The sequence below is a fragment of the Pelophylax lessonae genome (genome assembly GCF_965119305.1).
Source record: "Pelophylax lessonae genome assembly, chromosome: 12".
NCBI lineage: Eukaryota > Metazoa > Chordata > Amphibia > Anura > Ranidae > Pelophylax > Pelophylax lessonae.
The window spans coordinates 175,207,977-175,280,065 of NC_138779.1; positions in this window are offsets into that span (position 1 = coordinate 175,207,977).

The following is a 72,089-nucleotide window of genomic DNA, read 5'->3' on the forward strand; positions in this document are numbered from 1 at the left end:
AACACCAGATTTAACACACCTGCTTCCCATTTACACCTGAGACCTTTTAACATTAACGAGTCACATGACACCAGGAAAGGAAAATGGCTAATTGGGCCCAATTTGGACATGTTCACTTAGGGGTGTACTCACTTTTGTTGCCAGTGGTTTAGACATTATTGGCTGTGTTGTGTGTTGAGTAATTTTGAGGGGGCAGCAAATTTACACTGTTATACAAGCTGTACACTCACTACTTTACATTGTAGCAAAGTGTAATTTCTTCAGTGTTGTTACATAAAAAGATATAATAAAATATTTACAAAAATGTGAGCGGAGTACTCACTTTTGTGAGGTACTGTAAATATGGTGGCATACTTGGCCAAACCTAACATAGCAGGCCCTAGCCTGCCAATTTGATTGGGGTTATGCCCATAGGAATTGCATGTACACATAATCTGTAAATCCAATGCATTAACCCCAAGTGTAAAACCAAAATTGTTAAAAAAATATATGACCGGGAAGCTCTTACATGTGTGTCCCCACATGTAACCCAATACTCTTGACCACCCAGCCTAGGAGTGGGTGAGAACGGTCCCATGGGTCGTGTAAGGAGTACTATAAAACAGGATCACTTTTACTCACTTACTCACTTCTTACTCACTTTTGTGAGATACTGTATATCTTTATCTTTTATATTTATTCTCCGCTCTTAAAATGTGGATTGGGGATACTTTCCCCTCTTAACACTTTTACTTTATTACTTTACTGTTATCATTCTTTTACTATTACTATGGAACAGAAAACATCCACAATGAGATCCTTATGAGATACCAAAGGATCTGAGCTGCCTTGGCTTTGGATCACAGGAAGGATCACTTTTGTATTAATGGCAAGAAAGTGATTTGTATTTTACTCATTTGCTCATTTACTAATTGATAATGCCTGCATGTGCCTCTTTCATTTAAGTGAAACAATAAGCATATACAGTATACCTATTTTTTTTTCTGTCCTTCCTTAATTAACTAAAATATAATATTCATATCAAAATTTGATTTTTTTACACTAACCCCTATTGCCCAAGATTGTGTGAGCAGTCACGTTAATTTTAGTAAGCACATGAAATTTACTATCTTTCCCTTACCTTTTCACAGATAAGGAAGTTGTGGCTAATTCATAGCAATCAAATGTCACTGTGGTAAATTCCGTGTGGGTAGTTTCGATAATATTGTGACGTCAGAGAAAGACAAAAGCCACAAAACTGAGTCATTCTAAAGGAAATATAACAAAATTCATAACAGTGTATTCAACAACGGTCTGAAAAAGGCAGTGTCTCATTTCAAAGTCCAGTAAACAATAGCAAATAGAGTTTATTTAAAAGAAAATGTAAAGTGTTTCTGTAAATATGGTTTTGATTATTAGGTAAAATTAAATGTTTCATTTGTTTTACTAGGGCTTGTATGAGATAGTGGACAAAAATATTTCATATTTGCCTCTTGTTCAAATTTCACACTGTTACCAGGCTAACCTTAAAGTTAGATAAGAGCAGGAGATCCCAGGAGCCCCAGATCAGAGCAAGACCTGCTGTGTGTAGACAAGTGGCAGTCTCAGCCTGGACCCCCACCAGGCAACGGCCCAACACTGCTTCTTGCTTCATTAGCAATCATTAGCTGAATTCCACATTGAAATTGATACTTCCAGTAACAATTTCCTGGGCCTCTGCAGCATTCTCTGGTTCCTCCTGATGACCTCCATGTCATTACTGTATCCTGTAATCAATGAAAGGTCATCAGGAGGAACCAATCAGGGTTCTAGGGGAACATGGGAGACTGGCATTCCCAAGAGTGTCTGTTTCCCTGCGAACTTCAGAGAGGGATTTCTTCTAAACAGAGCTCTTTTCTGGTGGTTCAGGCAGTGGGAAAGGTAAGTGTTACCTCTTGTATTTTGCAGTTATGTCTGTTTAGGCAAAGCTGAGTCACTTCATGACAGGGTGACTTTAATTGCTTTTTGCAAGCCCACTGAAAGCAAAGCTCAATAGCTGATGCTTTGGATACCCGTGCAGCTGAATGAGTTTCCCATGCGCTTTATATTCTGTTTTACGGGGCTTGGCAGACTAGTTTTCTTAAAAGTGGGCAGCTATCCTCTTTTTAACCACTTAAGCCCCGGAAGATTTTACCCCCTTCCTGACCAGGGGGTATTTTGCGATTCGGCACTGCGTGACTTTAACGGACAATTGCGCGGTCGTGCGACGCTGTACCTAAACGAATTTGACGTCCTTTTTTTCCCACAAACAGAGCTTTCTTTTGGTGGTATTTGATCACCTGTGCGATTTTTTGATCACGCGCTATAAACAAAAAAAGAGCGTCAATTTTGCAAAAATAACAATATTTTTCACATTTTTTTATATGAAATTCCCCCCAAAAAAAAAGTAAAAATCAAAATTTTTTAAAATTTTCGGCCAATTTGTTTTATGCTACATATGTTTGGTAAAAAAAATCGCAAAAAGCGTATTTTGATTGGTTTGCGCAAAAGTTATCGCGTTTACTAACAAAGGGAAAGATTTTTGTCATTTTTGTTGGTTTTTTTTTTAACGCGTAATGGCGGCGATCTGCGATTTTTTTTTGCGGTACTGCGACATTGGGGCGGACAGATCGGACCCTTGACTGACATTTGTGACACTTTTGGGGTTACCAGTGACATTTCTACAGTAATCAGTGCTATACATATGCACTGTTACTGTAAAAATACACTGGTTGTGAAGGGGTTAACTTTATTTGGAAGGGAGGGGCTGTGTGTATCCCTAGGGGCGTGCTTTCTACTGTGATTGGCTGTGGCTTGAGCTGTAAGGACACTGATCAACGGATCTACATACTAGATCTGTTTTATCAGTGTCTTTACAGCGAGGAGAATGACAGGCAGCTTGTTTACACAAACTGCCTGACATTCTCCCTCTCCCCCGCCGATCGCCGAGTGACCGGCGGACATCGGGTCCGCTGGTCACACGCGCGGGGGGGTCCGTGACCACGCGGGAGCGCGCCTCCGGGGGCGCGCGCTCGCTCCCTAGACCCTCACAAGCTAGTGACGTAGCCCTACGTCACTTTGCCTGTGAGGGGCTGACTGCCGACGTAGATCGGCGTTAGGCAGTCGGCAAGTGGTTAACTTCTCTGACTAGTTAGCCAGTGACCTTGAAAATGCATTTAGGTAAAATAAAGTGATTGGCCCTAAGGAAGCACCTTCTACTGTCCCTGGATGGATGTGGTGAGTGACTGGCTGAGGGAGAAGTTTACACGAGAACATATTTAGCTTTCCTGCCTTAGAAGGGTGTTATCAAGACAACACTAGAACCTTCATCTCTATGTATCCAAAGTCATAACAGTCTGTGGAGACTCTTGAAGAGAATTAAAACCTAGCCTGGTAATCGAGATAAATAAAAATTACATTTGGGAAATAGTGATTTTGTTCCTCACTCCCTCCCCAATTTACCTATGCAGTAAGGCCTGCAAAGCATGTTTTAAATGTTTGATTTCTCTAAGGGATAGTGAAAAAGGTGAATTACCTTTCCTATTTTTTGATCCTACAGGTTTGCGCTGTACGACCGGTCTTGCTATGTCTCCTCAGCTCTAGACTGGTCATAGGCTCTCCAACATCATCCAATGACTGATAGATTATTCTGTAAAAGTGAAGCCAGCCTCAGCGCTTGCCTCAATATTCTGCTCAGAAAGTGGTGAAGTGCTATCAGTGCATATGTAAACCAATACTAATAAACATAAATTTAACAAAATTCATTCTGATTCACAAGCGATTGTGCAAATAAAATGTACTAAAGTGATTGATGCTTATAAAGTGAATATGCAAGAAGGACTCATATTAGCATAATATAAAAATATCATGTGCAAGTGTGCAAACAAAATGTAGCAAAGTGCTTAGTGCTTATAAGGTGATAATGTCAGAAAGCTATGTCATAAAAAAAAAAAATTCAATCAAAAAATTGTCCAATGTATGATGAATAATCTTGTGTGAAAAACTATATACTAAAGTGCAGGTGCTGGAAAAAGTGCTCTTCCCCTTCAGCTTGTAAATGAGCCGACTTCCATCCGTGAGCGTGATCCACTCGTGAAAATAGTTGGGTCACTCACCAGATAAGGTGGGTCCTGACTGCTGTATAGCATCACGACCATATATCGCTTGTGTGGTCTCCCCCACTGGTGTTCACTGTAGTGGATCCAATACGGTTGCTCTGGCTTGGACCTGCAGACTTCCTAGATCCTATATCTCCTTGTCACCAATGTGGGCATGCAAAGGAAGCAAACAAAATCCAGATGGTGTAGTATTTCCAAAAATAATTATATTATTTTCCATCCAGGGTATCACAGTTAAAACAATGTAGGCATTAAAAACCTTTCAAAGCCATAAAATCAATAGACAAATACGTGACCGCCATAAATTCGGGTAGGCTAGAGTGGACCGCAGTAAGAGCGTGTTCCTTCCGGTTTGCGTTCCACTCGGCCTCCTTGTGACGTCACTACGTGCGTTCAACCTAACGCGTTTCATCAGCAAGTCTTCAGAGATCATCCAATGACTGATGCAATGCAGGACCAGCAGTGGGCCCACCAAGATCCCAGGAGCATCAGAGAAAGGAGAAGAGCATTGACTGTCAGGTAAGTGAGGATTAAGGTACATAGTTCACCCTATTTATCGTCCCCTAGAAAAAAATGAAAATTTAACCTATGCAGTATTTAAGGGGGGGGGGGGGGCGCATGGGTATGCTTTACACTAGCCTGGAGTTCAGCTTTAGATAGTCTATTAGTAAACCTTTTCTACTTTATTACATCAAAATGGCTGGTGCCCATCTTTTGTTCAACCTAGAGAGCAAGGCGGGTAGGCTGATGGTAGTTATTTAATAAATCCTCCATTCCTCCATGTTTCCCTCCTCATTGGGCCCCAAAAATGGGTCACACGAGAGGCCTACTCCAGGGTGGGTTCTTCTGGGCTACACTGGGCACCTTGTACAGGGTCGCTTAACTAATGTACACATGGTGTACCGTGGCTTTGTGCCATTTTCACTAATGCCCTGGGACAAGGCTGAGGTTGCCGTGGAGGAATACTCGACCTTAAGGTGGACCACTACTCGTAGAGATGAATGTGAACCACATACACTTGCACTGCAACTGGTCTCCAGTTAATTCTTGGATCCCCGTGACAATGTACACCTTTTCTGTAACCTGCATTTAGGAGAGACATGCTGAGCCTTGTCCACATCCAGCTGTGCAGCGTTTTCCACTACCATTCTGTAGAAGCAGAGTGGGCCCCGCCGTGAACACTGATCCGGGTTTACATGTGCATTTATCTTAACTCTTGAACTTCTGTACCTCTGTACAGGATGGAAACCTCTACAGGGCAAATCTTCTTCCGTTTGCTCTGGGAGACAGAATGCCAGTGGAAGGAGTGTCGACAACATCTCCCTCACTTCTAGAGGCCATTCCACCTATAACAGGTACATGCTATTGACAGGTTGTAAAACTTCCATTACCCTAGGTAATCACTTGTGTCTTCACGCTACTCCACTCCACACTGAAGTCTTTATACTGCTGAGGGAGAGATAGGAGATTATTGTAGGGGCAGGCTGGAGGTTGCTTTCAGGGAAAGAATAGGAAGAATCTTCTTTAATCAGACAGTCATCTACATTGATTTTATTGTGTGGGGGTGCAGTACACAATCTTTTTGCCCTGACCTGAGCCCAGTGAGGAGGAGGGAGAAAAAAGTCTGTTAGGTTGGCGGCCTGCAGCAGCCATGTAATGCAAGCTCAGTGCATATGTGTCTGCTTAATCTGGATTAAAAAAAAAAAAGTTTTTTCCTACATATTTTACAGTGATTTACAGCGTTTAGACAATGCAGTTCTAACCTGCTATTCAACAAGCACCAATTTAAGGAGAAAATATTTTTTTTTCAGTTTTTAGGGAAAAATAATTATTTTTCAGTTTTTCATTCAAATGGATTTTTATTCAATAGCGAAATAGAACAACAACAGTATCCAACCTGTTAGGTGTGCGGCGTGCGGTGTATAGCAGCCATGTAATGCAAGTTCAGTTCATATGTGTCTGCCTAATCTGGATTTTTTTTTAAAAAACGTTTTTTCCTTCATATTTTACTGTGACTTACAGTGTTTAGACACTGCTGTTCTAATCTGCTCTTCAAAAATCACCAATTAAAGGGAAAAATAAAATGTTTTCATTCATACGTTACTGTGAGATACACCCTTTGGATACTGTTGTTCTATTCCGCTATTCAATAAACACCCATTTAGGGGAAAGAAAGGTATTAAATTGAGGCTTCTGTATCTGTACATACACCCTTTTAGATACTAGTCTGCATATTTTACTGTGAGATACACCCGCTGGATACTGTTGTTCTATTCCGCTTTTCAATAAAAACCTATTTAGGGAAAAAAAAATTAAATTGCGGCCTAGTCTGCATATGTTACTGTGAGATACACCCGTTGTACACTATTGTTCTATTCCGCTTTTCAATAAAAACCTATTTAGGGAAAAAAAATTAAATTGCAGCCTAGTCTGCATATGTTACTGTGAGATACACCCGTTGTATACTGTTTGTTCTATTCCGCTATTCAATAAACACCCATTTAGGGAAAAAAAAAATTGCGGCCTAGTCTGCATATGTTACTGTGAGATACACCCGTTGGATACTGTTGTTCTATTCTGCTATTCAATAAACACCCATATAGGGGAAAGAAAGATATTAAATTGCGGCTTGGTCTGTATCTGTACGTGTGAGATATACCCTTTTAGATACTGTTGTTCTATTCTGCTATTCAATAAACACCCATTTAGGGGAAAGAAAGATGTTAAATTGTGGCTTAGTCTGTATCTGTGCGTGTGAGATACACCCTTTTAGATACTGTTGTTCTATTCCGCTATTCAATAAACACCCATTTAGGTTAAAATTAATAATTTTGCAGTGTTTGCTGATTATGTTACTGTGAGATACACCCTTTAAATTTGTTTGGTGCATCTCCTTCCAACACCGAGGATTGCAGGGCACTTCAGTTTGCCTCCTGTTGCTAACTCCTCCTACTCCGCTTCCTCATCCTCTACCACCTCCGCATCCGGTCAGCGTAACACCTTCACCACCAACTTCAGCCCAGCCAGGGGTAAACGACAGCGAGCAGTTTTACTGATTACTGATTTAACTGATAACAACAGATACTACACTTGATCTTAGCCAAAAGGTCGAGAAGCGATGCTGGTGGCATTCCCACCTGACAGTGGGGGCACAGTGGAAACACAAGGCGAAGGCAGAGAAGGAGGAGGAGGTCGCCAACGCAGCCAGGGCACCGCCAGCACCTCAGAAGGCAGGGTTAGCATGTATGAAATGTGGAAAAGCTTTGTTGGCACGCCACAACAACCAGGACCACCAGCTGTTTTTTTTCTTTTTTTTTAAGCCCGTGGTGTGTGAACACACTCAGACTATCACCCGATGGGTGCATAAAAAAGTGCACACAAAAAAAGTGAAACACAAAAAGTGCACAGGGTGTACACATGGTCCCTGACCCTGATCCCCTGGGGCGCAAGGCTCCTGACAGGGACTGGGGTACTTACACTGGCTAACCTGGCCGAAACCAGGCAGCCCCGTTCTTTAGGAGGTCTACTGAAACAGACCACCCCAAGTACTAGGTGGGACTCTCCCGAAGAGAGACCCCATGAGAGAGGGTGAACCAAGCCAGAAGGCCATATCCACCCCCCCCCCCCCCCTAAGACTTTCAGGGACAGGCCCAAGTGTACTGCCACAATAAAAAACACAAAACGTGAGACACACAACACATAAAAGTGGGGAAAGGGAAAGTGGAGAAATGCAAGGTTAGTGCCACGTTGCAATACTATGGCAGGCCCTTCAGCCAGGAATAAAAATTTCCTCTGGTCCTGACTCCTGACCAAAAGGCCTGGCCCTAGAGGCAGGTGTGAAAAACATGTGTAGGAAGTGCAGTGTCCTTGGTGCCATACTCATAGTGTTGTCATCCACCGTGAATTATGGCACCCCTGGACTGCCACTCCAGGAGCACATACACCATAGGCTTTTCAGAATCCCGGTCCCTGGCAAGAGCAGTGCAGCCCCGTCCCTACCAGAAGGCCTCAGAACTTAGACAGCTTTGGGAGAGCCCGACCCACAACCAGGGACACATACCTTTTCCAAGGCCAGACTCAACCCAAAAGGGGGAAAAAAGCCCCCCACCGCCATCACCGTTCCTTACCATATACAGTTCCTTACCGTTCCTTACGTACTATACACGTACTGAATGACGGGTCTGCCCCCTTCAATTTCTGGGTCTCCAAATTTGGCACATGGCCTGAGCTTGTCCTTTACGCCTTGGAGGTGCAGGCCTGCCCTGCAACCAGTGTATTATCTGAACGTGTATTTAGCACGGCTGGGGGCTTTATCACAGAAAAGCACAGCCGTCTGTCCAGAGCCAATGTGGACAAGCTCACGTTCATTAAAATGAACCAGGCATGGATCCCACAGGACTTGTTCCATACCTTGTGCAGAATAAACATGTATACCGGCCTTACCCAGCCATTGTTGTATTTTTGATCTTTCTCACTCTTTTGGGGTGTACCCTAATTTAAAAAGAAATTTAAAATTAAAAACAAAAACCAGTGTTGGCTACCTCGTCCTCATCCACCGCCGCTTCCACCTACACCGCTACATCCACCGCCACCTCAACCTCCTACTCCATATGGGCCTAGATCAAGATGATTATTTTTTATTTTTCTGGTTTTTATGTTATTTTAAGTTATTTCCCTATCCACATTTGTTTGCAGAGCACTTGCCATGCTCTTAAGAAGATTTTGCTGCCATTGGCAGCCCTCTAGCCCTTTCCATGTTTTTTTTTTAGAGCCATTTTAGTGCTCAAAAGTTCGGGTCACCATTGACTTCAATGGGGTTTGGGATCGGGGTAAAGTTCAGATTAAGTTCGGGTCACTTTTTTTTCAAGTTCGGCCAAACCCGCCAAACCTGGACATCCAGGTGTTCGCTCAACTCTAAGAGCCGGTTCACATACAGGTGACCCGACTTGCCGGGGCGACCTGTGAAGTCGCGGAGCGACATGCACGGACTTCATATCATTGAAGTCAATGCAGGTCACTCCAGGTCGCCCCAAAGTAGTACAGGACCCTTTTTCTAAGTCGGAGCGACTTGTGTCACTCCTATTAGAACGGGTCCTGTGCTAATCTATGGCAGGCGACTTGTCAGGCGACCAAGTCACCTGACAAGTCGCCCCAGTGTGAACCGGCTCTAATAGTTAGGTAAAGGTGTATTTTGGTGCTCATATTAAAACAGTGGAAAAACAATACACACAAAACAGTGCTACGCAAAAACAGCTAATGTAAAAGCAAAACCTTAATAGCTATTACTCAAAAAAAGCTATCACTCAAAAAGAGTGAAGGGGAGCAAATAAGATCAGTGAGGGTTCAAATCAATTTATGAATGCCTTGATTCCTTTTTTACATTACAACCACATGTATTCCAAAACTATAGCACAAGAACTGAGGAAGACCTTAAGTGTTTTTAAAGATAATGGTGTCCGAATTTGGTCCTATGGTTACCAGGACACTACTTATACCGGAGACTGTCACCCAATGGCTTACCCTTGATAAAGTCATGTGGGATTGTGACGCAACGCGTCGGGAAAAGCTGTGGTGACGTCACTTCCGGTCTACGGCCGAGACCAGAAGTATCGGAACGGACAGCACCGGCGGGATCCTTCGTTATTGTCCTTGAATGCTTTCCTTATCCTGCAACATTGTAAGTGCAATTTTATATTTGATTCATTAAATTTTATGAATTTACTACACTATGAGAGTCCTCCATATCTTTTTCTGGTGAATGAGTACCTGAAAGAATCGCACAGCGGTTGCCACATACCGGAGGTTACCATAGAAGATTACCACTTGAAGTATTTGGTGTACCCATATATCTGATGAATACAGCAGATGTGAGATCGATCTATAAAGTCTGCAGGTTGACCATTGATACCTGAAACGCTCTTCTGAGTGTTAATGGAGGTGAGCGGCCATTGCACTTAATTGTGGATTCCTAGCTCACCAAAGTCCGCACTGGGGGTCACCGGAAGTGTCACTGCACCGCAGATGAACTTTGCTTTAATAAGAGTTTATTATTTTCACTTTTGGCATTTTTTGTGCACCTTTTTGCACTTTTATTCTGGGACTGATATATACGTCACATTGTGCTGCTTATGGTGTATCTATCCAGCATGTGAAGATATCCCTATTGTCACTATTTGTCACTGGTACTTGATTTATATTTTATCCACTGTGCAACTGAATAGTCGCAGTGGTTCACTTTTCAGAAGGCATTTATTTAGCGTTTGAAAGATTTATATATTGTCACCATTGTTATTGTTTATTGTCACCAATAGTATTTATACTATCATCGACACATGGTTTAATTTACTTTATACATTCACCTGTGCAATTGAAAGGTCGCAGTGGTTCACTTTTCACAAGACATTCACTCAGTTGCATATCAATTTATTTTTTGTCATATTTCCTTTATTGATCACCTTATATCACCACCTTAATAGGATTATCATTGTTTATCATCTTTATTGATATTTATTTGGCACATGAGCACTTTGGCACTTTTACACATTTTATCATATTTAGAAGATTGTCTTATATTTATGCATTAATATTTATGGTTCACCAATTTAGATATCTTGCGCTGATTCCCTAATCTCACTGATGAGGAAGGGAGTCGGCGAACCAGGTCCTCTGTGCAGGTGCCGCCAGTGCAAGTGACTGCAGGGCTTGGGGATTTTTGCCCCCCCATCCTATCTTCATACCCCAATATGTTTTAGACCCACTCAGTGGACCATGTGTGCCGGTTACTTTCATTACACCCCTTGAGTAACTTCAGACCAGGCAGGGACAACGTTTCAAATGCTTTGCTTAGAAAAGTGCAAAGGCAATTACAGAATATAACATTTAAGGGTATAATATTTCCCTTTTTTCCTAACTCTAACTACAGGCCAGACGCTGCCACCGCTTACCTGAAATGGTAGTGATTGTGTAACACAGTCCAACCGAGGAATCCCTCCAGAGCTGGTGTCTTTGGGGTGAGGCCCAGGTTCTGATGACTTCAATTCATTCAGGCAGAAATGAGGAACATCCTTCTACTCCTCATGGGTGTTGATCTCCGTCTCATTACCTTACGGTATCTGACCTGATACAGCCATGGACCTCTCAATTCTCTACTGAGGACTTCCTGTAGCCTCTTTACTGGATCTTTCTGGGGGTGCCTCTCTCCTGGGGAAACTCTCATACTAGACCACTGTCCCATATTTATATATCACAGGATTAGTTGGCTGGACCCAAAGAAGAACCTGCCAAAAGACTAAAGAACTGAGAAAGGCATTAACTCCTACCCTCACAGCTGGGACAGTGCCCAACTGGCTATTTTAGCCTGTTTACAAATGTGCCTGAGGCTTTACTGACATAAGTGTGCTCGGGACATTCACAATGCTGCCTACTATCTAACTGGAAGTCATTTTATTGAACTCAGGATACATATCAAATAGCCTAAATCTCACATAAGCCTAGATTTAAGTCATTTTCAATATTTTTTAAATCTCCAGCTTTCATAAAAAAATTATGTAACCATGTTTAAGCACTTCTTGTTATAGAGTGACAAAGCTGTATGTGTGTGTAGCACCCTCCTAGGTAGGTGATAGGACAAAGCATATATGTGGCCCTATCTGCTTATCAGGAGGCCTGATCTGTTAGCTAATCTGTCACATGCCTGGGGAGTCTCCCCACTGTATCCAATGAGGGATCTTGTTGGACAGTGGAGGAAGCTAGCCAATAGCACGCCAGGGTTTTTGACTGTCCCAGTGGGCGGGATTTGCCGCAGTGCACCCTGGAAATTAAACTAAATCTGTGGGGAGCATGTGACAGAGTGTCTTTTGGCGGGAGCATCAGTCCTAGGAGAAGGTGAAGGCTGTCTCTCCTCCTGTAAAGTGTGAAGGTGGTCCAGGCAATCGGCCTAGGGGCCGGAGGTTGAGCTGGGCTGCAAGGGATCCAGAGTTGCTGACCCAATGGAGCTGCTGGGCAGAGATCTTCAGGAAAAACAGTATCATGAGTACTCAAGATCTGCCCAGGGGTCTGCCTAAGTGAGGGGAACACTCCAGAGAGGTCAAGGGGGATCCGGGAGCCAGCTAACCAGGAGTGCACAGTAAAGGGGGTGCCAAGTAGTAAAGCCCTGAAGCATGGGGAGTGAAAGGGGGCGCCAGGAAGGGCCCTGAAGTGTTCAGCAATACGGTTTGCTTTAAAGTCAGCTACCTCAGGAAGGAGTACCTTGGGGAGCTTGAAGGGACTTTTCCTACAGTCAGAGGTGAAGTTCTAGTAATTGGCCTTGCTGAGGCCAGCATCAGTCAGCGTTAATCAGCATCAGTCAGCGTTAACCAGTGTCAGAGAAGCACTAAATAGCGCCAAGCAGTATCATTCAGTGTCCCTGCCTAATTGTGCATAGTTCAGTTGTTGTAGTATCCCACATCTCCCTTCTCCCATCCAAGTTCTCAAATAAACCCTAAAAACCAAAGAAACTGGACCTTGTCCGAAGTGTGGATGGAGAAAATGGTGAAAATGGCGGCCAGGGGCATGCGGATCGGTGTGCCAGGGGCCGTGTGTGTGTCAAGGTTATATGGAATGATGTTGACCGTGCATACGACAGCGGGAAATTTATTCTGTATAGTGACTGTATCGATACTGTAAAGATGGCGGTCGGCCATGCCGGGAAGGGCAATGGAGCTTTCTTCGGAGACAGTATGGTGACGGGCCTTGCTTGTACATGTGCTGGGAAGAGGACTGTCGACCCTGCATGTAACATCGGGACAATTCTCTGGCCTGGCAAAGAGACACAGCTGGCTCATGGAGATGGAGGTGCAGCTGGGGCCCTGCTACAAGCAAGAGGAGTGGATGCATGTCTGTTGAGGGACATGGTCCGCTTTACAGCAACTTCTGTGTCGGCTGCGTTGAGAGAGCGCAGCATTGGAGGGGTTACTGCACCGCACGGGAAAGCGCAAGCTAAAAGTTTCTGCCGAGCAGGAGGAGCCACTGCCAAACAAGGAGAATTGGTGGAGACGTCGATTGCGCCCAGCCAATCAGAAGTGACTAAGGCCCCATGCACACTGGACGTTTTTGGAGCTGCTGTTAGCAGCGTCAGACGTTTTTTTTTGCAGCTGCAGAACGCCCATCAATGTTATTCTATGGCCTCATGCACACATAGAGCTTTTAGGAGCTCCAAGTGGCATAGGCGTTTTACAGCTCCAAAAAAACCCCAGGAACTGTGCATTCTGGAGCTGCAGCGTCAAGCTGTAAAAACGTCTGACGCTGCTAAAGGCTGCATAACGTTGCTTAACGTGCGTTAAGCCACGTTATACGTTTTTTTTTCTTCCATTCAAAATCAATGGTTCCCTATGGGAGCCTATTGATTTGAATGGAAGTCGCACCGCAAGTCGGATCAGGATGATCCGACTTGCGGCACAACTTGCGCTGTGAGAATCTTGAGGGGGAACTCCACGCCAAAATGGGGAAAAAAACGGCGTGGGGTTCCCCCCAGGTTCCAAACCATGCCCTTCGGGTCTGATATGGAATTTGAGGGTAGCCCCACGCCGAAAAAACGGCGTGGGGTCTCCCCCAAAATCCATACCAGACCCTTATCTGAGCATGTAGCCCGGCAGGCCAGGAAAGGGGAGGGGACGAGCTGCACCCCCCACCTCAAAGCACCTTGCCCCCATGTTGATGAGGACAAGGGCCTCATCCCCACAACCTTGGCCGGTGGTTGTGGGGGTCTGCGGGCAGGGCGCTCATCGGAATCTGGAAGCCCCCTTTAACAAGGGGGCCCCCCAGATCCCGGACCCCCTCCCTATGTGAATGGGGTACAATGTACCCCTACCCATTCACCCCAGAAAAGGCAGTCTGTGTAAATAACGACAGGAGACGTTTTGGAAAGTTTATTAAAAATCTTCATCGGTCTTCTCCCTCTCCGGTCTTCTGCTCTTTTGCTGTCCTCTCTTCTTGTCTTCTCTTCTCCGGTCTTCTGCTCTTTTGCTGTCCACTCTTGTTGTCTTCTCCTCTTTGGTCTTCTGGTCTTCTGGTCTTTTGCTGTAGGCTCTTCTTCTTCCTCCGGTCCTCCTCCGACGATGTCTCCGGTGATTATGCCGGTCTCCGCAGCTTATTATATAGCCATTAGGGGCGTGGCCGCCAGATGATGTCATCGGGAGACCCCCGCCCCCTTATGTCACAGATGACGTCATCGGGAGACCCCCGCCCCCTTATGTCACAGATGACGTCATCTGTGACATAAGGGGGCGGGGTCTCCCGATGACATCATCTGGCAGCCACGCCCCTAATGGCTATATAATAAGCTGCAGAGACCGGCATAATCACCGGAGACGTCGTCGGAGGAGGACCGGAGGAAGAAGAAGAGCGTGGGTAGGTGTCCCCGACGCCCTAGAAGATTTGATTTCACAGGCAATTCAAATTGAGCGTCGACTTTGGGAGCGCAGGGCAGAATGATCTCTGCAGCAGTTCCGGCCGGCCTGGATGCTACCATGGGTAGCTCCTCCTCCTGTCCACTTCTCTCCCGCTGGGTCAATTCCTACCAATCCCACTCCTGCTGGAGCCGCCTCAGATGTGCCTGAACCCATGCAACTTGTAATAATACGGCCTGCTTTGTCTCCAGAGGAAAGGCGCCATCGCCAGCTGGGTAATCTTTGCCTGTATTGTGGAGAAGCTGGCCATTATGTGCGCTCCTGCCCAGTGAAATACCGTAAGTTTCTGCCTGTCTCCCCATCCAGTTGTGTGGCATCTGTTACCAGTTCTTCCCACTTAGCCTTTCCAGTGTCATTGCAGCTTCCGGAAGGACCCGTCACGGTTACAGTGATCATTGACTCAGGGGCCTGTCATTGTTTTATTGATCGCTCATTTACTCTACAACATGGCATACCTCACTGGTTCAAGACCCAGGACCTCACCATCTTCCTGGCCGATGGCTCCCACATCTAATCTAGACCCGTGACCCAAGAAACCCTTCCCCTTCCTATGGCCTCCTCCTCCGGCCATAAGGAATTTATCAGTCTAGACATCATTGCATGCCCCTTATTTCCCATTATCCTGGGATTACCATGGTTGCAGGCACACAACCCACAAGTCGACTAAATCACAGGAGCCATCCAGTTCCCATCGCCTTACTGCAAGAACTCCTGTCTACCCGCTCCTCCTAAATTCCCCAAGACTCTGCTCTGTCTTGAATCCGAACCTGATGAACGTTGAGTTGTGCCCAAGGCATATCATGACTTCCTGGACGTTTTCAGCAAGCGGGGAGTGGAGACCTTACCCCCCTCATCGTCCGTAGCTGAAATCCCGTTCGGTTGGATATATCCACTTTCCGAACGCAAGCTGGATGTCTTAAAAGACTATTGTGAGGGATTAGCTCGGTGGTAGGCGTGGATGACCCCTTGGGGGGTGCGTTTTCCCAGAGAGGTAGCCGACAAGTGCTTGCAAACAAACAGTGTGGTTTATTAAATGGTGTTTTCTTCACCAGGCTGTATGCAGCAAAACATCCAAAATAAAATAAAACAGAAAATAAATCCTTGCCTCTGTGGGCGGCTACCTTCTCACAACTGGAACCTGCCTAAGTGTCTGTCTCCAACCTACCGTCGGGCAGACTTCCTTGTCCTACAGCGGACACTCAATAGTCCTTTTATAATAGCTTCACAGGGCAACACAGTCCTTTTGTTTCTTTCACATCAACAGTTCATCTTCTCACCTTTGAGACGTATTCACCCTTGGTTACCGTCCCGGGCACACATCACTCCGGGGGGTCTTCTCCCAGGCCCACACATCCTGTCGGGAGGCACACGCTGACTGTCCTCCTGCTCCCAGCCCACATGGCTTCAGGATGCAGCTTCTGGAGGCAGCAAACAATAGGAATTTCTCTGAACAAATTATAGAGCCTTAACTCCCTCATTCTGAACAGGTGAAGGCCTTTCAACTTCCTGCTGGCTAGCTCTGTAGCCAACACCCTAAATTAATTAATGGACTTTCTAAATCAGGTGGAAATGTATCTCCTTCCTGTGACTACATTCCCAGATTTAGCTGACTTCCTGTTACATACCCCCCCCTCTTGTTTCAACCCTAGGGTTGGGACACAGATTTCCAGGCACGCATGTGTCAAGCACTGCTGACTCACTGATAAGCCTCCTATTATCCTCAAGCTTCCGGATGAAACTGTTTTGTCATCTTCATTGACGGATTTCTCATAAATGCCACACAGTTTGTCTCTCATCTCATATACACATTCTTCAACTGCATTTTTGGCATCATTTCGCTCCTTCTCGTTTCTGTCATCTTCATTGACAGCTTTCTCATAAATGTCAGACAGCTTGTCCCTCATAACCGTCTGTCCAATCCACCATGGAGGACCGTGATCCATAGGCAGATCTGAAGCATTTGCACTCATCAACTTCTTAAACTTTTCGCCCTCCTGAGCGAGTCGCAGTAAAGGCCTACTATTTGATTTGATATTCAGTTTATATTTCTTGCCAAACTCTTCACAGAAGTAGCCAACCAGAACATCATCAACTTTCCTTCCACCAACATAGGGGTCAAAGGCAACAACACAGTTGAACCCAGCGATCTGGGTGGTATCCATTATAGACCTCCTCTCTGCATCAGTGAAGAAGCATGGAACTGCAACACATTCTTTTACAGGTTTCTTCAATGCACTTTCTGCTGAACTATTTGACCGCTCAAGGTCACCTAGTTCTTTTTCTCTATCTGAATTCCACATGGAATGCATCTCAAGATCACGATCAAACTTCTGCCACCCGTCTTTCACCAGTTCCATTTTGGAAACACTCCCTGAAAGGCACTTATTCATTTGCTTCACGTTTTCACCAACAGCCTTAGTTTTCTCCACTAGGTTTTCAGCCTGAACTGAGAAATCACCACATTTCTTACTCAGCTCCTTTGTTTGCTGAAGCTCTAATGATACATTTTCCAATGCTTGAAGTTTTTGAAGGAACGGTTTATTCCAAAGGGGTGATTCAAGCCACATGTCGTCACATTTCTGAGGCTCACTCAGGACAGACCCCAAAACACTGATCCTTTTAAAAACTGCATCAGGCACACTATCCCCTCTTTGGGACAGATCCTCTGTTGCCTGGAATTCCTCTTCCAGTTCCTGCAACGGAATCTTCATCTCTTCTACTTGCTGTTCTAAGGCTCGCTTAGACTTTTCTAGCTCCTGAACGCTTTTCACAACATCATCCTTGGAGCGGACCAAATCTTCCATTTCTGTACATAGCTGTTGGTTAACTCTTTCTAGTTCAACTTTACACTCTAGAGCTTCCTCCAAGGAGCGAGCCAAGAACAGGGCTTTGCTCTCGTTATCACGCACCTCCGTTTCTGCACGGGCGCGTTCTTCTGCATATTTTGCAGACACAGTCTTCTCTTCACCAAGCATCTGATCAAACTTCTTTTTCACATCTTCAACACACTGTAATGAACCAACGCTTTCTTCCATGCGTTTTTTCATATCCGCTATCTGAGCTTGCAATGTTGCGACTTGCTCTGATAGGTTTTTCTTTGCTTCCGCCTCCTCTTTTAATTGTTCCAGGAAGCCATTTTTCTCATCTTCCATTTGTTTGAGCTTTGTGCTAAAACTCAGCCTTTGACACCTCTCTTCCTGTAAGAGTTCCTGCGTGTCTTGCAGCTGCGATTCCAAGATAGAAAAATCTTCCGCAATTTCTCTAGATTTGCTGTCTGCTTGAGAAAGCTGATTTGTGACACTGTCCAACTCAACCTGCAATCGGGTTGCCTTCTCTGACAGCTTAGCACACACTCGGTCACCTTCTGACACCTTGACTTGCGATTCCAGAAGCTGTGCCTCTACTTTTTTTCTCTTGTGTTCAGAATCTCCTTTTCCCTGCATAAGAGCCTTCACCTCATTGGCTAGCATCTGGGAATAAGAATGTAATTCTGCCACACAGGCTTCTTTCTCCTTTAACTGCTGCTGGACACGTTGGGCTTCCCCTTTCCAACTTTCACAGTCCGCACGCCATTCATCTACCACATTGCTCAAAGTAGTGAGCTCATACACAGTACTCAGTAATTTAGCCTCTCTTTCACTTTTCTCTTTGTCGCTGAGAGACAATGTCGCTTTCAGAGCAACATTCTGTTCCTGCGACTCCTGCAGGTCTATTTTTGTAGCTCCCAAAGACTGAAGACTTTTTTCCAGCTGATTACGCAACTCCAACATATCAGCCATACTTTGCTTCTGCAAAGTCTGAATTTCACTTTCCTTTTCCATGAGGATGGTATCTTTCTCCATTATAGTCTCTCTGCGTTTTTGCAACTCGACCAAAAGAAGAGCAGTGGATTCTTCCCACTGTGACACATGAGACTTGAGTAGTTCATTTGTTTCCTGCAAGTTTCTATGCTCCATTTTAAGCAATTCCAAGGCTTGTTCCTTTTCTTCCATTTTCCGTTGCAAGGCATCCAACTCAGCCCTGCACACATACTCGGTTTCTTCCAAACCGATGGCCTCCATTGGCTGCTGGCGTCTCTGTTTCCAGCCTGCCATGCTCTCTTGATGAGCCTTTTGTTGAGCTGCAAAGCTCTGCTGAAAACCCGCATTTGCCTGCTGTTGAGCTGCATTTGCTTGCTGTTGAGCTGCATTTGATATAATCAGATGTTTCAACATCTCCTCCATTTTGAGTTTACTTTTCATCTGAGCACACTGCGTCTCCATAGCGGTTTCATCAGTGTTGCTAGGGACAACAACCTTCCTCTTTAGTAGACTCTCTTTAGGCATGGATGGGGCTGGTTCAGACGGCAACATCCCCTCCATCCATAGAATCCGGTCTCTCATTTCATCTATCTTTGCATTCTTCAGGCGTTTTGAACGCCCCATCTTCAATAACTCCACAAACAAATTTTTCACAGTCCAGCAAAAAAAAATTTCAGACCACTGTCTCTTTAACACATGTAGTTTTTCTCTCTCTTGCAAGATCTCTTTTCCTGCGCACACAGTTTGTGCAGTCACTTGCACCAGACACAACAAAGTTCATCAAAAAAGTTTGAGACCCCTGTCTCTTTAAAACACGTTTTTTTTTTGTTTTTTTTTTCAGGATCTTCTCTCCTGCACACATAGATTGTGCAATCTCATGCACCAGACAAAGTTCATCAAACATTTGGACTTCCTTGCAGGGATCTTGCTGCTTCTGCCCACTGCATACCTCCACCATATGTGAGGGATTAGCTCGGTGGTAGGCGTGGATGACCCCTTGGGGGGTGCGTTTTCCCAGAGAGGTAGCCGACAAGTGCTTGCAAACAAACAGTGTGGTTTATTAAATGGTGTTTTCTTCACCAGGCTGTATGCAGCAAAACATCCAAAATAAAATAAAACAGAAAATAAATCCTTGCCTCTGTGGGCGGCTACCTTCTCACAACTGGAACCTGCCTAAGTGTCTGTCTCCAACCTACCGTCGGGCAGACTTCCTTGTCCTACAGCGGACACTCAATAGTCCTTTTATAATAGCTTCACAGGGCAACACAGTCCTTTTGTTTCTTTCACATCAACAGTTCGTCTTCTCACCTTTGAGACGTATTCACCCTTGGTTACCGTCCCGGGCACACATCACTCCGGGGGGTCTTCTCCCAGGCCCACACATCCTGTCGGGAGGCACACGCTGACTGTCCTCCTGCTCCCAGCCCACATGGCTTCAGGATGCAGCTTCTGGAGGCAGCAAACAATAGGAATTTCTCTGAACAAATTATAGAGCCTTAACTCCCTCATTCTGAACAGGTGAAGGCCTTTCAACTTCCTGCTGGCTAGCTCTGTAGCCAACACCCTAAATTAATTAATGGACTTTCTAAATCAGGTGGAAATGTATCTCCTTCCTGTGACTACATTCCCAGATTTAGCTGACTTCCTGTTACACTATGTAGACGAAATTCTGAAGAAGGGGTTTATCCGTCCCTCTACCTCTCCAGCAGGGGCAGGTATCTTCTTCGTAGAGAAGAAGGATCACTCCCTCTGACCTTGCATTGATTACAGGGATTTAAATAAAGTTACTGTTAAAAACCGCTACCCCCTTCCTCCAGTCCCCGAACTCTTTCAGAGACTCAGATCTGCCGTCCTTTTTACTAAACTGGATCTTCGTGGGGCTTACAACTTAGTGCGCATCCGAGAAGACGGTGAGTGGAAAACTGCTTTCTGTACCAGATTCGGACATTTCGAATACCTAGTGATGTAATTTGGCCTCTGCAATGCTCCTGCTACGTTCCAACACTTCGTGAACGCCATCTTCAGGGATTGATTGGACATTTTCATCATCGTGTACTTGGATGACATCCTAATCTTTTCAACATCCCTGGAGCCACACCGTGAGCATGTTCGAAATGTCCTAGACCACCTTCGTCAGCATGGTCTCTACGCCAAGGCCGAAAAGTGCGTTTTTGAGCAGAACAGTATCCCATTTCTGGGGTTAATAATTTCCACAGATGGAATAAAAATGGATCCTCAGAAAGTCTCTGCCATTCTGGACTGGCCACCTCTATCAGATAAAAAGGGAATACAGTGCTTCGTTGGCTTCGCCAATTTCTATAGGAGGTTCGTTAAAGGGTTTTCCAACATTATTGCCCCTATTACTCACCTTACCAAGAACGTCCGCTTCCAATGGACCCCGGAAGCTCAATCCGCCTTCTCGGTTCTTAAAAAGCTTTTCACCCAGATCCCACCTTATCCTACCTCCTCGAGGTAGATGCATCGGAAGTTGCTATTGGGGCAGTCATCTCCCAAAGACTCAAGGGAATCAAGGAATCAAGTACTTGATTTCTTTTCTCTGAAACTCTCCCCTGCGGAGAAGAACTATCATGTTGGAGACCGGGAACTCCTGACTACCAAAGCCGCCCTTGAAGAGTGGTGGTATCTGCTAGAAGGAGCGGCGCTCCCTATTCTTATTTACACGGATCATAAGAATCTTGAGTACCTAAGATCTGCAAGGCATGAGACCCCGCCAGGCATGATGGGCACTATTTTTCTCAAGGTTATCATTTCAATTTAGCTATCGGCCCGGGTCTAAAAATGTCAAACCAGATGCCCTGTCCCAGATGTTTGACAACTCTAAAGAAAATTGGGTACCTGACACCATCTTGTCTGGAAGGAACTTCCTGCTCCGGCTCACTAGTTTGAAGTCCTGTCTCGAGGAAGCCTCTGCCAACATTTCTGGTCCACCTGGAATACCCCTGTCAAACAAGGACGGCTTGTTGTGGGCTAAGGACAAAATCTTTGTCCCGGAAGGTATGCGCGAACGCATAGCACATTGACCTGGGCGTTTTGGCGCCAAGAAGGGCCTATTTAAAGACAGCTGGGGCACTTGCACTTTGCTGTCTTGTCTACGGCTCCTCCGGTGTTCCTAAAACCTGCATCCTGTTACCTGCTTGATACCGGTTTCACCTTTGGCTTGTTTCTGACCTCGTTGACCTGCTGCCCATCCTGATCCTGGCTTGTTTGACCATTCTCTCAGATCTCCCATCTATGTTTATCTGCCTTGGAACTTGACCGGTCTCCCCTTGGTGGAGCGACCCTGAGGACCGCGACCTGGTATTCACACGCAGTGAAGTCCATCCTCACCACTAGAGGCTCTTGTGAAAACCGGTGGATGCTTAGATTTCGCACCTCATGTTAGCCTGTGTCACTTACCTTGGGGGTTCCTGTCTAAGCTCCACCCTCTGGCAAACGTTGGGCCTTTCTCTGCTGTCAGGCTACCATCTGCATCCCTAACAATACCCCTGTTCACTAATTTTGCAACATTCAGTGTTCATAGACCCTTTGGGCCAATCGGGCCAGGGTCATAAGGAAGAACTCTTGTTTATGGATCCTTTGGGCCATCAGGCCAGGATCCCTGGATTACAATTATTGCACAGTTCAGTAAGACTGTCTTTGGGCCAACAGGCCACAATAGGATTACAGGGATGGCCGTTACAGTAATTGGCGGTGCATCCAGAAGGTCTGGAAAAGAAAGGGGGGGGGGGGGGCTCTGGTACTAGAGACCCCTGAAGAAAAGATAACCCGACTTGGCAGGACTATGGGTCACTCAGGCTCCAGTGACCTATCCTGTTTCAGGATAAGAAGGAGTACTGCATTCACTCTTTCTACTGACTCTGCACTAGGTAGTTAGTGATAGGGCATGGACTTACTCATCAGGAGGATGAGGGAATGTTGTGTCAGGATCACAGCAGAGAAGTCAGGGAACCGGATGAGAGGGCTGCCTCTGCGGAGAGGGTCCTTTTATTCAAAGAATTCAGATAGTCAATGTCTCTTAAATTGTGCATAATATGCTAACCCTTGCTTTCTCTCTACATGACATGTCAAGCCTTAGAGGTAGTCAGCTAGGCTGTATATAATATTGTGGAATTTCCTTTCCACCAAACAAAGTTTGTTTGGTGGGCGGTGCACTTTCTTCTGCACCCAAAATTGTACATTTGTATAGAAAATGCTTATTTATATTTTTGTACGTAATTTATTTACTGTAAATTTGTTTTTTTCCCTTTTCCAAGTTAGCAACATAACAACTCTCAACCTAGAGCGTAGGAGGAGGAGGAGAGGAAGCCTTTGCCGGAAGCCGGAAGCTGCGGGGGTGATCGGTGCACAGCGAGGGAGCTGTGTGTGTGAGAGGAGGAGGAGCGGAGGAGGAGCCGCGAGCCGCACGTGCGGGGGAAGCCGCGCCAGGGAGCCGGGGGCCGGGTGAAGGAGCCTCGGAAGGTGACCGACCGTCCGACAGGGAGACAGAGCGGGGAAGGTGACCGAGAGCGTGCAAAAGGGAGACAGAGCAGCGGCGGCAAGGACAAGGACCTGACAGGACCTGACCGGGACGTAAGGTAACAACTGATCAGCTGGTAGGTGGGTGGGGCTGGTGGGGGGGGACTAAAAGTACAACACTACAAGCAATACAGGTTACTAAGGGGCTACTATAGACTGAGAGGGGTAGCTGTGGTACGATCTGCACCGAGCTGATCTATCTGCTTAAAACTACTCTGCGACTGCTCTGCGACTGACTGACTGCTCTGCGACTGACTGACTGCTCTGCAAAAACCGACTGTGCCGCGACTGACTGACTGTGCTGTGACTGACTGACTGCTCTGCGACAGACTGACTGCGCTGCGACTAACTGACTGCGCTGTGACTGACTGCTCTGCGACTGTCTGACTGCCCTGCGACTGTCTGACTGTCCTCTGCGACTGACTGACAGTGCTCTGTGATCGACTGGTGAAGATCTCACGACTGGTGAGTATCCTTGTGCGACTGGGGAGTATCCTTGCGACTGGTGAGTATCCTTGCGACTGGTGAGTATCTTTTGCGTCTGGTGAGTATCTTTGCGACTGGTGAGTATCTTTTGCGACTGGTGAGTATCTTGTGACTGGTGAGTATCCTTGCGACTGGTGAGTATCTTTGCGACTGTTGAGTATCTTTGCGACTGGTGAGTATCTTTTGCGACTGGTGAGTATCTTGCGACTGGTGAGTATCTTGGGACTGGTGAGTATCCTTGCGACTGGTGAGTATCTTTGCGACTGGTGAATATATTTGCGACTGGTGAGTATCTTTTACGACTGGTGAGTATCTTTGCGACTGGTGAGTATCTTTTGCGACTGGTGAGTATCCTTGCGACTGGTGAGTATCTTTGCAACTGGTGAGTATCTTTGCGACAGGGAGTATCTTTGCGACTGGTGAGTATCTTTGCGACTGGTGAGTATCTTTTGCGACTGGTGAGTATCTTTGCGACTGGTGAGTATCCTTGCGACTGGTGAGTATCTTAGTGACTGGTTAGTATATTAGCGACTGGTGAGTACCCCAGGTTTAGTACCAGGGGAGACAGAGATAGCGTAGGTAAGGAAGAGCAGGTCGTAATATTATCCCCATAGAGTAGTGGGTAATAATGTCCGACAGGATTGGGGATGCCACTGAGTGCACTTCTTGCTGCATGTATGCGTTCCTTGATGAACCAATCGAGGACGAATACTGCTGTGCAAGATGTGAGCGACTTGTTGCTCTGGAAGCCCACATCGTGGATCTAGAGAACACAGTGGCAAGACTGCATCGCATCAACAACCTGGAAAGGAGCTTGGACATGACCCATCAGGTGCTGGCAGGGGCCAGCATAGAGGAGGGAGGAATAGAGGAGACGCAAGCAGCAGAGGTACGCAGCTGGGTGACTGTTAGGAAGGGTAGTGGGATGAGTGTCAGGGAGGCCAGTCCTGAGTTGGTACACCCTAACATATTTGCCGAGTTGCAGGTTGAGAGGGATATCAACTCAGGGGTGGCAGAGCTGGAGCATGCACCCTCCCCTAGCTGCCAGGGGAGGGGCGGCTCCAGGAAAAAGGGGGGCCGTAGGTCAGGAAAGGTTAGACAGGTTGTGGTAGTTGGGGACTCAATTATCAAGAGGACAGAGAGGGCAATCTGTAAAAAAGATCTCGGTAACCGAACAGTATGTTGTTTACCGGGTGCCTGCGTTCGGCACATCGTAGATCTGGCAGACAGATTATTGTGCGGGGCTGGGGATAACCCAGCGGTCATGGTGCATGTGGGCACTAATGACAAAGTAAAAGGAAGGTGGAGGATCCTAAAGAACGATTTCAGGGACTTAGGTAATAGATTGAGGAAAAGGACCTCCAAGGTGGTTTTCTCTGAAATACTGCCCGTACCTCGAGCCACACAAGAGAGGCAGAAGGAGATTAGGGAACTTACCAAGTGGCTGAGGAACTGGTGTAGGAAGGAGGGGTTTGGGTTCCTGGAGAACTGGGCTGACTTCTCAGTCGGCTACCGGCTCTTTAGTAAGGATGGGATGCACCATAATGGGGACGGTACAGCTCTTTTGCGGAGAAAGATGGCCACCAAGGTGGAGGGGCTTTTAAACTAGGAGGCGGGGGGAGGGCTCAGAAGTAGAATCAGTCAGGAGGGAGCAAAGGACTGAAGGCAGTTGTAGGGTCAGCAGCGACAGTAGGTCCACAACGTCAATTGTCAGGTCTGTGCGGGAGAACCTCAGACCAAACAGGAATAAACATAACCGCCAATCACGTTTAACTTCCGTAAAACTAAGAGGGGTATATGCTAATGCCAGGAGCCTAGCTAATAAAATGGATGAATTGGAAATGTTAGTACATGAGGAGGACATAGACCTTGTGGGAATAACAGAGACTTGGTTCGACCCCTCACATGACTGGCTGGCCAATATCCAAGGGTATTCGGTATACCGGAAGGACAGGGTAGGAAAAAGAGGTCGAGGGGAATGTCTCTATGTCAAGAACAATATGAAGGTGATAGAAAGGAGTGACATTACGGATGGGATGAGCATGGATTTAGAATCTGTGTGGGTTGAACTCCATAGGGAAAGAGAAAAGGGAAAAGTAGTTGTGGGGGTTTGCTATAGGCCACCTAACCAAGGGGAGGAGGTAGAGCTGGAATTTTTAGCACTAATGGGTAAAGTGGCAAGATAGGGATCAGTCATTATATTGGGGGACTTCAATTATCCGGACATTGACTGGGATGAGGGGATTACACACTCACAGAAGGCCCGTCTATTCACGGAAACCTTACAGGACAACTACATGTCACAGTTGGTGGATTCCCCTACCAGAGAAAACGCAGTCCTGGATCTATTGATCACTAATGACCCTGACCTAATCTCGGAGGTAGGAGTCCAGGACAACCTGGGCTCTAGCGATCACAGGATGATCACATTTAGTATAAATAACAATATAACAAGGCAAGTAGGGAACATAAGAACCCTAAATTTCAGAAGGGCAAACTTTCCAAAATTGTACTCATTGATGGAAAGGGTAAACTGGGACCAAACCCTGGGATCACTGACCACAGAGGAAAAATGGGAATGCTTTAGGAACATATTAAGCAAATGCATCTCGCAGTGCATTCCTATGGGAAATAAATTTAGAAGAGACAAAGCCAAACCTGGCTGGCTAAACCGTAGCGTTAAAAAACTTATTAGGGGTAAAAAATTGGCCTTCAAGAAATATAAATCAGAGGGCACAGTATCGGCTTTCGAGCAATACAAGGAGGCAAATAAGAAAAGCAAACAAGAAATCAGGATGGCTAAAATCAACTTTGAGAGACAAATAGCGGAGGATAGTAAAAAAAACCCAAAGAAATTCTTTAAATATATCAACAGCAAAAAAACTAAGGCAGAGCATATTGCACACATAATTAACGATGATGGGAGGATGGTTACAGAGGACACTGAAAAAGCAACCGTGCTGAATGATTTTTTCTCGTCCGTCTTTACACAGGAAAAGGAGGGGTACACTGACCATGACTGTATGGTTAGCAGTAATACACAGGACTTGCCACTATGGCTAACAGAGGGTGAAATCAGGGAAAGGCTGGATAAACTTAACACAAACAAATCACCAGGCCCGGATGGTGTACATCCGAGAGTACTCAAGGAACTCAGTAAGGTTATATCTAGACCACTGTTCCTGATCTTTGCTGACAGTATTAGGACAGGAGATTTACCAGGGGATTGGAGGAAGGCTAACGTGATTCCGATATTCAAAATATAATATCCCGGGAAATTATAGGCCTGTCAGTTTGACATCAATAATATGTAAACTTCTGGAGGGGATGATAAGGGACTATATCGTAGAGTATGCTAAAGACAACAACATCATCAGCAGTAATCAGCACGGGTTTACAAATGGGCGTTCTTGTCAAACCAATCTCTTAGCATTCTGCGAGGAGGTGAGCTGTGAGCTAGATAGGGGCAGACCAGTGGATGTGGTGTACTTGGATTTCGCTAAGGCGTTTGATACTGTTCCCCACAAGCGCTTAATTTATAAAATAAGATCTGCAGGTATCGGCAGCAGGGTTTGCTCTTGGATACGGAACTGGCTAAAAGGCCGTGTCCAAAGGGTGGTAATAAACAGCGCATACTCAGACTGGTCTGAGGTAGTAAGCGGGGTGCCCCAGGGCTCAGTCCTGGTACCAACCTTGTTCAATTTATTCATAAACAGCATTGAGGACGGGATCAGGCAGTCGGCCTAGGGACCAGAGGTTGAGCTGGGCTGCAAGGGATCCAGAGTTGCTGACCGAGTGGAGCTGCTGGGCAGAGTTTTCAGGAAAAACAGTATTGGAAGTACTCAAGATCTGCCCAGGGGTCTGCCTAAGAGAAGGAACCACTCCAGAGAGGTCAAGGGGGATCCAGGAGCCAGCTAACCAGGAGTGCACAGTAAAGGGGGTGCAAAGTAGTAAAGCCCTGAAGCTTGGGGAGTGAAAGGGGGCGCCAGGAAGGACCCTGAAGTGTTCAGCAATACAGTTTGCTTTAAAGTCAGCTACCTCAGGAAGGAGTACCTTGGGGAGCTTGAAGGGACTTTTCCTACAGTCAGAGGTGAAGTTCTAGTATCTGGCCTTGCTGAGGCCAGCATCAGTCAGCGTTAACCAGCGTCAGAGAAGCACTAAATAGCGCCAAGCAGTATCATTCAGTGTTCCTGCCTAATTGTGCATAGTTCAGTTGTTGGAGTATCCCACATCTACCTTCTCCCATCCAAGTTCTCAAATAAACCTTAAAAACCAAAGAAACTGGACTGGTCCTTGTCTGAGGTGCTCACACTTGAAAAACCATGCTGAAAGGTACTGTTGTTGCTAGCGGTAACCCAGGGGGACCCACACTCAGCAGCTCCCTTGGGAGTAGTGCTACGTGTGTCTCACAATTGCACTTTTGTGTTCTCACTCAGGCTTCCAGTGGAGACTGCAAACTGCCATTTTAACTTACTTTATATAGGCATTGGCAGGGCCGCTGTTAGAAATCATGGGGCCCCATGCAGCCTACCCGACAGGGCCCCCCCCCCCGCCACCCCCCCGCCGCTCATCGCCCTGCCAATCATAGGTGTTGAGGTATTTCCTTCTCCACAGCCACATGTATAAATGATTCGTGTATACGCACGACTGTGGGGCGGGAAATGCCTCAATCACTTATGATTGGCAGTGTGCAGTGACAGCTTCCTGGCAGAATAGCTCTGGCATGTTCAGATTAGGATCCAAACACAACTGAGCTCATCCCTCCTATTGAAAATACTGCAGCTGCCTGTCAGTTTTTCAGGCGGACCCAATCGGACCCTCCAATGTCCCCTATGGAGAGGTGGGTGTAAATGAATGTGTGTCCATTTACAGCGGCCGTCATCCAATCCAGTCTGATCTTCTAAAAACAGACAGATGGGGATCCTTTCCCCCATCCATCTGACAGATCGAATTGGCAGTCGGATGGAAACAGACAGGTGGTCCATTTACACTCACTGCTCCATAGAGGAAAGCGGGATGTGTCCGCTCTACATAAACCGAGTGGACATGGACCAGTCATCCACTCTCCTCAGTGGGGATCAGCAGACAAATATCATGCTGAGCAGGCTGACTCCTAGTGGTGTCCTCCTCCTGTGGAAGGGCCTAATAGATATTCCATAAGCCTTACAGTACATGCATTATGCCCATTTGCTGCCAGAATAATTTTTGCATTTATTGAACATGTTTAAAAATTCTTTTTAGGTCTGGAGATTATGTAAAAACTTGAAAACTCATATTTTCTGAAAACAGACACCCTTGAGAATTAAATGGTGGTACAGTAGTTCTAAAAAATGTTTTGTCACTCAATATTAGCGCAAAATTTAGGCCCCGTTCACATACAAGCGACGCTACTTCGCACCGCGACCTCCGAGGTCGCGGTGCGAGCAGCGCGCCGCGACCTCGGAGCGGCCGCCACGGACTTCATAACATTGAAGTCTATGGAGGTCGCCTCCTGGTCGCCCCAAAGAAGCTCCGGACCCTTTTTCTAAGTCGGAGCGACTTGTGTCGCTCCTATTAGAACGGGTCCGCAGCTTCCCTATGGGAGGCGACCTACGGCGACCTGTGAGGCGACCAGGTCGCCTCACAGGTCGCCTTAGTGTGAACGGGGGCTTATGAAACACAAGTTTATTTAAAAAAAATACAATAAAGTTAATCAAATGGCATTTACTGTATATATCGTGTAAAAGCAATTTATTACCCAATTATTTTGGTAAAAAGTAATAGATCAGGTTTTCCCTGAGTAAATGGATGTCAAGTCTTAAAATACCTTGAGTATACATGTAAGTTTCTCTTGTGTATATATACAGTTTCTTTGTTGTTCTGAATACTGTATAATACACCAAGCATGTACCATGTCAGTTACATAGTTACATAGTTAGTGAGGTTGAAAAAAGACACCAGTCCATCCAGTTCAACCTATGATGTGTGTGTGTGGCTGCTAACCGTACATTGTATACCCCTGTATGTTGTGGTCTTTAAGGTGCCCATCTAATAGTTTTTTGAAACTATCAATGCTCCCTGCTGATACCACTGTTTGCGGAAGAGAATTCCACATCCTTACTGCTCTCACAGTGAAGAACCCCCTGCGTATTTTAAGGTTAAACCGCCTTTCCTCTAATTTTAGTGAGTGGCCACGTGTCTTATTGTATTTCCTTTCTCTGAATAGGTTTTTCCATATGCTAGGGTTGCTAGTAGTGTTGAGCGAACACGGACTGTATTATTCGGGTCCGTACCGGATAATTGGATTTTTGTTACCCAGACACGGACCCGAAAACTTTACTGTTTGTTCGGGTTGAAAATCCGTGTTCGGTAATTTTATTTCCTGTTTTGTATGTAATGGCGCGCTTTTAATGGCGGGCTTTCAACAGCCAATCAACAAGCGTTTAACTGGTGTGCCATAGAAGCCATCACAGCCATGCCTACTAATGGCATGGCTGTGATTGGCCAGCTGAAGCATGTGACCCAGGTCTTTATAAGCTCGAGACACAGCGCGCTGTGCGTCAGTCTGCTGTAGTGTAGGGAGAGAGCACACATAACGGTGCTGGCTGCTGCTGATTAGGGACAGACAGGGAAAAACAACATTGTGCCCGAAAAGAATGCAGGGACAGGTCGGAGTGTAGGCAGGGAAAGATATTTGAGCATTTTAGGGACAGGCTGGAGAGATTGGGAGACACAGGACAGAACAATCGTCCGTTAGCGATCTACATGAATTTTGCTGTGTGGGGGGTGGTGCAGTGAATGATCTTTTTGCCCTTACTTGAGCCCACTGAGGAGGAGAAGAAGGAGGGAGAAATAAATATATTTTTATCAGTCTGTTGTGTGCAGCGTTCAGCTATATTTTACTACAGATTGCTGTTCTAATCTGCTATTTAAAAATTACAAAGTTAAAGGGGAATTTTTTTTTTTTCCCTTCATAGCCTGCTGCTGACCGTGACATAAAACATAAGACACTGCTGTGTTCACATGTGCTATTGAAAAATCACCAATTTTATATACTTTTTTCTATTCCGCTATTCAATATACACCCTTTTGGAGTAAAAAAAATTAAATTGCGGCATAGTCTGTATCGGTACGTGTGAGATAGACCTTTTTATATACTTTTTTTCTATTCCGCTATTCAATATACACCCTTTTGGGGTAAAAAAAATGAAATTGCAGCATAGTCTGTATGGGTACGTGTTAGATAGACCTTTTTATATACTTTTTTCTATTCCGCTATTCAATATACACCCTTTTGGGGTAAAAAAAATTAAATTGCGGCATAGTCTGTATCGGTACATGTGAGATACACCTTTAAAATTATTTTTCTGCATCTTCCACCGCTGAGGATTGCAGGGCGCTTCAGTTTGCCTCCTGTTCCGAACTCCTCATACTCCTCTTCCTCATCCTGCCTTTAGGGTACAAAAAAATTGTAATTGGGGCCTAGTCTGTGTTTGTACGTGTGAGATACACCGTTTTATATAATTTTTTCTATTCCGCTATTCAATATACACCCTTTTGGGGTGAAAAAAATTAAATTGTGGCATAGTCTGTATCGGTACGTGTGAGATACACCGTTTTATATAATTTTTTCTATTCCGCTATTCAATATACACCAATTTCGGGTGAAAAAAATTAAATTGCAGCATAGTCTGTATCGGTACGTGTGAGATACACCTTTTTATATACTTTTTTCTATTCCGCTATTCAATATACACCCTTTTGGGGTGAAAAAAATTAAATTGCGGCATAGTCTGTATCGGTACGTGTGAGATACACCTTTTAAATTTGTTTGGCGCATCTCCTTTCACCGCCGAGGATTGCAGGGCGCTTCAGTTTGCCTCCTGTTCCGAACTCCTCCTACTCCTCTTCCTCATCCTCCCTTTAGGGTACAAAAAATTGTAATCGGGGCCTAGTCTGTGTTTGTACGTGTGAGATACACCGTTTTATATACTTTTTTCTATTCCGCTATTTAATAAACACCCTTTTGGGGTGAAAAAAATTTAATTGCGGCATACTTCGCATATTTGACTGTGAGATACACCTGTTGTATTTGTATACTGTTTTTCTATTCCGCGATTTAATAAACACCCTTTTGGGGTAAAAAAAATTAAATTGCAGCATAGTTTGCATATTTGACTGTGAGATACACCCGTGTGATACTGTTGTTGTTTTGTTCCGCTATTCAATAAACACCTTTCTAGGGCAAGATCATAAATTACAGAACTATGAGGAGAACGTCAAATAGGGGCCGTGGCCTGGGTCGTGGTGCTGCTGGTAGAGCTCCTGTTGCAAGGAGAGGACGTGGTCGATCTGTGCCAGCTACACGCACAAGTGAAACACCTTCCTCAAGTGTGAGTAGGCGACAGAAGCTGCAGCAGTATTTGGTAGGGCATCATGCGCCTCTACAAGTGTTGAGGCAAGAACAAGTACAGGCGATAGTAGATTTGGTTGCTGACAGTGCCTCCAGTTCCTTCACATTGTCTCCCACCCAGTCTATTGCAGAAAGGTCAGAGTTGGCACCTGTAGCTGATGTCCAACCGTCTTTCACCTCACCCCCTTGCAAATCAGGCAAGCAGTCTGAGCCCCAAGTCATGCAGCAGTCTCTTCTTCTTTTTGATGACTCTGTCAGCAGGGTTTCCCAGGGCCATCCACCTAGCCCTGCCCCAGAAGTGGAAGAGATTGAGTGCAGCGATGCCCAACCACTTATTTCTCAAGATGAGTACATGGAAGGACCATCGCAGCACATCTCCGATGATGACGAAACGCAGGTGCCAACTGCTGCGGCACTCAGAATTGTGGAGACCGACAAGAAGGGCAGGGGTGAAAGATGATGTGGAGGACGATGAGGTCCTCGACCCCACATGGAATGAAGGTCATGCAGGTGACCTGAGTAGTTTGGAGGAAGAGCCGGTGGTCGCACAGAGCCACCAGCACAGCAGAAGAGGGAGCAGGGTGGAGAAGCGGAGCGCCCGTGCCCTAGACACTACGCCTGCTACTGCCCAACGTAGCAAGGGACCGAGCGCACCAAAGCCAGCTCAAAGGAGCTGGACACGAGTGGTTTGCACCCTGTGCAATCAGAGCCTGAAGCGAGGCATAAACCTTCTCAACCTGAGCACAACCAGCATGATCAGGCATCTAAGTGAAAAGCACGAGCTGCAGTGGAGTAGACACCTTCAAAACCAAGAAAGGTATCTGGCTCCTCCTGCTTCCTCTTCTGCTGCAGTCTCGGCCTCTTCATCCACCTCTGTAGTGATACCTGCACCTGCCACCCTGCAAACAGACGATCTGTCAGCGCCACCACCACCTGGGTCACCAACCATCTCCACAATGTCCCGTGGAAGCGTTCAGCTTTCCATCTCCCAAACACTTCAGAGGAAAAGGAAGTACCCCCCTACCCACCCGCGATCCCTGGCCCTGAATTCCAGCATTTCAAAATTCTTGGCCTTTGAAATGCTGTCATTCCGTCTGGTGGAGACGCACAGTTTTAAAAGCCTTATGTCGGTGGCTGTCCCACAGTACGTCGTGCCCAGCCGCCACTACTTTTCCAGGCAAGCCATCCCTTCCCTGCACAACCAAGTGGGGGAAAAAATCAGGTGTGCACTGCGCAACGCCATCTGTGGCAAGGTCCACCTAACTACCGATACGTGGACCAGTATGCACGGTCAGGGGCATTATATCTCCCTAACGGCACACTGGGTAAATGCAGTGGCGGCTGGGCCTGAGGCGGATAGCAATTTGGCGCATGTCCTTCCACCACCGAGGATTGCAGGGCGCTTCAGTTTGCCTCCTGTTCCTAACTCCTCCTACTCCGCTTCCTCATCCTCTACCGCCTCCTCATCCGGTCAGTGTAACACCTTCACCACCAACTTCAGCACAGCCAGGGGTAAACGACAGCAGGTAGTTTTAAAACTTGCCTGTTTGGGGGAAAAACCACACACTGCGCAGGAGTTGTGGAGGAGCATGGAACAGCAGACAAATGAGTGGTTGCTGCCAGCGAGCCTCAAGCCCGGCCTGGTGGTGTGCGATAATGGGCGAAATCTCATAGCAGCTCTGGGCCTAGCCGGCTTGACGCACATCTCTTGCCTGGCGCATGTGCTGAATTTGGTGGTGCAGAGGTTCCTTAAAAATTACCCCGATATATCACAGCTGCTGCAGAAAGTGCGGGCTGTCTGTGCGCACTTTCGGCGTTCTCACCCTGCTGCTGCTCGCCTGTCAACAAAGAAGTTTTGTTAGGGAATTTTAGAGACTTGTGTATAACTATTTTTTTTTTTTCATTTTTTTAACATTTTTTTTTTCTAAACTTTCTTTTTCAGCACATAGGGGACAAAAATTCCCCAGTGATGCATTTTTTGGTGACCGGTTCTCTTTTATGAGGCATCAGAAGTCTAAAGATCCCTGATGTCCCACCTGTCCTCCAATAAAGCTAATGGAGTGCACATCACACTCCACTGGCTTATTCCCCAGCCATTCTGTGGACAGTGACATCATGACAGTTTTACCATCCCCAATCATTCCCCTTTACGATGCAAAGACACTGCTTCCCTAGTACGGCTGTAGGGTGTTTTACACAACACTCCACCACTACTGCCGCACTATGGTAGCAGTGCCTTTGCAGCATAAGGGCAGGGGGGGGGAGTGGTTGGAGGATGGTAAAACTGTGGCTAAGCTGCACTTTTTTTTTACCCCCCCAACACAAAAGTAAACAAGACCTAACAGCATCTCACTGTGCTTAGTATGTGATCACCATCGTTATTGTGATGATGATCACACAGTACAGAAGCTGTTGTATGCCTGTCTGTATACAGCATGGATGTGTCTCTGTACCTTTTTATAAAATTGTGAGTCTGCCTGCTGTGGATCGGGATCCCTGCGTTGCCTGCGCCCTCGGCCACTTCTCTATTTAATCACCTCCCGCCGCCCTGCTACAGATCAGTCTTCTGCCCTCCTTAGTACTTACTGAGGGAGGAAGGGAGAATCACTCCGCCAGAGATAGGCTGTCATCAGCCGCGGCCAGCAGGAACTTTACATAAACGCGGCGCCGGCTTTAGATGCCTACGCCCTGAAATTTAAAAAAGAGTCCCTCTCTGCTAATCGCCTCCTGGGCCCCTATGCTGCACTGATGGGGCCCAGGTAAAATAAATATCATGTTACAGGAAGCCTGGGAGCATTGTCAAATGCTTTCACCTGTGCAAAATGCTTTGACCATAGTTTAGGGATAAAGCTGCCCGGGCCCCCCTGCTGAGCCGATTAGGGCCAGGCCTGGTACAGAAGGGCTGGCTGTACTGCCCTATCAGCGGCCCTGGGCATTGGGGTTTATTTACTAATTCACTGTGCACTGCAAGCACACTTGGGAGTGCAGGCGCTGTAGACCTGACAGGGACATGCAGGACAAATAAAAAACAGCATTTTTGCTTGCACGTGATTAGATGATAGAAATCAGCAGAGCTTCCCCTCATTTCAGAGCTTCCCTTCTACAGCGACTACACTTCCAAGTGCACTTGCAGTGCATAGTGGATTTGCCTTTAGTAAATAAACCCCTTTGTTCAATGTTAACACCATCCAGAAACCTGCCCTGAGAAATGCCATGAAGCCTTTGCCTCAAGTATACAGTATGAAGACAGGAAATGGCTGCATTAAATAAGCACAGGTGAAAAAAAGTATTTTATTTAAAACAATCGTTTATAATTCACAGTTCTTAACCACTTGCCGACCGCTCACGTTGAGCCTACTGCGGCAAAGTGGTTTGTTACCGTCCAGCGACGTAGACCTACGTCGCTGGACTCCTCCCCTTGTGGGCGGCGCGCATGCGCCGCCAGAGGCTCGCTCCCGCTGTATTCAGTCACAGCGGGAGTCGGGCCAGGGGAGGAGCGACGGTGATCACCGCCGCTCTTCCCCAATCGTCGGGGATCGAGTGTGGAGATCAGCCCGCTTGTGTGAACAAAGCGGGCGGATCTCCTAAGTGACAGACAGGGTCAGATTGCAGGATTCAGCATAGCTGAACCTGCGATCTGTGCCTGTGTCACATAGTCCCCTCCCCCCACACACGTCAGTAAGCACCAGGCATACATTAACCCCTTGATCACCAATAAAAGTTAACCCCTTCCCTGCCAGTGTCATTTTTACATTAACAGTGCATATTTATAGCACTGATTACTGTAGTAATGTCACTGGTACCCCCAAAAGTGTTAAAAATGTCAGTCAAGGGTCCGATCTGTCCGCCGCAATGTCGCAGTCCCGCAAAATAAATCGCAGATCGCGGCCATTACTAGTTAAAAAAAAAAACAATAAAAATGACATAAATTTCTCGTAGTTAGTAGCTGCGATAACTTTTGCGCAAACCAATCAAAATACGCTTATTGCGATTTTTTTTAACCAAAAATATGTAGCAGAAAACAAATTGGCCTAAAATGTTAAAAAATGTTGACTTTTACATTTTTTTTTTGGGGGGGGGGGGGAATTTCATATAAAAAAAATGTGAAAAATATTGTTATTTTTTCAAAATTGTCGCTCTTTTTTTATTTATAGCGCAAAAAGTAAAAATCGCACAGGTGATCAAATACCACCAAAAGAAAGCTCTATTTTTGGGGAAAAAAAGGACATCAATTTAATTTGGGTACAGCATTGCATGACCGTGCAATTGTCCGTTAAATTAACGCAGTGCCGAATCACAAAATATGGCCTGGTCAGGAATGGGTTAAAATCTTCTGGTCTAAAAGCGGTTAAAAATACGCTCATTGAGAATTTTTTTCTCAAAGACATGTAGCTTATTACATTTTGGCCTAAATATATGACAAAAATTGAATATATTGGATATTTTTTAACTGTCAAAGTAGAAAAATATTGTTATTTTTTCAAAATTGTCGCTTTTTTTATTAATATCGCAAAAAATGAAAAGCGCAGAGGTGATCAAATACCACCAAAAGGAAGCTCTATTTGTGGGAAAAAAAGGACGTAAATTTCGTTTGAGTACGGCCTTGCATGACCATGCAATTGTCAGTTAAATTCGCACAGTGCCGAATCGCAAAAAGTGGCCTGGACGTAAAGCAGGAAAATCCTCCGGTGGTAAAGTGGTTAAGCAAACTATTTTACTAGTGTTTATATGTACTTTAACTATTGAGCTGAAGTGCAACTAAAAAAAATATATATCTTTAAGGGTCCATGTACACGGGACGTTGTTAAAAGTCCCTTTGAATGCTGAAATTTTTAGGACGTTTGAAACGTCCGTTCGGTCGCGTTTGTACCCACGTTTAGCGGGCGTTTAGCGGGCGTTTGCGGGCGTTTGCGTTTAGAACCGTTCCTAGAGGTCAAAAAAATTATTCCCCTTTAAAATGGAAAAACGCGAACGCCAAACGCGGGTCATCGCGTTCGGTCTCGTTCGGACGCGTTCGGTCGCGTTTTCGCATTTGCATTTGCATTCTAAAAAAAGTCCCTGAACGCAACTGCCCGCAAACGACCACAAACGACCTGGTGTACATGGACAGATAAGATAAAATGTAGAGAGGTTCAGGGGCTTCTAAAAAAAACGCCCAACTGCTCCTAAACGGCCATTTCCAGCGTCCCGTGTACATGGAGCCTAAAGGAAAGATAATTTAATGCATGCTGGAAGCAGCTTATATTTTTATCTCTCTCCATGAATCATACAGAGAGCAAAGATTCAACAACAAGACATCCGTTCAACGTGAACAATTCACCCACTGATACTATGATATTATGCAATACTCTCATGACACAGCATTTGGGATTATAAAAATACTCATAATATTTTTACAGCACACAACTCTGCTCTTCAGAACTTCCGCTCACCTGCAGGAACTATTCTGGAAAGATGTACAGTACTGCTATTAGAGCACTTTTGCAGATATGTATTTACTATGGAGGCATTTGTCTGCCATTGCCTTGGGTTGCAAATTTGGATAACTGTTATCCTTACTTTGTGCAAATTGTTCTCTCCACCCCTGGAAATTGGTGGCTAAATTCATAAAGAGGGGTAGGGGTACAGGGTGCACAGATGTTGACAGGGGTCTGAAGGCTATTATAGTCCAGAAAGAATGAAACCAACTCTCTTTTCTCTTATTTGGTGGTATATTGCAAAAAAGTTCTGCTTAAAAAAAACAGATTACATTCTGCCTACAACAGCACATTATAGAATTAGCTTTTACTAAAATAATGAAGTGATGGAGTTTGTTCAAAAGGCCATTATCATTCAGGTGTCCTTATGGCAGCAACATGTCTAAAAATGGCCCTGCAGTTTGTAGCAATGCACTGAATAAACAGGGTTCTATTTTTAAAAATTTACAAAGTTCTTAAGCATTTACTCAACTGACACTAATAACCACGTATTTTTCCTAATATGCTTATTGCTCGTCAGCTTCATCTAGGGGTCATAATGAGGTATTTTCCTGAATTACCTCAATCTGAACAATTCTGTATAAAGGCCACTAGATGAAGATGAGAAAATTTCTGATAAAAATAAAATGTGAAAACCAGTCTGATGTTTTCATAATGCTATTGACTTGTGCAAGGTGTCTTTACAGGCTTATATTTCAGGGAAAAAGTCTTTAGGCATGCTGATATCTTTAACTTATTGATAGTGTACAGACTTGAACTAAAATTAACACTGCATCACTGGTTGCAAAAAAACAGTATTGATTCTGTTGCAGTGGATCCTTGTTCTCTTGAAGATTGCTACAGCCACCACTAGAATCTTCAGCATCTGACACCTCCGGTTATGTCGTAGTTTATCTAGATTTTGCTGAGGCATTTATTACTGTACCTCATAAACTTTTTTTTTTTTTTTTTTTATAAAATAAGGTCAGTTAGAGCTAATGAAATTGTATGTACATGAATAGGAGACTAGTCATATGAACAAGCCCAGTGAGAAGTGATACATTCTTCTGAATGGTCCAAAGTTGGGAGCAGTGTGCCCCCGGGTTATGATTTGGGGCCAATGCTGTTCAATTTGTATATTAATGATATAGAGGTTGGAATTATGAGCTTAAATTTAGTGTTTACTGATGATACCAAATTATGCAGGAGAATAATTTTGGCACAGAATGTGACCTCATTACAGAAAGACCTAGAGAAAATAGGAGGTTGGGGAGGTACATGACTGATGAGGTTCTATACTTCTATATGTAAAGGTATGCATTTGGGTGCCAAAAATTCACATTAGGATGGGATTCTTTGCAAGAATTTAGGGATGAAAAAGGATTATATTTACCTCACTCTGATGCTGCATCTGTCCCCTGCCACTTCTACACTGAGAACTGAGCGATAATAGTTACATAGTTACATAGTTAGTCAGGTTGAAAAAAGACACAAGTCCATCTGGCTCAACCAATAAAAAAAAAAAAAAAAAAAACAGTAAAGAAAACCCAACCATACAATCCCATATACACAATCCTATATCGGCAGTTGATCAAGAGGAAGGCAAAAAAACTCCAGCAAAGCATGATCTAATTTGCTGCATCAGGGGAAAAAAATTCCTTCCTGATCCCCCAAGATTCAATCGGATATTCCCTGGATCAAGTTTACCTATAACTACAGTGCCTTGCGAAAGTATTCGGCCCCCTTGAACTTTGCGACCTTTTGCCACATTTCAGGCTTCAAACATAAAGATATAAAACTGTAATTTTTTGTGAAGAATCAACAACAAGTGGGACATAATCATGAAGTGGAACTAAATTTATTGGATATTTCAAACTTTGTTAACAAATAAAAAACTGAAAAATTGGGCGTGCAAAATTATTCAGCCCCTTTACTTTCAGTGCAGCAAACTCTCTCCAGAAGTTCAGTGAGGATCTCTGAATGATCCAATGTTGACCTAAATGACTAATGATGATAAATAGAATCCACCTGTGTGTAATCAAGTCTCCGTATAAATGCACATGCACTGTGATAGTCTCAGAGGTCCGTTTAAAGCGCAGAGAGCATCATGAAGAACAAGGAACACACCAGGCAGATCCGAGATACTGTTGTGGAGAAGTTTAAAGCCAGATTTAACAATAACCCTGTTCACTAATTTTGCAACATTCAGTGTTCATAGACCCTTTGGGCCAATCGGGCCAGGGTCATAAGGAATAACTCTTGTTTATGGATCCTTTGGGGCATCAGACCGGGATCCCTGGATTATATGAAATATTGCACAGTTCAGTAAGACTGTCTGTGGGCCAACAGGCCACAGTTAGATTACAGGGATGGCTGTTACAGTAATTGGCGGTGCATCCAGAAGGTCTGGAAAAGAAAGGGGGGGGGCTCTGGTACTAGAGACCCCTGAAGAAAAGATAACCCCGTCTTGGCAGGACTATGGGTCACTCAGGCTCCAGTGACCTATCCTGTTTCAGGATAAGAAGGAGTACTGCATTCACTCTTTCTACTGACTCTGCACTAGGTAGTTAGTGATAGGGCATGGACTTACTCATCAGGAGGATGAGCGAACGTTGTGTCAGGATCACAGCAGAGAAGTCAGGGAACCGGATGAGAGGGCTGCCTCTGCGGAGAGGGTCCTTTTATTCATATAATTCAGATAGTCAATGTCTCTTAAATTGTGCATAATATGCTAACCCTTGCTTTCTCTCTACAGGACGTGTCAAGCCTTAGAGGTAGTCAGCTAGGCTGTATATAATATTGTGGAATTTCCTTTTCACCAAACAAAGTTTGTTTGGTGGGGGTGCACTTTCTTCTGCACCCCAAATTGTACATTTGTATAGCAAATGCTTATTTATATTTTTGTACGTAATTTATTTACTGTAAATTTGTTTTTTTCCCTTTTCCCCTTTTCTCCTTTTCCAAGTTAGTGAGATACTCTAAAGTTTGATAGGATTTTTGTAGGGGGTGGCTGCCCCAGAGCCAATGGAGACATGGCTCATTCTTGGTGGGAGGTGGATGTAGCACCCTCCTAGGTAGGTGCTAGGACAAAGCATGTATGTGGCCCTGACTGCTTATCAGGGGGCCTGATCTGTTAGCTAATCTGTCACATGCCTCTAGGTGTTTCCTGTTGAGTCTGGGGAGTCTCCCCACTGTATCCAATGAGGAATCGTGTTGGACAGTGGAGGAAACCTAGCCAATAGCACACCAGGGTTTATGACTGTCCCAGTGGGCGGGGCTTGCCGCAGTGCATCCTGGGATTGAAAATAAATCTGTGGGGAGTTTGTGACAGAGTGTCTTTTGGCGGGAGCATCAGTCCCAGGAGGAGGTGACAGCTGTCTCTCCTCCTGTAAAGTATGAAGGTGGTCCAGGCAGTCGGCCTAGGGACCAGAGGTTGAGCTGGGCTGCAAGGGATCCAGAGTTGCTGACCGAGTGGAGCTGCTGGGCAGAGATTTTCAGGATAAACAGTATCGTGAGTACTCAAGATCTGCCCAGGGGTCTTCCCAAGAGAGGGAACCACTCCAGAGAGGTCAAGGGGCATCCGGGAGCCAGCTAACCAGGAGTGCACAGTAAAGGGGGTGCCAAGTAGTAAAGCCCTGAAGCTTGGGGAGTGAAAGGGGGCGCCAGGAAGGGCCCTGAAGTGTTCAGCAATACAGTTTGCTTTAAAGTCAGCTACCTCAGGAAGGAGTACCTTGGGGAGCTTGAAGGGACTTTTCCTACAGTCAGAGGTGAAGTTCTAGTAACTGGCCTTGCTGAGGCCAGCATCAGTCAGCGTTAACCAGCGTCAGAGAAGCGGTAAATAGCGCCAAGCAGTATCATTCAGTGTCCCTGCCTAATTGTGCATAGTTCAGTTGTTGGAATATCCCACATCTACCTTCTCCCATCCAAGTTCTCAAATAAACCCTAAAAAAAAACAAAGAAACAGGACTGGTCCTTGTCTGAGGTGCTCACACTTGAAAAACCATGCTGAAAGGTACTGTTGTTGCTAGCGGTAACCCAGGGGGACCCACACTCAGCAGCTCTCTTGGGAGTAGTGCTACATGTGTCTCACAATTGCACTTTTGTGTTCTCACTCTGGCATCCAGGCTTCCAGTGGAGACTGCAAACTGCCATTCTAACTTACTTTATATAGGCGTGGGGTTTATTTACTAATTCACTGTGCACTGCAAGCACACTTGGGAGTGCAGGCGCTGTAGACCTGAAAGGGACATGCAGGAAAAATAAAAAACAGCATTTTTGCTTGCACATGATTAGATGATAGAAATCAGCAGAGCTTCCCCTCATTTCAGAGCTTCCCTTCTACAGCGACTACACTTCCAAGTGCACTTGCAGTGCATAGTGGATTTGCCTTTAGTAAATAAACCCCTTTGTTCAATGTTAACACCATCCAGAAACCTGCCCTGAGAAATGCCATGAAGCCTTTGCCTCAAGTATACAGTATGAAGACAGGAAATGGCTGCATTAAATAAGCACAGGTGAAAAAAGTATGGGATAGCAGACAGGACTTTATTCTATACTTAATAACTTAACCTAAAATAAAGAGACTGTACACCAATCTGGAATTATAAAGGCCGCGGTCGTTTTAATACTTGTATAATAAATTAACATTCAGTAAACATAAACTTTAACCTGATCACTACGATCCAGGTTACCAATAAAGTTATATATAACCACCAAAAATTATCCAACACATATTCATCTCTTGAAGCAAATAAACAACATCAAAAACATCAAAAAAAAAGCACCACGCAAAGATGACCCAACAAGTATAAACTGGCCGCGACAAACAAAAAAGTGGAGGGGGGGAGGGGAACAAAAACTGTGATCTTGCCACGAAGTCCTTCTTGAGGTGAGTGGAATCTTCTTGTCCTGAGCCCCCTTAAGTATCTCACAGGCAGGCTCTAAAGGCGGGAAGAAACAGGAACAAACTAGTTTAACTACCTAATCTCCCTAGCTACAGAATAAGCCCCACTCCGATTGGGGCTTATTCTGAGCAAACATGGGCTTCCCTACATATTTCTGCCTAGTAACCACTACCTCCACTAAAACACTATCTAAGATGGATTCCTAAAGCTTAGCTAGCCTGTCACTATCCCATCTAGAAAAAGGGGCTCATTCAAGCCCCTTTTTCTTTACATGGGATAGCAGACAGGACTTTATTCTATACTTAATAACTTAACCTAAAATAAAGAGACTGTACACCAATCTGGAATTATAAAGGCCGCGGCCGTTTTAATACTTGTATAATAAATTAACATTCAGTAAACATAAACTTTAACCCGATCACTACGATCCAGGTTACCAATAAAGTTATCCACCAGACAGGAGGCTTAAGCCCTCCTGTCATCACCCCACTGCGCGGCCTGTTCGGCAGTAGTGCCCAGATTGGCGTTGAAGATATCGAGCCCGATATCTGAAAGGTGAGTGTCATCACACCTATAAAGCCCGGCGATTCCACCTTCCAGCTCAAAATGCCGAAAAGATAAAATGCCGGCGTTACCTAACCATCTGGCTAAAGCCTTGTTGATCCGCCTCCGCACCTTCTCCAATGGCTTCAAGTGCGGATGCTTAAACCAAACAAGCCTGGGAATAACCTCGGAAAAAACAATCCTTGTACCTGGGTACGCGGATTGAAGGTAAACGAGGTCGTCTCTAATTTTAAAAACTAAGTCAAGAGACCTAAATTTACCAATGTCATTTCCCCCCAGATGAATTATCATTACATCAGGGGGGGAAAGGACCTGTAACAATCTGCCAATTTCGGGTAAAAATTCGGACCAACACATGCCCCGTTTACTAAACCAATGGACGTGATAAAAACGTGGGTCCAAACCAATGTTCTCAGAATAAATCCTCCTCCTGGCTCTCGTACGGGCCCAATGAACAAAGGAGTGGCCAACGATCCAGACCGAGAGGCATTGGGGTCCTAGAATATCAATGACAAGTGTTAGGACGAATGTAAGTGACATAAGCATCCGACTTCCACCTACCAATGTTTTTTAAAACCTGAGCATTGACCCCTAACCTAGCGGCCTCAGTGGCCGCTCCAATCCTAAAAGAGTGTGAGGATAGCTGAGAGTGCTCCAGGTTCAAAAACTTTAGACACTTTCGGAACACGGCATTAAATTGGAACTTGGTCAATACCTTACCAGACTGGTGAATGAAAAGAGACCCAGCATTGGACGACCGTACGGCTAAAAACCTTTTTTAACAATAAAACAGGGCATATCTTGGATTGGGGGTATTGGTGCAAATGAATCCACCTACCAATACCTAACTGATCCGTTTTGGAAAAACGCAGCAAAATACTGACATTGTTATCCCGAAGTTTAATATCAGATAATAATAAACCGGAGTCGCTACGCCCGCCATCGTGGATAAGCTCAGAGATCCTCAAAGCCCCGAAAAACATGACCGAAAAAGCCGCCTTGAACAAGGCCGACTCATATGCCCAGTTGCAAGACATAGTTGCTCCAAAAGATGAGGAGTCACAGCCTCCCTGCGATCAGGGCGCCAGTTCGCTTTGCGATAGCCTTTTAAAGCCTGTCGCACAGCAAAAAAGGAAGAACAGGGGGGGTGATTTCGTAATTTAGTGAAAAAGGAAACACCCGCTAATAATTTGTTGATGTGGGACCAAGAGTACTGTTTTAGGAATAAAAAATTTAAAAAGGACAAAACCAGCTGTTCTGAAAAAAGATCGTGAGATTCCCCAATAGAGCTCAGATGGGACAACCAAAGATCCCAGGCCGATTGATATCCGGCCAGTGTCGCCGGAGCCAGGGAAACCGCAATATTATGTGAAACCAGATTCATACAATGCCCCATAGCTGAGCCGGATAACGACAACCCACTCGATCCGCGTCTGGAAATAGCCGAAAAAAATCGCTCCATCTGCAGACGAGATAAAGAATCTGCCAAATCGTTGTCCTTACCGGGCACAAACGCGGCCTTAATCCAAATGTTCAATTTCAAACACCTGGATACAAGGTACCGCAGAAGTTTAACGACAGGTGGGGATCTAGAAGAAAGGCAATTAATGGCAAACAGTACCCCTCTATTGTCAGTGCGAAACAGAATGCGTCTGTTCCGGAAATGGGAACCCCAGACCGCAAGGGCTACCACAATTGGGAAAAGCTCCAACAATACACTGTTGCGAGTGTAACCCAATTGCTTCCATCTGTCAGGCCAGGAGCCAGCACACCAATGAGTGCGCCAAATGGCGGCGAAACCCACCGAGCCCGCTGAGTCTGTGGCGAGACAGAAGTCCTGATCCGTGACAAAATCTTCTTGCCATACTGCTCTACCATTAAAATACATCAGAAACTGCACCCAAACCAGCATGTCCTCTTTGATGTCAGAAGACAATCGGATGTGCGCAGTAGGTGATTTCAAACTTGAGATGGCAGCATACAGCTTCCTAGCAAATAACTTACCCAAAGGGATGATCCGAGAAGCAAAAGCTAGGAGCCCTAACAGCGACTGCATTTCCTTTAAAGTTGCCTTCTTTCTGCGTATCATCAATAACAAACAAGATTCCAACCTATCAACCTTCTCCTGGGGCAATCTGAATTCCATTAAAACCGAATCAATGGAGATACCCAAAAACTGCACATTCTGTCTTTTCATGTGCCAAGGGGATCCCAAACTGTTCACATATATTAAAAAATGTTTCAAGCAAATGTAAACAATCAGAGGATGCCGCCGACCCATGAACAAAAAATCGTCCAGATAGTGTACAAGACAGGAAGAACCTGACTTGCAGGACACAACCCACTCTAAAAAAGTGGAAAAACATTCAAAATAAAAACAGGACAGGGAACAACCCATGGGAAGGCATCTATCAAAGAAATAATGGTTTAAAAAGAAAAAACCCAGAGAATTAAATGAATCGGGGTGAACTGGCAGCAGGTGAAACGCAGACTTAATGTCTGTCTTTGCCAGCAGCGCTCCCTTACCCAATTTCTGCAAAATCATCAAAGCATCCTCAAAAGAAGAATATTGTACAGAGGCATCATCCCCGCTAATCTCATCATTTAAAGACTCCCCAAACGGGAACGATAAATGGTGGATAAGGCGATATGTATTAGGTTCCCTCTTCTGAACTATGCCAAGAGGAGATATGCGCAAATTGGGAAATGGAGGAGAAAAAAATGGGCCTGCAAACCTACCAGCCCTCAACTGCTTACATATTTTGTCCGCAACCACATCCTCAAGATAAGAGACAGATTTAAGATTATTTACCAACTTACAACCCGTGCCATTAAACGTGGGTAAATAAAAACCATCAGTAAAGCCCTCAATTACTAGCGTGGCTTTCGCCCTGTCGGGGTACTGCTGAAGCCACGGTAGCATTGCACACACCTTCACCGGCGTTGAGGCCTTTTGGAAGACTCCCTGGCTGCTGAGAACTCTGCATTCTCTTAAAACACTTGGCAACTGGGTGGGAACCCGCACAAAAGGCACATTCGTGCCTATATCTGCAGGTCCCAGGCCACTTGCACTGTGAATCGTTGTAGCTAAAGCATACTCCTTTCCGAAAGGTAGGAGCAGAAGGCTGTGGTTGTGTACCCATAAACTGTTGTCTGTTAAAAATGGACCTTTGTGGAAGCAAAAGATCCAGCCAAAGGCTGACATCCTTTACCCCCCACTTTAAATTCTACTGCACAGCTAACTTCTGACGGAAGGCAACATCATAAGAAAACCAAGCCGTTCTGACAAAGTTTTTATATGCCTCCAAAATTATATCCAAATGTTGAAACAGACCGATACACCTTGAAGGGTGTTTTTCACACATCACTGCAGCATATATAAAAAATGCCTGCAACCAGTTATAAAAATTCTTTGACACTGGGCGTCTCCTCTCATCCTCATCCTTTCTGTCACCCTTGGAAACGAACTCCTTTGCAGAAGGCAGCAAAGAGAGCATGTCTACATAAAGTCCACTCCAAATTTTCTCCTTCACGGAATCCGATAGGTGAAAACCTAAAGGGGACATTTCACATGTCATAGCCTCCCTGAGACACACCTCGGGGAGATTCTGAGATTTCGCCAGGGTGACAGAGGCAGGAGGAGCCAGAGGAGAACCAATACTTGGGACAGGATTAAAAGCTGGCATGCCTGTGTTAATTCCTAAAAGGCCACTAGATGGCGCCCACACATCTAAGGGAGAAGAAACATGTACAGGAACCTCAGCTGATGTGGTAGACACAGGCACACTATCAGTGACAGCAGGCATAGTGACGCTACCAGTGACAGGGGCAGCAGTGTGCAACACCTGCTTAAATTCTTTCAAAAAACCCTGCAAAATACTGGACATAGCATCGGTGGCTGACTGTGCAGAAAATCCTGCACCCTCGTCAGCGTGCCCCGCCATGGCCGGATTACGGCCATCAGAGGGGGCCAGACCTGGGGACAATGGGGAAGCAACCTGTGGAAAAGAAGAATTAGAAGCCTCACCTTGCCCCATAAGGGGCGGACGATCTCGGGACTGCCGATCTGGAACCGGGGGTGCCGGGGCTGCGACCAGCCCGCCGGCGGAGCGTGAGGCCGACTTGCCTCTCCCTTCCCTTTGTGGCGACGGACGTGGAGACTGCCTTGGCTCTCTTCCAGCGACGGACGGTGAGTAGCGGCGGGGTGCTCTTCTCCTCTTCGCCGGGATGGCCTCCGACCCGGAAGGTCTCGATGTGCCGCGCCTGCGCACTGCCGACGAACGATCTTCCCCGTCCGGATCCGGTGACGAAGACACCCTTCGACCTCCGGCGCTGACGACATCCGCTCTTCTGCTTGACCCGGCGGCCGGATCCGGATCCATCGCTGCTGAAGGACGAACAGTCGCTTCTGGAGGCTCCACTTGACCCGAAGAGGACGACATGGCCAGGCACCGCTTGATCCACTCTTCGGATCCCTCTTCACCGGCCCGCTCGATCAAACGGTGGAGAAGACTCATCGTGAAGAAGGAGGCTGGAACAGGAACAAAAACTGTGATCTTGCCACGAAGTCCTTCTTGAGGTGAGTGGAATCTTCTTGTCCTGAGCCCCCTTAAGTATCTCACAGGCAGGCTCTAAAGGCGGGAAGAAACAGGAACAAACTAGTTTAACTACCTAATCTCCCTAGCTACAGAATAAGCCCCACTCCGATTGGGGCTTATTCTGACCAAACATGGGCTTCCCTACCTATTTCTGCCTAGTAACCACTACCTCCACTAAAACACTATCTAAGATGGATTCCTAAAGCTTACCTAGCCTGTCACTATCCCATCTAGAAAAAGGGGCTCATTCAAGCCCCTTTTTCTTTACATTTTATTTAAAACAATCATTTATAATTCACAGTTCTTAACTACTTGCCGACAGCTCACGTTGAGCCTACTGCGGCAAAGTGGTTCGTTATCGTCCAGCGACGTAGACCTACGTCGCTGGACTCCTCCCCTTGTGGGCGGCACGCGTGCGCCGCCGGAGGCTCGCTCCCGCTGTATTCAGTCACAGCGGGAGTCGGGCCAGGGGAGGAGCAGCGGCGATCACCGCCGCTCTTCCCCAATCATCGGGGATCGAGTGTGGAGATCCGCCCGCTTGTGTAAACAAAGCGGGCGGATCTCCTAAGTGACAGGCAGGGACAGATTGCAGGATTCAGCATAGCTGAACCTGCGACCTGTGTCTGTGTCACACAGTCCCCTCCCCCCACACACGTCAGTAAGCACCAGGCATACATTAACCCCTTGATCACCAATAGAAGTTAACCCCTTCCCTGCCAGTGTCATTTTTACAGTAACAGTGCATATTTATAGCACTGATTACTGTAGTAATGTCACTGGTACCCCCAAAAGTGTCAAAAATATCAGTCAAGGGTCTGATCTGTCCGCCGCAATGTCGCAGTCCCGCAAAAAAAAAAAAAATCCCAGATCGCCGCCAGGTCACCGCCATTACTAGTTATAAAGAAAAAAAAAAACAATAAAAATGACATAAATTTCCCGTAGTTGGTAGCTGCGATAACTTTTGCGAAAACCAATCAAAATACGCTTATTGCGATTTTTTTTACCAAAAATATGTAGCAGAAAACAAATTGGCCTAAAATGTTAAAAAAATTTGACTTTTACATTTGGGGGGGGGGGGATTTTATATAAAAAAAAATGTGAAAAATATTGTTATTTTTTCAAAATTGTCGCTCTGTTTTTGTTCATAGCGCAAAAAGTAAATATTGCACAGGTGATCAAATACCACCAAAAGAAAGCTCTATTTGTGGGGGAAAAAAGGACATCAATTTAATTTGGGTACAGCATTGCACGACTGCGCAATTGTCCGTTAAAATAACACAGTGCCGAATCGCAAAATATGGCCTGGTCAGGAATGGGGTAAAATCTTCCGGTCTTAAAGCGGTTAAAAATACGCTCATTGAGAATTTTTTTGTCAAAGACATGTAGCTTAATACATTTTGGCCTAAATATATGACAAAAATTGAATATATTGGATATTTTTTAACTGTCAGAGTAGAAAAATATTGTTATTTTTCAAAATTGTCGCTTTTTTTTATTAATATCGCAAAAAATGAAAAGCGCAGAGGTGATCAAATACCACCAAAATAAATCTCTGTTTGTGGAAAAAAAGGACGTAAATTTAGTTTGGGTACGGCCTTGCATGACCACGCAATTGTCAGTTAAAGTCACGCAGTGCCGAATCGCAAAAAGTGGCCTGGACGTAAAGCAGGAAAATCCTCCGGTAGTAAAGTGGTTAAGCAAACTATTTTGCTAGTGTTTATATCTACTTTAACTATTAAGCTGAAGTGCAACTTAAAAAAAAAATCTCTTTAAAGGAAAGATAATTTAATGCATGCTGGAAGCAGCATATATTTTTATCTCTCTCCATGAATCATACAGAGAGCAAAGATTCAACAACAACACAACGTGAACAATTCACCCACTGATACTATGATATTATGCAATACTCTCATGACACAGCATTTGGGATTATAAAATACTCATAATATTTTTACAGCACACAACTCTGCTCTTCTGAACTTCCGCTCACCTGCAGGAACTATTCTGGAAAGATGTACAGTACTGCTATTAGAGCACTTTTGCAGATATGTATTTACTTTTGAGGCATTTGTCTGCCATTGCCTTGGGTTGCAAATTTGGATAACTGTTATCCTTACTTTGTGCAAATTGTTCTCTCCACCCCTGGAAATTGGTGGCTAAATTCATAAAGAGGGGTAGGGGTACAGGGTGCACAGATGTTGACAGGGGTCTGAATGCTATTATAGCCCAGAAAGCATGAAACCAACTCTCTTTTCTCTTATTTGGTGGTATATTGCAAAATAGTTCTGCTTAAAAAAACAGATTACATTCTGCCTCCAACAGCACATTATAGAATTAGCTTTTACTAAAATAATGAAGTGATGGAGTTTGTTCAAAAGGCCATTATCATTCAGGTGTCCTTATGGCAGCAACATGTCTAAAAATGGCCCTGCAGTTTGTAGCAACGCACTGAATAAACAGGGTTCTATTTTTAAAAATGTACAAAGTTCTTAAGCATTTACTCAACTGACACTAATAATCACTTATTTTGCCTAATATGCTTATTGGTCATCAGCTTCATCTAGGGGTCATAATGAGGTATTTTCCTGAATTACCTCAATCTGAACAATTCTGTATAAAGGCCACTAGATGAAGATGAGCAAATTTCTTATGAAATAAAATGTGAAAATCAGTCTGGTGTTTTCATAATGCTATTGACTTGGGCAAGGTGTCTTTACAGGCTTATATTTCAGGGAAAAAGTCTTTAGGCATGCTGATATCTTTAACTTATTGATAGTGTACAGACTTTAACTAAAATTAACACTGCATCACTGGTTGCAAAAAAACAGTATTGATTCTGTTGCAGTGGATCCTTGTTCTCTTGAAGATTGCTACAGCCACCACTAGAATCTTCAGCATCTGACACCTCCGGTTGTGTCGTAATTTATCTAGATTTTGCTGAGGCATTTATTACTGTACCTCATAAACGTTTTTTTTTTTATATATAAAATAAGGTCAGTTAGAGCTAATGAAATTGTATGTACATGAATAGGAAACTGGTCATATAAACGAGCCCAGTGAGAAGTGATACATTCTTCTGAATGGTCCAAAGTTGGGAGCAGTGTGCCCCCGGGTTATGATTTGGGGCCAATGCTGTTCAATTTGTATATTAATGATATAGAGGTTGGAATTAGGAGCTTAAATTTAGTGTTTACTGATGATACCTAATTATGCAGGAGAATAATTTTGGCACAGAATGTGGCCTCATTACAGAAAGACCTAGAGAAAATAGGAGGTTGGGGAGGTACATGACAGATGAGGTTCTATACTTCTATATGTAAAGGTATGCATTTGGGTGCCAAAAATTCACATTAGGATGGGATTCTCTGCAAGAATTTAGGGATATAAAAGGATCTTGGGGTTCTTGCAGATCACAGATTTAGCAAATTAGATTTAGCAGATTAGATTTAGCAGATTTTTTCATTTTTTTTCAAACAAATTGAGCTTTCTTTTGGTGGCATTTAAAATTTTGCAAACAGGTAATTTTTCTCCTTCATTGATGCACGCTGATGAGGCGGCACTAATGGGCCCCGATAGGCACTGGTAGGCTGCACTTATGGGCACTAATAGGCTGCTCTGTTGGGAACTGATAGGCTGCACTGATGGGCACTGATAGGCTGCACTGGTGGGCACTGATAGGCGACACTGATGGGCACTGATAAGGCGGCACTCATGGGCACTGATAAGGCAGCACTGATAAGGCGGCATTGATAAGGCAGCACTGATAGGTGGCACTGAAGGACACTGGTAGGTAGCGCTGAAGGGCACTAATAGGTGGCACTCATGGGCACTGATGGACACTAATAGGTGGCACTGATGAGCAATGATAGGCACTAGTAGGTGACACTTATGATGGGGCACTGATAGGTGGCACTGGTGAGCAGTGATAGGTGGCACTGGTAGGTGGCGCTGATGGGCACTGGTAGGTGGCACTAGTGGGCACTGGTAGGTGGCCCTGGGGGCACAAATTCCTTTCCTCTTCAGGACCGATGTCCCTCTGACTAATGTCCCGTACACATGTACCGATTGTCGGCCGTAAATATTCAGCCGACGATCGATCGGCCGATTGTAGGCTTGTTAGTATGATGCTTCCGACAGCCGACATCGCATTTTCGGCCGAACAGAATCTGTCGTGCAAGCATTAAAATTTTTGTTGGCCAACACCAGAACGGCCGATTGGTCGCCAGTCAGCACAGATTTCGGCCGACAGACAGCAGATTAGCAAGATTGGGCATGCTCAGAAAAGAAAAAAGACAAAGAAAGTTAACCATCACATGACATCACTTCTGCAGTCGGCTGTTGTTGGCCGACAAAATTCGTGTGCAGTCTTTTGCAGTTTTCAACAGACACGACAGCCCTGGACAAAAGACGGCCGATCGTTCGGCCGACGATCGGTACGTGTGTACGAGGCTTGACAGTTTGAGGAGAAAAAAAACATCTGAAAGCCGGCTGCTGTTTACTTTACATGATCAGCTGTCATTGGCTGACAGCTGATCACGTGGTAAGGGGGCGGGATCGCCCCCTTACTCCGATCTGTGACTAGGCGAGTCTCATGGACTCACCGATCACAGAGCGAGCCGGGCGCACTCCGCAAGGAGCGCACAGGCCGCTCATGCACGGGAGGACGTCAATGTATGCCCTCCCGGCAATTTAGGTCCGCGCTGTAGCCATCATTCGACTATAGCGCGGGCGGCATCTAGTTAAAAGAGTAAGAGACAAAGTATCCCGCAAACCATTCTCTCCACCATGCTCACAATTTATTTTCCTTTTTCTCTGATGTGTGATTATTGGAAGTGCCTGACACTCATCCAGATCATCACTATCATCAGAATAGGGCACATCCTCATCATCTGAAGACTGGAGCGTGTCTTCAGTATTCCATGTGGGATCTGCAATCACCTCTAAATACTCGACATGCATTACTTTGCATATATTCTTCAGTCATAACCAACATCTCTTTTAATTCTTGCAACTCTTTCTCAAGCACTTCATTCTTCTGCACCTCGCGGCAAAGGGCCTGCACAACTAACCACCCAGTAGTGGCAGCAGCTTTCCGCTTCTTCTTAGAATATACGCTCAAATCTAAACTCAAAACCTGCGTACCAAGTTCACTGCCAAGGTCTGGATAGATTGAAGCAGCATATTTATTCAATTCCTCTGCAATGGGTTTTCAGTACCCAGAAAAGACCCATGTTGGAATCACCCCATACTTAGAAGCTGATTCCTTCCCTCCCGCTCTCTTGCTTCCTTTAAACAGGGGAACACAAATGCAAAAACAACAATCACAATCTTTATATATTGTCCTGGCTCAAAGGACTGTGCAAAGGGCTTATTCACTAAACTGCTGCTTCTAGCAGCAATTCAATGAATAATACTCATACACCCTCTATAACACAATATTTCATTCAAATATTTTATATTTAGTGACCATGCAGTATCCTGCCAAACTACGCCAGTTGTATGTGGGAACAACAAAATGTATAATGAAGGTATACTGGACAGCCACTGAAATATCTAGTCAATATTTAAAATGAACAGACACGCCAAGAGCAGTTTTGATAAAAAGCATAAAACAAAACTTTACTGGACATCAAAATACATAAAGCTTCTTACACTTAAAAGTTACCATAAACATTACACAAAATACCACAACTTAACCACTTCTGGACCGGAAAATTTTGACCCTTAATGACCAGACCATTTTTTGCGATTCGACACTGCGTTACTTTAACTGACAATTGCGCAGTCGTGTGGCGCTGTACCCAAAAAAAATGTTGTCCTTTTTTTGACACAAATAGAGCTTTCTTTAAGTGGTATTTGATCACCCCTGCATTTTTTTTTTTTTTTTTTGCCCTATAAACAAAAAAAGTGCGACAATTCTGAAAAAAAAAAAAACAGTATTTTTCACTTTCTGCTATATAACATTCCCCAAAAAATTTTTTATATTACATTTTTTCATAATGTTAGGCCAATTTGTGTTCTGCTACATATTTTTGGTAAAAAAAATCCCAAAAGGTGTATTTTGATTGGTTTGGGCAAAAGTTATCGCTTCTACAAACTAGGGGAAAGATTTATGTAATTTTTATCTTTTACTAGTAATGGCAGTGATTAGCGGGACTGCGACATAACGGCTGAGAGATCGGACACCTAACTGACATTGTTGACACTTTTGGGGGGACCAGTGACATTACTACAGTAATTAGTGCTAAAAATATGCACTGTTACAGGTCTAATGACACTGGCATGGGAAGGGGTTTACACCAGGGGCGATCAAAGGGTTAAATGTATGCCTAGGGGGTGTTTTCTAACTATGGGGGGGAATGGGCTTATGGAATCAACACAGGGACCGGTGTTCCTAAATGTGTTGACAGAACGGGGAGCCACGGGGAGCGATCGCGGGTGCCCGGTGGCAATTGTGGCCGCCGGCCCCGCAGATCAGCTTCCCTGCTGGGAACTTCCCGAAAGTTCGGCCCGGATTTCAGAACCCCATTGAAATCAATGGGACCCGAACTTCAGTAATCAAAAAACACCATTTTGAAGCCCTAAAACCCAATAAATGCCCCTAAAAAGTGGCTAGGGTTCTGGGTCATGCCCCAGGGACTATTAATCACACAAAAATAAGTTCTTAAAAATTGTCATTTTTGATAGAGAGCCAATTATTGAAAAAATTATTGAAAAAAAAAATGAGATTTCTTTGGATTTAGTGTCGGGGGGTCTAAAAAGTGTACCTGTGAAGTTTCAGCTCTGTAGCATGTCCAGAACCAGAAAAAAAAAGTTTGTTTGTATTAGAATTAATATAGAACAGGGATATGGCTCCGCTATTTTCACACCTTGCCGGTTTTGTAGCAAGCGTTTTTTTGGGCATTTTTTGGGCGTCTTTGGAGGCAGGCATAACATCTGTACTTCTGTGTAGGGGTATATATACACAGACACACGTATGTATATATATACACATACACATATATAGGTGTGAAAGTAGCAGAAACCTATGCTTGCGCTAATGAAATAATTAACACCCATATGGCTTCTCTGCTATAACACCTATATGTGTGTATGTGTATAAATACATATAAGTGTGTGTGTATATATATATACCCCTATACAGAATTTCAGATGTTTTGCCTGCCTCCAAAGACCCCCAATAAGATGCCCAAAAAAACGCCCATATGGCTACTTTCACACCTATATATGTGTATGTGTATATATACATACATGTGTGTGTGTATATATACCCCTACACAGAAGTTCAGATGTCATGCCTGACTCCAAACATGTCCTCAAAAAAGCCCTATAAACGCATGCAGCAAAAAGCAGGGTGACAGGGGCGAAGCCACTATCCGGTTCTATAAGTGTCCTAAGAGAAACGATCTTTTCTCTATAGCGGTCACCCTGACGTGGAAGGGTTTTGTCACCCTGCCATAGCAGTCAAAGTCAGTTAACCCTACACTACACTACGGTCCCCTTACACTTAACACTTTCCCTACAGAAACTAGATTATTAAATCTAACTATAGTGGAAAATAGTACCCTAACTACACTATATATCCCTTTCCTCACACTAATAATTGCTAAATGACACTTTGAAGCAGAAGTAACAGAACTGCTTCCACTCTCTTCCACAGCTCTGTATTAAAATGGTAGAGATTTGGCGGGGGCTAACTTATATACTGGGGGGCGTATTCACTAATGATTGGCCTCTGGACCCCCTAGTCACTCCAATCACATTCCTAGCATTCTCCTGCCTCCTCAATTGGCTTTTACTGATGGTTCTGGTCCAATCACGGGCTTTTAAAGCCCACTTCCTGTCCCATTGCATTTTGGTCGGTTCTGGTTGCCGAATTCCGAACTTTTTCAGCAAAAAGTTCGGAATTCGGCCGAACCTCGAACAGTCAATGTTTGGGTCGAACCGATGGTCGACCCGAACCGTTCGATCATCCCTAATCACCAGGACTGTATCAAAGCCTATGTATTAATTTTTCAGGTTTCCTCCCACTGTCCAACATGCCTTCCTATTGGACCAGTGTGAAACACTCTCTAGACACAATGAATCACATACTGAGCACAATGAGCAGACCTCATTAACTGATCCTGCTCGCTGGTAAGTAAAGAGCAATATAGATTTGCCTGCAGCCCCTCTAATAAGTAGACAGAGCCAAAAACTATACTCACTAGCACCTACCTAGGAGGGTGCTACATCTACATTCAGAAAGCACACTGGCTGCTAAGCATCCCAGTAGCTTGACTGCACACTGGCCGTGCTATGGTCAGTGGTCTGTTCTTCTAACCCAGTAAGGGGGTCACCTTTTCTGAGGGTGTCATTATTTGCCCTTGACCCCATGTGATCTTCCACCATATGGTTCAGCCCCTGCTTATAGTCAGGACAGAATTGGATTTCTTCTTTCAAACTATTGCCGATTCTGATCCAGGTATTATATGGGAGACCCACAAAGCAGTAATGCATGGAATTTTGATTAAGCATGGATCTAGGATTAAAAAACAACGGATAGTGCAGTTAGATTCTTTACTACAATCCCTACACAGATTAGAAGCTCAATATAAACCTGCAACTTCATCTTCAACGGAGCTGGATCTTATGACAGTACGAAAAGATATTAATGAGCTTCTATTGTTTAAGGCTAAGGCAGCAATGCAGGTTTGTCATGGGGTCTCCTATGAATCAGGACATAAATGTGGTAAATTATTGGCCAGATCCCTTAGAGAACAAACCTTGGCTACATATATACCACAAGTAGTTGCAAGTAATGGTCAGAAAGTTACACTTCCCAAACATATAGCCCATTAATTCGTACTATGCTTCTTTGTATAATTTCCAATCCCTCACAATTTCAAATGGAAGAATATTTACTTTCTTCCCAGATGCTGCGTTTGGCTGAAGGTGAGAGTAATATCTTGGATTCTGTGATTACATTAGAGGAATTGACGGAAGCCATAGTTAACACTAAGTTAGGGAAAGCTCCAGGACCCGATGGGTTTACTATCCAATATTAAAAATAGCTTATCCCACATTCGGGAAAATTTATGGTGGATATGTTCAATGCATGGGGAACCGGAAATAGAATTCCAAAGGAGACCCTGCAAGCCCATATATCGATTATTCCAAAGGAAGATAAGGACCCTACATCCTGGGTCCTTGAATATCGACTTTAAACTTTTTACAAAAATATTGGTAACTAGATTTCAAAGACATCTGATGCAATTGATTAATTTAGATCAGGTTGGTTTCCTTCCTATGTGGGAGGCCCAAGATAATACTATTAAGGTATTAAACCTTTTATATGTAGCACATCGGAATCATATTCCATGTATTCTAATCGGTACTGATGCCAAAAAGGCTTTGATGGGATTACCGTATATACCCGAGTATAAGCCGAGTTTTTCAGCATGTTTTTTCATGCTGGAAAAAGCCCCCCTCGGCTTATACTCGAGTCACTGGCTCACTTACTTTTTAAAAATGGCGCCGCCCGGCGCCGACATGTCACTGCGCATGCGCCGCATGCCCAGGAATAGCCGAACGTGTACCAGCTTTCCCGAGGATCGGCGCCGCATGCGCAGTGACGTGTTGGCGCCGGGCAGCGCCATTTTTAAATCGAAGGCGCCTCACCAACAGGTAAGTGAGACTCCTCCGCAGCCCCTGCATTTCCTCATGCAGTTCTGTGGGCATGGTACAGGACATTCTACTGTACCATGCCCGCAGCAATGCATCTCCTGTGCCATGCCTGTACCTACTGTGCAATGCCTGTACCTACTGTGCCATGCCTATACCTACTGTGCCATGCCTGTACCTACTGTGCCATGCCTATACCTACTGTGCCATGCCTGTACCTACTGTGCAATGCCTGTACCTACTGTGCCATGCCTGTGCCTACTGTGCCATGCCTATACCATCACCTGTGCCATGCCTATACCATCTCCTGTACCATGACCTGTGCCATGCCTATACTATCACCTGTGCCATGCCTGTACCATCACCTGTGCCATGCCTATACCATCACCTGTGTCATTCCTGTACCATCTCCTGTGCCATGACCTGTGCCATGCCTATACCATGATCTGTGCCATGCCTGTACCATGACTTGCGCCATGCCTGTACCATGACCTGTGCCATCTCCTGTACCATGCCTGAACCATCTCCTGCACCATGCCCGCAGCCCCTGTTTTGTGTCTCGTGGTGGTCCAGTTGGGTCCAGTAGCTGCTGCATTTCCCACCCTACGCTTATACTCGAGTCAATACGTTTTCCCACTTTTTTTGTGGTAAAATTAGGGGCCACGGCTTATTTTTGGGTCGGCTTATACTTGAGTATATATGGTATATGTTTGCAGTGCTTCGATATGTAGGTATAGGTGACACTATGCTGAATTGGATATCGCAGATTTATTTAACACCTACGGCCAGAGTAAGGGCGAATGGTGTCATGTCTTATTGTTTTACAATCAGGAACGGGACTAGACTGGCGTGTCCCCTTTCACCCTCACTCTTTGTTTTATCATTGGAACCCTTTCTGTGTAGAGTACGGTTAAATCCGGATATTACAGGTATTAAAGTGGGTCAGATTCAGCATAAAATATCTGCATATGCAGATGATATGCTGTTTTCCCTCACGAATCCTATTATTTCATTCCGGAATCTCCTTCATGAATTGAGAAAAATGGTGCTTTGTCCAATTTGAAAATGTATTTAATCAAATCTGAGGCTATGGGGGTGGGTGTATCGCACTCTCTCCTGCAACAACTACAATTGAATTTCAAGTTAAAATGGACAAGCTCCGCTTTGAAATATCTTGGAACCCTTATTCCAGAAAAATTTTCTCAATTATTTGCATGCAATTTCCCTCCCCTTTTAAAATCAGTATGGAAACTTTTACAGAAATGGAGTAGTGGTTTCCATTCGTGGTTCGGTAGATGTAACATTATTAAAATGTGTATTCTTCCAAAGTTTTTATATAATTTATAATATATAATTTATAACATATAATTTTTTTAAACCCTCCCAATATTCATCCCACTTTGTTACTTTAAACAGATTGATACTTTGTTAATGAACTTTATTTGGGCTCTCAAATGCCCCAGACTTAGTAAAAAACGTATTTCGCTCCCAAAATGTAAAGAGGGACTGGCAGTGCTGGATCTAAGGAGATATTATCAGGCTATTCAATTAGGGAGACTTATTGATTGGTGCCGTCATATGGAAGCTTTGGCCCAGTATAGAACAAGCACAATGTGAGGTTCCTCTTAGAAGATCTCCCTGGTGTTATCAATCATTACCAGATTCTATGCATCTCCATCCTCTTATTGGTCACACGATTAAGACATGTTCGAAGCTTTTTAAGCAGTTTATGTTAGTACGGAGGTGTTTACCTTTGTTCCCTGTACTGGGAAACCCACAATTCATCCTGGGATGCCAAGATAAGGTGTTTAAAACCCTGATGGAATCAGGTTGTTTTCAAGTGTCCCACTTTCTGATGCCATCGGCTTGGCCCATATTGGGAGACCTGATGGATTCTTCAGGCCTTTTTCGACTGGATTATTGGAGGGCACTTTAGCTTCGCCATTTCTTGAAATCTTTACCAATCCCTAGTCAGGGTGATCTGACACCTTTTGAAGAACTGTGCTCATAGAAGGGTGTCTTGGCTCATACAGTATCCAGACTTTATTCAATGTTGATTATGCCTGGTGAACGATACCAACCTCCTTTTATAGCTGAATGGGAAAGGGAACTGAATTGTACCTTTTCTACAGAGTGGAAAAATCAAATAATTCAGTCCACATTCTCAACACCTATCTGTACAAAGATACAAGAGATTTATTATAAAATGCTAACAAGACAGTATCAAATGCCAGTGAAACTGAACAAATTTTCATTAGCAATCACCGATCTATGTTCGAGGTGCGGGTTAGGAAGAGGGTCTCTCTTACATTTTTTTTAAGTGTGTCCTAAACTGAAACAATTCTGGGAACAGATTTGTGATATAACTCAGAGGTTTATGGACCATCAGCTCCCCAATGACCCTGCGTTCCTCCTTTTGCATGCCTCTAGCATCCCAGGGCAACAATATAGAAATTATGCTTTTCCCCATCTGTTGAATGCTGCCAAAATGTGTATCCCTCTTAAATGGAAAAGTCCATCTGCCCCAAGTGTGGACATGTGGATTAAGAAAGTGGAAGAGATTAACAAGCTGGAAAATTTAGTTTTTTTTTTTTTTTTTTTTTCCATTAGAATTTTTATTAAATTTTAAAGGAATACAAGCAAAACATAACATATGTCAGTACATAAGTCAAGACAACAACAACAATTACAGCAGATACAGCAAAGTCATTTGTAACCGAAACAATGCCAGTAATAGGAGTCACAGGTTTGTTAACTGTGGGTGCTATATGTTAACAACACCGTGAGCACCTTACCTCCATTCTAGAGTGTAAATACTATAGGCAGGATCTCTATAACTCATGAGGGGAAGAGGGTGTTGGGTTGGGGGTAGAGAAGGAGACATGGAGAGAAAAGTGGGAGAGCGGAGTGAGAGTAGAGGGCAGAAGCGTGGGAGAGGAGAGGGGAGAGGAGAGAAGAAACGGTATAGAGGGGGGGGGGGAAGGGGAGGGAGGAGGAGGGGGAAGAGGGGAGAGGGGGGGGATGAAGAAGATGTATAGAGAGAGAGAGGGGGGAGGGGGAGAAAGGGGAAGAGAGGGGGGGAGGAGGAAGGGGAGAGGCGAGGGAGGAGATGGGGAAGAGAAGAGAGAGAGAAGAAGAGGGGGGGGAGGGGGGGGGAAAGAGAACAGAAGGAAGGGGGGGAGGGGGAAGGGGAGAAGAAGAGTATAAGCGGTAGGGAGGAAGGAGGTGCAGGGATAAGGGGAAGGTGGGAGAAGAGGGAAAGGAAGAGTAGAGTAGGAAAGGGAGAGGAGGGTAGGAGAGAAAGAGATGTTTAAGCCGGAAGGAAGAGATAGCTGGAGCAAGGTGGAGAGAGGGCTTCCGTTGCTCAGACGTGATCATTCATGAGACTCCCATACCTTCAGGTGACTCATGTACAATAACAACAGGGGGTAAAGTAACAACATGGGATGGAAAATTTAGTTTTAACTGCTCGACATCAATTTGATAAATATATCTTGAAATGGCGCCAATGGAATACTTTTGTCTACTCGGAAGAATGTGGGTCTCTGAGTATAGATTAAGATTTTGAAAATGACAGAAATTGTCGATTTTGGATCAGGGGACCTAGTTGGGTCCAACTTCCTACCCCCTCCCTTCTTTTCTTTTTCTTTCCTCTCTCCCTTTCTTCCCTCCCCCCTTTTCTCCCCCTTTATTTTAGTTTTTTTGGTAAATTAAAGTAAATAAAAAGAAAATGTATGATTAAGGAGTATTTTGTCTATATAATAAGCAATTTTGTATATGAGAGGTAGACTTTACATTTTTGTAAAATGGAAAATTGACCTAGATAGGTTGTTTATTTGTCAAAATGTCTTATTGGTCGACCTTTTGGATTGTAATTGTTATAAAACTTGCAAATTGTACATTTAATAATAATAAACATTTTTTAAAAAAAAAACTTAAAAAATTGTAAAAACAAATGGTTTCTTAATGCTTTTCTTAAATCTTTTATAGGCTTTATAGACACATGATCAGAAAATCGTACGAAAAAACGGAAAATTGATATCAAATACTTACCGTAATTTTCCTTTCCTGATGGACTCCATGGCAGCATACGTTTGGGTAGGCCCCGCCTCCTCTCCTACCTCATAGGACCCCACTCCCATAAATCTTTGCTCCCTTTCAGCATCAGTGTTCTGTAACTAGCCTACTTAGGAATTGGGAGGGGACTCCTGCTGCCATGGAGTCCATCAGGAAAGGAAAATTACGGTAAGTATTTGATATCAATTTTCCGTTTTCCTGACAGACTCCATGGCAGCATACGTTTGGGAAATAACTCGCTATACACTCCCGGGTGGGAAGATGCTGAACAAAGAAAACTTTAATTGGCACTGTCAACTGACAAGACTTGAATGCCAAAATTAACGGAAGATAAAGCAGCAGGTTCAAAACAATAATGGGAAAGAAAGGTATTAACAGATGACCAGGATGCTGCTTTGCAGATCACGTCAGGGGCGACGTGCTTGGAAGCTGCCCAAGACGTAGCGACGCTTCTTGTAGAGTGAGCTGTGATCGCCTCTGGAGGAGCCAAGCCCTTCGCTCTATACGCCCATTGGATAGCCTGAACAATCCACGCAGCCACTGCTCTGGAAGATGCACGCATTCCTTTCTTATTGCCATGGAGCAGAACGAAAAGGAAATCCAATTGGCGGAAGGAGGATGTGGCCTCCAAATATTGACTTAGAGTGTTGCCCACGTCTAGAGGATGGACTGAAGAATTCTCATCAGTTCTGAAGGTGGGAAGAACTATCTCAGCATTTTCGTGGAAGACAGAGGTCACTTTTGGATTTGACCCCAGCATAGGGATAAGGACCACCCTGTCTTGAAAAAAGGTCAGAAAAGGCTCTTTGTGACCCAAATTGTGTATCTCAGAGACCCTCTTAGCGGAGGTAATGGCCACCAAAAATGCTGTCTTCAACGTAAGATCCTTGATAGACATGGAAGCAACATCCTTTGAGGAAAAAAAGTCCAAGACTAATGGAAGATCCCATTTTGGAAATCTCGGCCTTCTCTGAGGCCTAAGCCTGACTGCCCCCCTAAAAAATTGCTGAATCAGATGATGACTTGCCCACTGAATTCCGGTGAAGGCTGAAATGGCGAATACTTGCACCCGGAGGAAACTAACCGAGAGGGACAGATCCAGACCCGATTGCAAGAAACTTAGAATCTGCTGAACAGTAGGTGTACCTACTGGACCTGACCTCTGGGCCTGATGACTCATGAACCTGGCCCATATCCTTTCATATACCCTGTTGGTGCTAGGTCTTCTTGAACTCATGAGAGTCGGGATCACCTCTTCTGGACATCCGAGAGCTTCCAACCTCCCCCTCTCAAGAACCAAGCCCTGAGGTGCAGCCGTGCAGGGCATGGGTGAAGAGTAGGACCCTGAGATAGAAGGTCTGACCTGAGAGGTAGAGGGATTGGATCCCTGAAGCTGAGAAGGGACAGCAGGGGAAACCATGGCCTGTTGGGCCAGAAGGGGATTACGGCCACAATCTCTACTTCCTCCATCTTCAATCTCCGCAGGAATTGGAGCACTATTGGTACTGGTGGAAAAGCATAAGCAGACTGGAAGTTCCACCTGTCCGTGAGGGCATCCACTTCGAAAGCTCGAGGATCTCTGAATCTCGTGTAGTACTTCCGAAGCTTCTTGTTGCGTGGACTCGCAAACAGATCCACTTCCCGCGAAATCCCCAGGGACAGCACCCAGTTGAACACCTCCTGATGGAGGGACCACTCGTTGTTGTCTAGTTGGAAACGGGATAGGAAGTCTGCCTCCACATTCAACACTCCCGGAACAAAGACCGCTGAAAGATTGGCCAGATGGTGCTGAGCCCATGTCATGATCGGCTCTGTTTCTTGGAGGAGAGACATACTGCGTGTTCCTCCCTGCCTCTTGACATAAGCCACTGCCGTGGTGTTGTCCATCCTTAGCAGCACTGAGGCCCCCTGTGTTAGATGGTGAAAAGCCTGAAGGGCTTTGAGGGCAGCTCGTAGTTCTAGAATGTTGGACACCACTCCGTGACCTGGAAAGTTCCATCTGCCTTGTGCCACTTCGGACAGACAGTGGGCTCCCCAACCGGTACTGCTGGCATTGGAAGTGATCGTAATCCAGGAAATTGGAGCGATTGAGTGGCTGTTGGTCAGATTTGTACGGCGTAACCACCAGGGAAGGCATCCCTTCATGAATGGGGTCAGGTGAATAACCTGTGACAAATTCTCCGTCGACCACTGTTGGAGAAACCCCTTCTGGAAGGGTCTCAGCTTCCACATAGCCCACTTCACCATGGGCGAGGTGGCTACGAGCGTCCCTACTACCTTTAGACACTGACGAGCAGTGAGACGAGAGGCAGCGAGAGCGTGAGACACCCTGCTCTGGACTACAGGAATTTTCTCTTCTGGCAGGGAAATGGTGCACTTCACCGTGTTGAACAGTGCCCCAAGAAACACCAGCGACTGCGTAGGCACCAGATGGCTCTTTTCTAGATTCAGAATCCAACCGAATTCCTGAAGCGTAGATGTCACTTGTTCCAGATGTAAGAGTAACTGACGCCTGTCGTGGGACAGAAGGAGGAGATCGTCCAGATAATGATGCAATCTGATGCCTCTGGTCCTGATGAGAGCCACAACTGCAGGCAAGGTCTTCGAGAACGTGCGAGGCGAATTTGAGAGCCCGAAGGGAAGACACGTAAATTGCATGTGAGCATGACCTACAGCAAACCGGAGGAACTGATGGTACTCTTTTGCCACGGGAACGTGGAAATACGCATCTTTTAGGTCGATCGATGCCAACCAATCTCCTGGGAGAATCGAATGTTGTATGGTGACTAGGGACTCCATTTTGAACCTTTCTTGATGGATAGACCTGTTGAGATATGTGAGGTCTATTACCGGATGCCAGGTGCCGTTCTTCTTCTGGACAAGAAACAGAGGTGAATAGACTCCCAAACCTCGTTCTGCCTCGGGAACTGGCACAACAGCTCGCTGAACCAGTAAGGAGTCCACGTAGGCGAGAAGAATCTTCTTCTTTTCTGCCGAAGGAGGAAGTGAGGTTGCAACAAACCTGGGTTTGGGAACGTTGTCGAACGCCCACGAATGTCACTGGGACACGATGTTTAACACCCAGGGATCCTGGATCGAGGCCGCCCAAACCTCCCGAATTTGGAGCAACCTGGCCCCTACCGGGAAGGCCTGGACGGGCCCAACCTCAAAAGGATTTGGTGGCCTCCCGGTTACCAGACGAAGAGCCTTTCTGGAAGGTGGATTGCCTTGACTTCCACCCTTTTCCGTAGGATTTGCCTGGTCTGTAGCTGCGTGCTTCCCTGGCACGATTGGTAGTTTGTCTTCTCGGAAAAGAGCGCTTCTGAGCGCCTGGACGTTTATCCTGAGGGAGGAACCCAGATTTTCCACCCGTGGCCCGAGTTATGGCTGCATCCAATTTGTTCCCAAAGAGGGAAGAACCCTCAAAGGGGATTCGGCATCATGCCTGTTTGGAAGCAGCATCAGCAACCCAAGGCCTAAGCCAAAGGGCGCGTTTAGCCGTAACCGAAGCCAGCATAACTCGAGCCAGAAGGCGAATGGTGTCTAGAGACGCCTCCCCCAGAAAACCCGCAGCCATCTTCAGCTCATGGATTGGGGAGCTCTGGAGCACTTCTTCCGAAACTCCTCCAAGCGTGCCCTCGAGGGCATTAATCCAGACTTCCATGGCCTTTGAAATTGTAGCCAAAGCCAAAGCTGACTTACAGGCCATGCCGGCCGAAAGATATGCTCGTTTAAGGTCAGCGTCGATCCTCCTATCCAACGGATCCCTAAAAGAGGCTGTATCCTCCATTGGAAGGGTGACATGCTTGACCAAACGCATCACAGCTGCATCCACACTTGGGGAAGATTCCAGGTACTTCACCTTTTCTTGTTTAAATGGATACAACTTCGCCATTTTTGTGGTCAGAGAATTCTTCCTTTCCAATTTGCTCCACTCTTCTGTAATTATATCTCCCAACTCCCCTAAAAATGGAAAGTCCAAGCGCTCTTTGCATAGTTGCTTGAAATATTTTCGTTGTTTTGGGGAGGAGACAGCCGGATCCTCCCATTCAAGGGCTTCTCTCACCGCCTTCACTAGAGGGGAGACAAGGCTGAACTCAAATCCTGAACCGGAGTCATCTGAATCAGATTCGGACTCTGACGGAAGGATAGAAGGATGGCTGGGTTGAGAGGACTCAAAAGGATCCTGAACCAGAAGATCTCTTTCCGGAGAGCGGGATGGCCCTGCAGAAGTACTTGGCTTTTGTAACTCAGCTAAAGAGTCTTTGAGGACTCTGCGCACCACCTCCTCAATATGATGATCCGACTTCTCCCTTTCACCCGTGGCTTGGGTATAACAGGGTTTACACAGAGAGGAGCCGTCAGTTACTATGGTACCACAACCCCAGCATTTCTTCCCATGCGGGTGTTCTGAACGGCCATGATGTGTGGAACCAGAAGATTTGCCATCACGTCCCCTATTATGGGGGGAGCTGCGCCTGGACCTAGACGAGGAGTGCCGGTGATGCGACTTTGAATGTCTGTCTTCGCTGCGTGCGCTAGGCTGGTGGTCAGACCTGGAAGAGCTGGAGACAGACACATGTAGCGACATATAAGAGAGAGACACACAAAGCTCCCCCCCCCCTAAATGCCCAGCACATACCTGGTATGAGCGGGCTGGCCACTAGGGGGCGGAGATGTGTCCATAATCGATATAACAGAGGGGCGAAGAAACTCTTACAGCTGAGAAGAAGGATACATAAATAGCTTAATCCTTAACCCCAAGTCAAAATATTGCCAAACAAGCCCTTCAAAAGATAGTAATCTTACCTTAAAACCGCCAGTCAGAGTCTGGGGGAGGCTGTATAACGTGCCGACCTTCCCACCAGCTCTGACAAATTAAGGAATTTAAATACGCCGCCTCGCGGCGGGACCGGGAGCCACCGGACAGATGCAAAATGGACACAATAAGGTGGGATAAAGCATGGAAACAAACCTCAAAACAGTGAGTAAGAACAGCCTAATAAAAGGTTAGCACACAAACACACACAGGAAAAAAATAAGAATAAAAAGAAAGTCCCATCACAGGGCTTACCACCCTGCCCAAGCAGAGAAGGGTCCCAGAGGCACATCACCGGACTGTCTCTTCGGGCAAAATTAGGCCACCCGCGGCAGCAGGGCTCTCTCGGCCAGACCACAGCGATCCTGCTGAGGGTCTCTTCCATTTCCCCCTCCATACCCTGCTAATAGCCAGGGCTTATCGGAGTCTCCACGACCCAATCTGCTTCAAGGTATAGGACTTGAAATAGTAGGAACATAACACTGTATGTATGAGGAGGACGAAAAAAGAACACTGATGCTGAAAGGGAGCAAAGATTTATGGGAGTGGGGTCCTATGAGGTAGGAGAGGAGGCGGCCTACCCAAACGTATGCTGCCATGGAGTCTGTCAGGAAATACAGCTTTCAAAATAATAGTATGATAATCTGATCGTTTGTACTGATTAAATGAAAATTGTACAAGAAAAAGTTTCATGCTTGTCCCATCGGATAATTTTGCACAACCTGTCCTGATCGTCTCTCATAAACTGTGTACTGTTTTCTTTTAGAAAATACAATATAATACATTACATCACTTCCTGAATTTTTATTCTGCCATACGAGAATTTTCTTAACTTTAATAACCTCTTCATTTTTGATATGTAGACTAACATGCAAAAAAAACGGACGATTATTCATTCGATAATCTCATCGTGTGTACCTAGCTTTAGGCTCAGCTTTTTTGACACTGCCCAGGTGAAGACAGATAATTCCATTCAGCAGTGTTAGAACATACTAGTAAGACCCAAAATAATATCACCCCTTTTCCTTCTCAGAAGGATGAGAGGTATCTCTTCTCACCAGCATCCCTGAAGAAAATAGAAATCCATTGGATGATGTGACCCTTAACCTTCTATTCAAAGCTGAATCATTAGTGTCTAACCCCATTATTATTCTTCTATGATATAACTGGTGCTTAGTCATTCATAGCCTTGCTTTTGTTTTAAAGCCAAGTATTCTAAGTGCATTTCTGAAGTAGAACACCAACAGCCACGCAGAACAAAGATTTCACCATTCCAACCTGGTGACTGTATATATGGCTTGTGGTTTGTACATATGACCTCAGCAGCGGTTCCTATGATTGCATCGCTGAGCATTCCAGGACAATCAGTATGTCTGGGAGGGTATGCAGAACAGCTGTCCTTTTTTTAGCACAAGGTGTTTCCCCAGTTTGATACTTGCTTAACACAAACTAATACTACACAGACTAGACTACACGACTCAAATTCTTAAGTAGTCATAGCAGTTATCGAATAAGCATTTTATGTGCTATAATATCTGGAGAAAGGGCTTGAGAGCTTGACAGCTTGGTCTGTTAACCACTTCAGTCCTAGAGTAGGGTGAGCAGACATCCCCGGTTTTCGGGGACAGTCCCCGGATTGAGGACACTGTCCCTTGACCAAGTCCGTCCCTGGTTTTGTCCCCAGATTGGATATGAACAGGGGCTCAGGCAATTTCAAAGACAGTCAGTGCAGAATTAAAAAATAAAAATTCTGAACTACAAGGTGCTGCACTGCACCTACTAGCTTAGGGGGTGTGTTTTTTCCATTATCTGTGCCCCTTTCTGATGATCATGTGCTGGCCGAAGCATAGGGACCATTTCTTCCATTTCGGGCGCATGACCATCCCGCTCGCATGTTCTTCTACCTTGCCTCAAGTCCTGGCCAGCCGCCTGCCTGCTTATCTCCTTACCTTCCCCAGCGGAGTGATCTTCCTCCACTCCCCACCCAGGAGTAGCCAGGGACAGGAGAGTGAGGCTTGAGAGGCTGCGAGGCGGGCGGCGGCAGCGACAGACAGAGAGAGGCAGCTGTTGTTCAGCAGCAGGAACAGAGGGGAAGCGGCCAGTGCCTTCAAGGCTTCAACATCCGTGTGCTTTGGGGGTGTCTGTGAATGGACTACATTGCACTGTGTCTGTCTCTCTGGCATCATGGATGTTATCATAACTCACAGGCAGGGGACACTGTATCATGGCTCTGGCTGGCATTGCTGATTTTGTTAACTTATTGGTCATAATGTCATGTGACACACTGTGACAGAGTCAGCCAGACCCATGATAGAGCGCCCCCTGCCTGTGAGTTATCATAACGCTGATGATCTTAACCAGTTGCTGACCGCCCCATAGCAGATTTACTGCCACAGGGCGGTCACGCTGCGCAGTATAATTTGTATACAGTGTCTCACAAAAGTGAGTACACCCCTGACTCATTAGTGTTACAAGGTCTCAGGTGTGAATGGGGAGCAGGTGTGTTAAATTTGGTGTTATCGCTCTCACTCTCTGATGCTGGTCACTGGAAGTTCAACACGGCACCTCATGGCAAAAAACTCTCTGAGGATCTGAAAAAAAGAATTGTTGCTCTACATCAAGATGGCCTAGGCTATAAGAAAATTGCCAAGACCCTGAAACTGAGCTGCACCACGGTGGCCAAGAACATACAGTGGTTTAACAGGACAGGTTCCAATCAGAACAGGCCTCGCCATGGTCGACCAAAGGAGTTGACTGCACGTGCTCAGCGTCATATCCAGATCTCCTCTTTAGGAAATAGATGCATGAGTGCTGCCAGCATTGCTGCAGAGGTTTAAGAGGTGGGGGGTCAGCCTGTCGGTGCACAAACCCTATGCCACATACTGCATCAAATTGGTCTGCATGGCTGTCGCCTCAGAAGGAATCATCTTCCATAGATGATGCACAAGAAAGCCACAAAATAGTTTGCTGAAGACAAGCAGACTAAGGACATGGATTACTGGAACCATGTCCTGTGGTCTAAGGAGACAAAGATAAACGTACTTGATTCAGATGGTGTCAAGCGTGTGTGGTGGCAACCGAAAATCCGCCGGGGCGGTTAGCCAACGTTAGCAGCAAACTTTCTCAAATGTTCGTGAACCGCAAGTTCACGGCGGGCCCCATTGACTTTAATGGGAGGCGAACTTTAGGTCATATTTGGAGCCACAAAATACTTACTAGCTGTGCACAAATAGTCCCACAACATGGATACTGTCATAACAGAAGTATTGATATTGGAAAAGTTGCCCTAAAATTATTATTTTGTTTTTACAGCGCTGTGGTAGTTCATTGAGTCTTCCTGTCAGCAAATATCAGCTTACCCGTACAGGATGTAGGAACAAGCAGATACACTGACAGTGCGCAGGAGACCTGCATGGCGTTAGCGATCTGCTGATCGCTGGTGCAATGCTTTACAGGCTCCTACTACAAAAAAAATAAAATAAATGCGCATTTTTTTAACTACAAAAAGATGTGCATTTATCATTTTTTTTTTGTAGAAAGGTGGACTTATCCTTTAAGATTTTCTGTTAAGGCAGCCTATTGAATCCGAATGGGCTCACATTGCACCTTTATGAACAAAAAAATACATATCCCCCATTTTTTTTCAACTTCACCACAAAGCACAATTGCACCACAAAGCGCAAATAGTTTGCACATGGATTGTGGTGCACTGGGTGGATGTGTTAGAGGCAAATGGAAAAATATTTTATTGCAATACACTGCACTTAGTTCAGCCATACCATAAATTGCTTGAATGAGTCTAGATCTTAAATCAAAACCTAAATACTTAAATATGTATATCTTCCCAAAATTCCGCTTTAAAGAAAAATATTGTCCCTTTTATATGTTAAAGTGATTGTAAAGTTTTTTTTTTTCTATTAAAATAACAAACATAATATAGTTACCTCCTCTGTAAATTGGTTTTGCACAGGGCAGCCTGGATCCTCCTCTTCTCAGGTCCCTGGCTGGAGCTCCTGACCAAACCATCTTGTTAAGCGCGCCCACAGCAAGCAGCTAAGATAGCAACTGAGCTGAGCTGCAGCTCTGTGTATCCATACAGACACAGAGCTGCCATTCTGCCCCTCCCTTCTCTCTCCTGATTGGCTAACTGAGTTTGATTGACAGCAGTGGGAGCCAATGGCACCACCGCTGTGTCTTAGCCAATCAGGGGAGAGAGTCCTGGATGGCTAAGCCATTCATAGACATGGCTGGATAGAGATGGGGCTCAGGTAAGTTTTAGGGGGGGCTCAGAGGAGCTGCTGCACACAGGCTTTTAATCCTAATGTATAGAATGCATTAAGATAAAAAACCTTCTGACTTTACAACTCCTTTAGGCCTCTTTCACATGGCCGTTCAGTTTTTTTTTTTTTTTCCGTTCCGATGCTTTTTTTTTTTTTTCACGGAGCGGATGACACTTGTGGGGGGGAGGGAGCTGCATCCTGAAGGGCTTTAGCCTTTAGAACCTGATCTCTTCACTCTATACATTATGTTATTTTGTATCATACTTATCCTGACCCTTGCATTCTATACATTATGTTGTACAGTGCCTTGAAAAAGTATTTATACCCCTTGAAATTTTCCACATTTTGTCATGTTACAACCAAAAACAGAAATGTATTTTATTGGGATTTTATGTGACAGACCAACACAAAAGTGGCCCATAATTGTGAAGTGGAATGAAAATAAAATGTTTTACAAATAAATAATTGAAAAGTGTGGCATGCTTTTGCATTCAGCCCCCTTTACTCTGATACCCCTAACGAAGATCTTGTAGAACCACTTGCTTATAGAGGTCACCTAATTAGTAAATAGAGTCCACCTGTGTGTAATTTAATCTCAGTAGAAATACAGCTGTTTTGTGAAGCCCTCAGAGGTTTGTTAGAGAACCTTAGTGAACAAACAGGCCAAGGAAAACACCAGACAGGTCAGGGATAAAGTTGAGGCAAAGTTTAAAGCAGGGTTAGGCTATAAAAAAAATATCCCAAGCTTGCAACATCTCAAGAAGCACTATTCAATCCATAATCCGAAAACGGAAAGAGTATGGCACAACTGCAAACCTACCAAGACATGATGGTCCACCTAAACTGACAGGCCAGGCCAGGCAAGGAGAGCATTAATCAGAGAAGAGGCCAAGAGGCCCATGGTTACTCTGGAGAAGCTGCAGAGATGCACAGCTCAGGTGGGAGAATCTGTCCCCAGGACAACTATTAGTTGTGCACTCCACAAATCTGGCCTTTATAGAGGAGTGGCAAGAAGAAAGCCATTGTTGAAAGCCATACAAAGTCCTTTTTGCAGTTTGCGGGAAAAGCAATGTGGGGGACACAGCAAACATGTGGAAGAAGGTGCTCTGGTCAGATGAGACCAAAATTGAACTTTTTGGCCTAAAATCAAAATGCTATGTGGGGCGGAAACATAACACTGCACATCACCATAAACAAACCATGCCCACTGTGAAACATGGTGGTGGCAGCATCATATTGTGGGGATGCTTACCTTCAGCAGGGACAGGGAAGATGGTCAGAGTTGATGGGAAGATGGATGGAGCCACATAGAGGGCAATCTTAAAAGAAAACCTTTTAGAGTCTGCAAAATACTTGAGACTGGGGCAGAGGTTCACCTTCCAGCAGGACAATGACCCTAAACATACAGCCAGAGCTACAATGACTGTAATTAGACCTAAATCTAATTGAGAATATGTGGCAAGACTTGAAAATTGCTCTTCACAGACGCTCTCCATCCAATCTGGCACTGACAGAGCTTGAGCTATTTTGCAAAGAACAATGGGCAGAAATGTCACTCTCTAGATGTTTAAAGCTGGTAGAGACATACCCAAAAAAGACTTGCAGTTGTTATTGCAGTGGAAGGTGGTTCTACACAGTATTGACTTGGGGGACTGAATACAAATGCATGCCACACTTTTTATATATTGATTTGTAAAAACATTTGAAAACCATTTATCATTTTCCTTCCACTTCACAATTATGTGCCACCCTGTGTCGGTCTATCACACAAAATTCCAATAAAATACATTTACATTTTTGGTTGTAACATGACAAAATGTGGAAAATTTCAAGGGTTATGAATACTTTTTCAAGGCACTGTATCAGTTTAACCTACAGGTAAGCTTTATTATAAACTTACCTGTGGGTAAAAAGAAAAAAGTAATGTTTACTACCACTTTAATCCTACTTGTCA